This window comes from Eublepharis macularius, chromosome 9, assembly GCF_028583425.1.
Source record: "Eublepharis macularius isolate TG4126 chromosome 9, MPM_Emac_v1.0, whole genome shotgun sequence".
NCBI lineage: Eukaryota > Metazoa > Chordata > Lepidosauria > Squamata > Eublepharidae > Eublepharis > Eublepharis macularius.
This window is the reverse complement of record NC_072798.1, coordinates 100,991,254-101,063,342: the sequence shown is the minus strand read 5'-3', so window position 1 is coordinate 101,063,342 and position 72,089 is coordinate 100,991,254. Positions and strand designations below refer to the sequence as shown.

The 72,089-nt window shown below is 44.1% G+C and overlaps 1 protein-coding gene across 1 annotated transcript; it reads left to right on the top strand.

Moving 5' to 3' along the window:
- Positions 1 to 17,508: 17,508 nt before the first annotated feature.
- GNAT3 (G protein subunit alpha transducin 3) lies at positions 17,509 to 55,692 on the top strand. The gene is made up of 8 exons (XM_054988230.1): positions 17,509 to 17,765; positions 38,661 to 38,703; positions 42,660 to 42,801; positions 44,788 to 44,945; positions 45,585 to 45,713; positions 53,822 to 53,951; positions 54,146 to 54,299; positions 54,985 to 55,692. The coding sequence occupies exons 1-8, from the start codon at positions 17,648 to 17,650 to the stop codon at positions 55,173 to 55,175; spliced, it is 1,065 nt and encodes a 354-aa protein (XP_054844205.1). The 5' UTR covers positions 17,509 to 17,647; the 3' UTR covers positions 55,176 to 55,692.
- The last annotated feature ends 16,397 nt before the right edge of the window (positions 55,693 to 72,089 follow it).

Below are 72,089 nucleotides of genomic sequence, written 5' to 3'. Positions count from 1 at the left end.
GAATCCTGAAAGGGGATTGGGGGATCCAAATACTCCTAAATACTGGAATTTATGCCATTTCTGTAATCTGAGTCATACTTTTTTTTTAGGCGTGCATACCTAACAGAGATACAAATTTTGTAAGATACCTAATCTTAACTCTGCTTACTGGAAAGTAAACCCCCTTGAATGCAATGGGACATTATTAAATATATATATAAATAGACAGGGCCTCCATAAACTAGTAGGAGCCTAGCAGAGTAGCATCAATGGCAGGGATGGACATGATGGATGTAGGAGCTTGCTAGTTGATGTGGTTGGGACAATAAAGAAATTCACCTGTTAACCTAAGCTAAGGGTAACAAACTTACCCTTAGCTTAGGGTTAGGAAAGAAATAAGAGTTCTTTATTTGAGGAACCTTATACTATGATAGGAAAGAGGAGAGATAGTGTCAGAATGTCAGTTCTCAAGCCAGAGCAACGCCATGTTCTCCTGTTATAATCTGTAGTTATTTAGTTCTCTCCCTCCAGGCCCAGGTGCTGCCCAGGCCGCCTATATCCATGGGAACGAAGAATTCTTATCAGCCCAGCCGACCTTGATGTCCTCGCCTTCCCAGGCCTTCTAGACAGGACTAAGGGGGGAGGCTGGGAAGGGTTGTTTGAAGTGTTGTTACTTTCATTTTATGTGTCATTCTCATCAAAGCTTCCGTTCAGCCAAGGCCTAAAATCCTTGGAATATGGATATGTGTATCTTGAGCATTGTCTTTCAATAAACCTTTTGGAATCAAGGAACTTTGTGCTTCTTGTAGAAGGGGGGAGACGAACTCTAGATAACTGGGATTCTATAGTCTGACAGATAGATTCCTATTTATTTATCTAGTCTAAGGATTGGACTGGATTTCAGGACAAGTCCTGCATCCATCATGGAAGATGGAGCGGAGAAGAGGAATGTGTGACCAAAAGAGGAAGAGAATGATGTCATGAGGAGGAAGTCAAGCAAGGGATTGTTCAGGGCAGTAAAGTGTAGAGAGTAAACAGATCTCTACTAACGTCCTGGTTTGTCCCCCTCTGAAACCTGAGGAAAAGGACAATGTTGATCTTCTTCTAATTCCCAAAAGTGTATGCTAAAACAAGCCTTGTCTATGCTATGCTATGCTGTGTTGTGCTATTTTTATTTTTATTTTTATTTTTATTTTTATTTTTATTTTTATTTTTATTTTTATTTTTATTTTTATTTTTATTATTTAGATTTATAAACCACCCATCCTCAGGGGCTCTGGGCAGTGAACAACAGTTTAGATATTTGTACCCTGCTTTTCTCCCTAGTGGGACCCAAAGAGGCCTACAATGTTATTCTCCCCTTCTCCATTTTATTCCTACAACAAGCCTGTGAGTACCATTAGGCTGGAAGACAGTGGCTGGTGCAGGATCACCCAGCAAAGTTTCATGAAAAGAGAGGGAATTCAGATCTAAGTATCCCAGATCCTAGTCTAGCCCTCTAACCCGTGTACCATTCCAGCAAGCCTCGGCCAGCCACCAGCATTTCTTCTCACTTCCTTTTACTGGTCAAAGTCCAGGAGGGCCAATGAGGCTCAAAAGGCTACATTAGTTCCAATTGGGCTAAATTATGAGCTTGCAGGGTAGGACCAGTGATTCCTAATGTAAGAGTTGGTAAGGAATGGTGGGGGTGGGTGGGTAGCACATAATGGGGGGGGAGTGTGCCCCAGGGCTGTGTAGGCAACTCCCACCTTTCTACAGAGAACCTGGCAGTTTGTTTGTTTGTTTGTTTGTTTGTTTGTTTGTTTGTTTGTTTGTTTGTTTGTTTGTTTGTTTGTTTGTTTGTTTGTTTGTTTGTTTGTTTGTTTGTTTGTTTGTTTGTTTGTTTGTTTGTTTGTTTGTTTGTTTGTTTGTTTGTTTGTTTGTTTGTTTGTGATGGAGCACGATAGTCTGAAGCCCCTAGCAGATTTGTTATGATTAGTGCAATTATTAGGATCTGCACTATTATGGGCAGTGGTAGTGGGTTAGGGTTAGATCCTTTATACTTTGAGGGGAGCTTTCAAAATCCTCCATGTCCCTGAAGAATTTCCAAGATTCCTGCTCCTTTGGGAGAGTTTGAATTTCACCTTTGTGAGAAAGAATTACTTAAGGTTTTAGCCTCTTATGTTGGGTCAGGAAATGTGTCATCTTGAACAATGGGAACTTTAATTGTTCCTCCATTGTAAGGACTATTCTTCAAGTGACCCAGAAGGCCAAGCTATTGTTCTGAAAGCAAGGGGTAAATACTTATGGCTTGGGTGTGAAGTGTCTTAGAGGGACATACAAATAAACCTTGATCTAGAGTTCCTATTGAAATTATTCGCTTTTTAAAAAAGGAAATACATCTCAGCCTTATAGGATGATGTCTGAAGTGAATGTTGGGGTCCACTGCACATTATAACATGCAAGGGCTCATTTCCCATAGAATGTTATTCCAGATGTATCATTTGGTAAAATTTGGTTCTCACCAAACTAGCCTGGAAAAGAATTTTTAAAAACACACATGCAAAAACTGAGACAAAACATCAGAGAAATGAATGAATTATGCCTCAGTACATAGTCAAAGAAAATGTTCTTGTTTCTCGTCAAGCTACTAAGTAATATGAGGGAAAGGTAACAAGCAAAACTGTATTTTCTCTGCTTCGTTTTATGTACCATAAAGCACTGTGAGAATTGACAGATTGTACAGCCTTGGCAGCTCCTATAGGAATTGAATTTTTTCCAGATGAGAGCATCATGTTCTTTATTTTTTTTCTCTCAGTACTGATAAACCCCTTAACATAGTTCCTGTCTTAACATAGTTTCTGACTGAAGGCTCATATCCGCACCCTGTTTCTACAAATACAGAAAGAATCTAATGGGCTATGGGGGAATTAGGATGAAGGTCAGTTTGCCTCAGAAGAAACAAAGAAACTTCATTTCTCAAGATTCAAAATTAGGCCTACCACTGAAAAATTTACAAGAGATCCACAGCTCTCTCATTGGCCATTTTTACATCTGGCCCATTTTCCATCTTAATCCTTGGGAATGAGGGCCTCTATCTAATCACTTGCAGTGCTGCTAACATACAGTTAGTTGGTTGGATCCTATGAAGTGCACAGCATAAGGTGCCACTTTGGTGAAAGCCAGTTTGGTGTAGTGGTTGAGAGTGGAGAGCTGGGTTTGATTCCCCACTCCTCCACTTGAAGCCAGTTGGGTGCCCTTGGGTCAGTCACAGCTTCTCAGAGCTCTCTCAGCCCCGCCCACCTCACAGAGTGATTGTCGTGGGGATAATAACAGAATTTGTAAACTGCTCTCAGTGGACATTATGTTGTCCTAAAGGGCACTATATAACTCGAATGTTACTATGTTATTATTTCACCTTCCCCCAACATTGCCCTAAGACACTAGAAAAGCCGATGCCAGGGTCAGGGGGTACTTCTGGACAAAATGCCATGAAGCAAGGGGCTGCAGGCAGGAGGAGGAATTGGGTAACATTACAGTTGTTCCAGATGAGGGAAGAATGAGTTAGTTTATCCTATTTCCTAACCAACCAACACAACTTACACAAAGTGGGGAGGGGGCGCAGCCCATTGTCCGATTTCAATCAAAAGTAACTGGAAAGGACTGAATGAAGTACAAAACTAATTCTCTCTCCAGAAATAGGCACACAAGGTGTTCGCACAAAACACAGTAGGACAATCTTGGGCTCCAGCGTTCTAGATGAGGATTGCCAGTGCCACTATTAGATGATTGGCTATAATCTGCGTAACTTTGCTTGTGGTCATCCAGATGCAAAATTCAAAAACAGACTGTCAGAGACTTTTACGCTTGTCTGTCATCTGAAATAATAAGCTTAAAGCCCAGTAGTGCGTTCAAGATCAGTAAGATTTTCAGGACACAAGCTTTTGAGTCAAAGCTCCCTTTGTCAGACTCTCGAAAGCTCATACCCTGAAAATCTTATTGGGCTTCAAGGTGCTACTGGACTAGAATCTTAATGTTCTACTGCAAACCTGAAACTATCTTCTGAAATGATAAGCAAGCACTCTTTCTGATCAAACACTTACTTTTTAAAAATTTATATTTTATTTGTTTTTTAAAAAAATTATACATTAACAAACAATAACAAACAATTTTCAAATAAAAAAACAGAGAACAACAACAATTAATGAACATTTTTAACAATACAGAAATTGAAAATCCTATCTACTTATCTCTTTTTCCTACACTCTTTGATCTGGTATTAAACACTTACTTAACCTCCCCTATACATGTCAACTTTCCACTTAAAAGATTTTCAGTTTATGCCAATGCTGCTAGCAACTGAGATCACATAGAAAAACATCTTGACCCTAACAAACAAATGATCTTATCTGATTCTTGGAGTGTGTGTTGCTTTTGAAGCTGGAACTAAGGGCTTCGAGGCCAAAGATGAGTTTTGCTTTGGATTGTGGGCCACAAATGCAGGACCATATTTGGAAATCTTCCACTGGTTGTGGTGACGAAACTAGCCAAGGCAGGAAAGTTTTCAGAGAATGGCATAGTCCTCTAGAAAGGCACAGGGTTAAGGATGTCTGAGAGCCAAGCTACAAGAGACAAATTACACGAAGAGGAGGATATGAAGGGAGTCGCAATGTTAGCTGGGAAGCTGAGTTTTAAAATAGATCAGGAGGCTTTGTTAATTTCCCCTCTCTACAGAGCCAGCAAAGATTGCTCCTCAGAGGATTTGTTAATTTCCTCTCTGCCTCCTAGAGGCTCTGTCAGTTTCACCTCCCCTTCTAAGAGACAAAGAGGAAATTAACAAGCCCTCTAAGCAGCGATCTCCCTGGCTCTGTAGAGAGTGGGAATTGACTAAGACTTCTGATCTCTTTTATTACTCAGCTTCCCAGCTAACATTGCGACTCCCTTCACATGCTCGTCCTCATCTCTTGTAGCTTAGTTCTCAGGTTTGTTGTTCTGCATATGGCTTACTACCTATGAGTTTTTCACCTGAGTGCTTTCCCCCAGTGAACCACTGGGGAGATTAAGTGGTATCTTTTGTAAATGTGCAGCTGAGCTATTGTTTTTTACTTGTTGTAGCATTTCTGTTCCTGCCTTGAAAAATGCTCTTTATAGGACCTTTATTCCCCTAGGGAAAATTACCCTTTGTATGGAAGAGACCATGGGTTTTTCCTGAAGGGTTTCCTCTACCAAATGAATTATGGCTGTTACTCGGTAATAATAATATTATAATAACATTAAATTTATATATCACTCTTCAGGACAACTTAATGCCCACTCAGAGCAGTTTACAAAGTGTGTTATTATTATCCCCACAACAAGCACCCTGTGAGGTGGGTGGGGCTGAGAGAGCTCTGAAAGAGCTGTGACTGACCCAAGGTCACCTTGCTGGTTTCAAACAGAGGAGGGAGGAATCAAACAATAACAGACCAATAACAATAACATTCGATTTATATACCGCCCTTCAGGACAACTTAATGCCCACTCAGAGCAGTTTACAAAGTATGTTATTATTATCTCCACGACAAAACTGGCTTCAAGTGGAGGAGTGGGGAATCAAACCCAGCTCTCCAGATTAGAGACCTGCGCTCTTAACCACTACACCAAACTGGCTCTGATATACTTGTCCTGGCCATACTTCCTTCCCTGTGAGTCCACCTGTTGAAAAGGTACATGTTTAAGGATGCTCACCTGCTGCTTTGGCTCCCAGGGAACTGATGCTCCATCTATCAGTTTGCTGTTTGTCAACAGTTTGAAATATGTTTGTCAGGTTACTTTGCCAAAAATTCGAACAGTGCAATCAGTACAGGGCAGTTGGCAGTTTTCCACACGTGCTTATTATCACACAGCAGTCCTACTTTCCCCCCTCCCCTGCTCCTCTCAGACCAGTTATCATTGCATGCCACTTGACAAACAATGGTATAAATAAACATTGAGCAAATCATCCAGCCAGCAATTATAAGTAAAGATGTATTTTTTAAGTCTTATCAGTTGATGTTTGTACAGGTCTGTTATAGCAACATTATTTTTTGCACATGCATTTTCACACAGCCTTATGGGAAGTGTAGTTACCGCCTAATATAATTTAATTACCTCATCCAATGGCACCAGGTGGAAAGCAATTTCTCTTACTGAATGGATGCAAAGACCGCAGCAAGACAAAGAAATCAAACTCCACTCCTGAAAGGTATCAGGGAATTTTTTCTTTATGTCTCCCATCTTTGCTATGCTCTGGAATAACTGAAGTGTCTCAAATCAACTTGCACTCACACACAGTTTGTTTATTATTTCATTTTACTCTGTTCTTCCTATGCTTAGTCAATACAAGATAAAGGCCAAATGGAAGTTGGCAAGCATATTAATCCTTGAGTGGATAAACGCTCGGATGTTTTTCCTTATTGCCCTTCTCTCTCAGCCTTGGGTATATCCTCTTCAGACATGTCTAGATATCAAAGGAGTCTTAGGATTTTGTTTATAGTATTTGACCCAAAGCAGGTATGTACTTAACATATCAATCCATTATATTTGAACATGATGTGATTGTTTATATATTCACTTGACTGTTTACACAATGTAATAATTTCTTGTAATTTTGTAAACAAAATTGTTTACTTGTATCTTTTCTTTCTGAAAAGTGTAAAAGTGGGAGCTAGCAAATTCTTTTGCTATCTGCCTTGTGCATCAAGTTTACTGGAAAATAAATTTTACTTCTGAGATCACTAGATTTTAAGTCTTGGTCAATTACTCAGACTAAGAAGAGGGGAACCTCATATGGGTATACTGAGGAATAACAGAATTTGCTCAGCGCAAAGAAATGAAACTCAACAACTACTGCATAAGCGTAAAGGTGTTTGACAGTCGTTCAAGACAGTGGACAGACAGGCAAACACATTGGATGTTTGACTCACAAACGATTATGGCTGTTGAGCAAGGTCTCTGCATCTATCAACCATATTTGCAACAACACAAGTGGCATCTCTATATTTAAAGAAGGGAGGTGGACATACCAAGAGTCTCATAGGTCTAGAGATCCTAGTGGCCTTGCCATCCTAGTGGTGTGCTCAGGAAGGCAGGGCCACTGACATTAGTTGACACTGTCCATTCATGGCTAGTATGAGGGCATTGTTGCCATGTTCTCTGTGGCACAATGTTGCTGTGGGCTTTAGGTTGATTTTTTCATTATTATTGGCCATTTCCACACACGTTGAATAATGCACTTTCAATGCACTTTCGCAATCCTTTGGAAGTGGATTTTTTGTTCCACACATGGAAAATCAGTTTCAAATGTTCACTAAAGAGTATTGAAAGTGGATTATCCAACGTGTGTGGAAGCAGCCATTCTATCATTTCCTGATGGGAGATCATTGGATGCCAACTAGATACACAAGTGTTGTACCGGCATCAACAGCAAGCCGGTCTTAGGACTGGGCTGTCCATGTCACGTACTGATGAAATGTCATGACGCCATTCTTGGTGACCCCTTATAGGCTTTTATTTTTGTTAAAAAAACCTGTCCTCTTCAAGTAGAGGGTAAAGATCTGTCTCTATCAGAATCCAGGTGAGAAACAACGGCAATGATTCTCTGTATAGCTCTCATTGCTGCTGCAAATGCAGAGACATTCCCAGCGGCAACGGAGTATTCACACGGGAGTTTCCCCTGTATCTTCCCTAACTCAGTCCCCCTCACTCTTTTGCCACCATCACCCTTCCCCATAAGAGGCCTTTTTTCAGTAATTACTGTCTCTGTCTATTGTATTGTGTTGTGTTGTGTTGTGTTGTATTTATAGTCTTCCTTTCCCACTGAGACTCAAGGCAGATTACATATTGTAAGTCAATATGATCAACGGCTGGGGCATTCAATAAACAATACAATAGGGTAAGGATTGCAGAAATTTGAAGACATAAATAGATATGAAACGTAGGAAAAAATAAGTAATTTGATATGACATACTAAGTGATGCAGAAACTCCCAGTAGGAGCATATCTACACAAATAGATAGTATCTAGTAGTATAGTCTACAGTCCCTGTTCCATTATCAGGACTGAGCCATTTCTTACAGCACAGGCCTATTGCCTGACTAAAAAGTTCATTATACCATATCAGAAAACTCCGTGTGGTTGGGAGGGGGAATGGCAGCCATAGGAGCTGAGGGAAGGAGAAAAGTGCCAGCATGGATGAGATATTTAATCAATCGAAATCAGAGTTGTTTCCCATTAATCTAACCCCTAGTTCAGTAGCTAGGTTACGAACACAATTTACATTCAAATGGGTTACTAAGAAGATGAGCTATCTAGGAGTTTATATCCCCATAAGCTTGAATGATGTCGTTCAGGTAAATTTCAATGAACTTTTAAAATCTGTGCTGATCCTTTTTTCTAAATGGAAAAAACTCATGGTTTGATAGGATCTCATTGGTTAAATCTCTTATTCTCCCTAAGTTTCTGTTTCTGTTCCGATCCCTCCCAGTTAAAATACATCCAAGGAAAACACAGCTTTGGCAAAGGGCTCTCACTGAGTTTATTTGGTCTGGTCGCAAACCAAGAGTTGGGTTCCGGACATTACGTCAGCCCTCAGGTTTAGGTGGTCTGAATGTCCCGGACCTGTCTTTATATCAAGCTGCCTCCTCTTTGGCTCCATTGATTCGGGCTTTAAGATTGAACCCAACAGAAGCCTGGATCTCTGTAGGAAGTTTCTTTTCTTCACCACGTTCCCTACCAGTAACCATCTGGTCCTCAGCGAAAAACAGGCCAGTTATGACTTCTTCCAACTCCCTATTAGACAACATGCTGAAAACCTGGGATAAATATAGGCCCCATAACAGGAGGAGGGGGGGTCCCTGCCATCCTTATCCTGAACCTCTGCCGTCTCTCTGCGTGTCTAGTGCAGGCATTAGATACTGCCACACTTCGCTGCTACATCTTTCTTCCACACTGTGACCAGGTGACTATACCCAGTTCCATTGATCTCAAGTGGGTCCTCCTGCTAATGCAAATGGCTCTATTTTTCCCACTCTTTATTTCCTAGTTTCTTGTATGTACCTCGCTTGTGTGTGTTATTATAGGCATACGCAACACTATTAGTAAAAACACGTTTTATCTTTATTAGTCTCGCCTCTTTATTGTATGAGTGATCTGGAAGAGGGACTCTGGTATAGCTGGTCAAGATCCACAATAATCAAACGCAGAATCTTTTATAAATAATTTTATTTCAGTCTTTGAAGACTATGCCTGTGAGGAAGTAAGAGTACGAAATGGGAATTGGAAATCTGCTAGCAAAAACCCATCAGCTGTATGTTTAAAGGAACGTTCAGCTCTAGTTCTTCTAGATAACCTGATGGTCTTCGCTATTTAATCTATTAATGAAAGAAAAAGATAAAGAAAATCATTTATGTTTTGGTCTTCATCAGTTGGACTCTTTACCGTATGAACTTGATCTTTACCAGTTGATTTACTATATTTATTATATTTATTGTCCTTGCACTTGGCACTTGGCACTTTAAAACCCTTTCAGTCCAACAGGTGCAGTCCTCCACAGTAATGTAGGAGTGTGTAGAGGTAAGTAGAACAGTCAAAGCCAAAAGTAAAGAGTTCCAAATGGCACAAAATTATTATTCTTGCATTCCTTTTTTACAGGTATAGTGCCAACCAAATAAGTATTCACGAAGCTCATGCTCCCACGCCCAAGAACCTGGGCTGGCCGTTGCCAGTTGTTTTGTGTGAAACACCTCTTCAGGGACAGCAAACAAGATCACCTGTGTATTGTCGAAGGCTTTCACGGCCGGAGAACAATGACTGTTGTGGATTTTCCGGGCTGTATAGCCGTGGTCTTGGCATTGTAGTTCCTGACGTTTCGCCAGCAGCTGTGACTGGCATCTTCAGAGGTGTAGCACCAAAAGACAGAGATCTCTCAGTGTCACAGTGTGGAAAAGAAGTTGGCAGGTAATTTTTATCTACTCAGGAAGGTAGGGTTGGGCTGAGTCATCCTGTAAGAGTTTCCCAGGGTGTGGAATGCTAATGGAGGGAGGCTTCACTGTATCCTGAGGAGGTTCTTTTGCATATGGATTGGTGCTTGATATGCTAATCTTCTCTGCAGGGCTATTGTCGGGTATAGAGTATTTTGTTAACCTGGTGTTTTTCAGGACTGGAAACCATGCTCCATTCATTCTTAAGGTCTCTTCTTTCCTGTTGAAATTGTGCTTATGCTTATGAATTTCAATGGCTTCCCTGTGCAATCTGACGAAGTAGTTGGAAGTGTTGTCCAGTATTTTAGTATCCTGGAACAGGATACTGTGTCCTGTTTGAGTTAGGCTATGTTCAGCCACTGCTGATTTTTCCGGATGGCCAAGTCTGCAGTGTCTTTCATGTTCTTTTATTCTTGTCTAAATGCTACATTGTGTGGTCCCGATGTAAACTTGTCCACAGTTGCAGAGTCCAACCAATAACCTAGTCCTACTCTCACGTGTATTCAAATCAGAGTGCACCAATATGTCCCTAAGGTTCCTGGTGCGTCTGTACCCAATCATGGGGGGATTTCACACCCCTTAATCCCACTAATTATGAACCAATGTTTACGGACTATATTTCCGATCTTATGAAATAAAGGTGTATAGTCCAAAATCCAATGTAAATGGCTGCTAGTATCCCTGGGTTTTTCTTTTAATAATCTCTCCCGAGGCACCAAGGATGCTCGGTGTACAGCTTTTCTCAATTAGCTGGATAACCTCTATTATAAAAAGCTCTTATCATATTTCTAGAGTCATTTTTGAAGTCTTCTTCATAAGAAGAATTACGTCTGATGCGAAGTAGCTGACTAAAAGGGGTATTATGCTTAAATGATCTGGGATGATGTGAAGTATAACTCAAATACAAATTATGATCTGTTTCCTTACAGAATGATCTAACTGTCAGTATGTCATTGTCTGTCTTAAACACAACTAGATACAAAAAACTTAAGTGGGTTTTACTCCAAGACCATGTGAATCTAATTTTTTCATGTATAGAGTTCATCCAAGTTCCTAGTTCCTCCAGTGTGTCCCCCCTGCATAGCACCCAGAACACCCCATGGCAACACTCCTTGTCTGAAAATAAAACTGGTTTCCACGGGGGTCGTGGCTTTCTAGAGGGGCCTCCTTTGCTTGGGTATTCCACAGCGAAATGTCCGAATCCCCCACATTGAACACATTGGTTTCTCTGACAGTGTAATTACTCCTCTCCAACTGGGGTTTTTTTGGAGTGAGGCACTGGTCTGTCCTTAGGTCTCGTGTTTGGATGCCCCAGTTTGGGTTCCCCTAGTTGCCGAGATTTCAAACGTTTTATTATGTGATGACGGTTTTCAACTTCACACACCAGTTGGATCCATCCCAGCAGGGTGTCGGCATTGTCTTGTATTAGGGTTTTCATGACTAATTCTGCGTTCAGACCATCTCAGAAAAATTCTATCTTCATCCCTTCGGTCCAGCCATGTATTTTGGCTGCATATCGTGTGAACTCTGCCACGTATTTGTGCACCGATTTGTGCCCTTGCTGAATCATCTTGAGTTTGGATCTGGCTCTTTCCTCTTCCAGAGGATCTTCAAATTGGTCTCTGAGCACCTGCACAAACGCATCTAGGGACCCCAGTTTGGGCACAGTGACCTCATAGAGGGTTAAATACCAATCAGCAGCCAGTCCAGTCAAACACAATCCCAAATAACTCACTCGACTGTAGTAGTCAGGGAACAGGTGGCCCCAATTTTGGAAAAATTCCAATGCTTGTATCATAAAGAATCCTAGTTTTTCTGGGGTTCCATCGAAACTTGTTTCCCGTTTCGGCCAGCCAGGATCCATTCCCCCCACGAATGGCATTAGTGGTCCTGGTGCTTGCACATCCAGATGCCCCAGCTGCAGGGGAAGCATCCATCCACCAGGTGGTACTTGTCACTCCCCACGGTTGTGGTCCTAATCTGTGTTGAACATGCAAGGAGGGATGTCTCGGGGGTTGGGGCCCCAGTTGGGGCCTTGATCTCCCCGGTACTGGAATCTGCAGCAGCGGGTGGTACAGTCGCAGGTTGGGTTGAGTTCCAACTCCTTGGATCTGTAGGGGCCACGCAGCACAGGTGGTTGGGTCAGCCAGCCTCCCTGTCTGGTCTACTGGTTGGGTTCTTGGCTGAGGGACCGCATTTTGCAGCCTCCCAACTGGAGGTATTTGTAATCCCATCTGCTGTGTGGTAGCAGGGCCCATTTGTAAACCACTTTGGGGTGCGGTGGCCCGGGGTAGGGGACCTCCTAAGGTGGATCCTGTACGTGAAGAGAATGTGGTGCTCCCGTGTGATGGGACAATGATCTGGGTCTCCCCGCTCCCAGCCAACAAAATTCCAACCCAGTGTGCAGCTCTCAGTTTCCCTTGAAATCCCACAGGTAGGCCAGCTTCTTGCTGATTGCCAGTAGTAGCAGCCATGCTCCTCATCATGTCGGAGGAGGGTGCTACCTGCCGGGGGTCTGGGAGATAGGGGATTAATCCTGGGGTCCCTCCTAAACCCTGGGTGAGTCCTTGTAGGGCAAGCAGTTCACTTTTCACCTCCTGCAACTTGCCACAGATCCAGTGTATACATCGGAGGTCGGCATCTTCTTCTGCCTCCAGAAATTTGTAATAAACCTCTTGTGGGGTATCACTTCCCCAGGGCATATAACTTTCCTTTCTTAGGGTGGAACTGTAATACTGCTCCACAGTAGGGTCCCACCATAAGTCCATTCCATGTCCTGCAGATGCCCCTTCCACGGTTCGGTCCCCGCTGGCAGAGTCTGTGTGGTGGCTCCATGCCCTATACTTTTCTTTTCCCCTTGTCCTTGTGGCAACCTTCCAATGGGGGGATTGGGTTCAGAGTAGCATCTCATCCACATAGCTCTCCATGAGTCCCACAATGGGGTCAGGATGTCTCCACACATCCAGAGTCAGGCAGGGTTCCTGTCCATGCCCCCAGGGTTGATTCCTGGGGTCTTGTGGCCAAGCCGTCACTCTGGACTCACCAAAACCCAGGCAGTACTTGGGGTCTCAAGTCCAGGTGAGCCCATATCAGGTGGAGCTGTTGGTGGTATTTCCAGAGTCGATGGCCACTCCACTTCCAACTCATCTCCTAAGTTTAGTATGGGGTACTCTCCATATAGAAGCAATAGCCTCTCCAATTTTGTCATTTCTGTGTCTTCTTCTTACAACATAGTGCCGGTAATTAGTTCCCAGGGTAGACAGGTGGAGAGAAAAAGAGACTTCTACCAAAATGTCAGTTCCTGCCAGGTAGATCCCTCAGCCCCTCTCCAGTGAACACGCATTGATTCCAGTAGAAAGGCTTTTATTAGGATCTTTACAGTTCAGGTCTGAACTCCATCACAGAGCTTGGTAAAAGTGACAAGGCAAAACAAAAGATCTATATTATACTTGATTTTCCCGCACTCCAGCAACTGTTACATGGGTCCTGTGAGAAACTTTTATAGTTATGACTAAACAGTGAGTACACAATCATAGGTTCCCAGTGTCTGGGCAAAGTAGCAAAAGCAGGCACCTAGAATCTCCAAGGTCATTTCTAGCTCAGAGCTGCATAGTTCTGTGAGATAATACGAAAGGCCCCTCCTGTCTTAGGGGGTTTGGAGAAATAACAGTTATAATATGGAAAGAACATGGCTAAGGAGAGAGAGAATACATCAGGTTAGCATTAATCATTCAATATACTGGGGCATCAATGACATGACAACCAAACAACCATGGCATGGCTACACACAGACATGACACAGTGTGTGTTTTAAAATTACGCTTCCTTTCCTCTCCCTTATCGCTCGTTTTGAGACACAGTCCCCACAAAGCAGTGTTTAAACAGAATGGCTTTGCTGTTTTTTAAAAAAAATTTAGACCATTCCATGTGAAAATTCCAAAACACATGTCAGCAGTCTGACCTCTTTCAGGAAGACTGTTGGTTCCTACAAAATTGCATCTTCTTTCAGGCAGGTATTTTCTTAGATCTTGTCCTACTGGTGGCACTAGCACCACCTAGTGGGCAAACAGTGGAAACATTTCTGAGCTTCCATTGCAACCTTAAGCATACTTAAATTTGCTTAATCTCATCGATTCCAATTAACTTAGAAGGGTGTAACACTGCGTACGACTGCGCCATTAAACCAGATTTTGTTGGCGTCAGACTTTCACTTTGTCTGCCTTTGGTTTCCTCCTTTGTCTTGGCACTGAGGCCAGCTCTTCTTGGCATGAGGGATCAAAAAGGAGTTTTCGGACATCACCATGTTGAAGATTGGAAGTTAAAAGACAACAGGCAGAGCCAGGCATACACCTGCCTTGATTTAGTCACACCAGAGATCTCATTAAAAGAGAAACCAGCTCCGCTTCACCTCTGCTTAGTTCCAGCTCCATGAACCACAAAGGGAGACATCTCCTTGCCTATCAGCTTTGAAAACATTTGGAAAGGGGGATGTGCAGACTTCAGTCGTAGGCTGCAATTCAAAAGACACTTCCCTGGAAGTATGCACTATTGAATAACATGGGACTCACATCTAAGTAGACCTGTTTAGGCTTGCTTCCCCCCATCCTGTGAGCCATTCACCTACTCTGCCTCTTTCTCTCTGCCCAGATCTAGGCTGCAACTAATGGTAGCCCCCGATACTGGACTGCATTGGTTAATGTGAGAGTCTCTGAGTCTCTGAGTCTCTTTACATGAGAAATCTGAGATGTGAAGAATACATGTCATGAGATGCAATGTTAGCTGGGAATTGTAGTTTTAAAAGACAGAGCTGGCAGCAGGGCAAAGGTTTTGCTATAGGGGCTGTGAAATGCCAGAAGAGAAACTTTAGCCTATTAGAACCTCTCCAGGTCCAACCCCGGCTCTGGAAGGCAGCTCCATCCCATTTCCATTCCTCAGTGCCCTCTGGTTGCGATCCCACACAGTTTGAGACTAGAGAGGTGAAATTGACAAGAGTCTTCACAAAGGTGAAGATGAAATTAACAAACCCTCTTAGGAGTGATCTCCGCCAGCTCTGTCTTTTTAAACTACACTTCCTGGCTAACATCGTGTCTCCCTACACTTGATGAACATGCGCTGAAGCATCTCATATAGAGAGACTCACAGTCTCCAGACAAAAGGCTTCAACCATTACTGCCCGTTTTGACAGTCAGAACTGGCTCAAGTCCTGTTGCCACCATTTCAGTGGCCACTGGGCTTGATCCATACATTGTGGCAGCTTCCAACGTGGCTGCACCACATATGGATGTCCACTGCTCCCTCTTTCTGCTGAGTTTGCCTTAGAAGGAGTGACTTCAGTAGTCACACATTTATATGTAACTCCAGAATCCAAAAGATACTACAGTGGACACTGTGAGGATGGGGCAGTGGTGCTCTCTCTTTGGCTCATGGAAAGTCACATTCTTATATACCATCAATCAAAACAGCCACATGACTACTCTATGTCCTGTGCGCCACCCCACCAAACACACCCAAACAATAACGGAAGGTGCAATTCTTAATATTAAATACATAACTAAAACCTTTTAAATACCAGATGACTTTGGAGTATGTAGGGCTGTCTCTCCCTACCACATTGTTTTTTTTTAATTTATTTTTTATTTTTACTGTAGAAAAGTTAAAAGAGAGAACAAGAGAAAGAAAGTGAAACATAACAAGAAGACAACTACAAAGGGCCAAGAATGGCCTACAAATCAATCTACAAAGTAAAAACAGTAAGAAACGTAATGGGCATATTATTAATCCATTACAGTTTTTCACCAACAACACTTCCCTCTTTATTATCAATCAGCTTGTGGTCTCATTAATATATTTTTTCTGTGTCTCTTCTTCTTGATATCTCAGAACCTTATTCTTAAAAATTGTCAGCTTATGGATGACAGGATATGGCAGACAGATCCCTGGATCATTACAGCAAGACACAGGTCTTTGGTTCAATAACTTTTATTCAGGAATCAGATCTTTTCCATATGCACAGGTCCATAAGTTTACTTAGAAGCAAGGATGCATCTGAGCAGTACAACTTCCTTGAAAGGAATAGAGGCTTGGGAAACATACAGGTCTAATTACTCAAACATTCCCCTCCCTTCTAACCCACAAGTTTGAGCGGGAAGAAGTCTGGGAAACTTTTGTGGAGTTTACACATCAGCTAGACAAGGCATAGAGAACTGTAACATTTCAGACACTACAAGGTCATTTCAGTGAGCTTCAAAGAAATAGATTACCCACAGCTCCCACAGCTGTGTTCTCCGGCTGTGAGAGGGAGGAACGAAAGTGACGCACATAGTCTTTGCACTCTGAAATCAAACAGTGATGTACATATCACTGGCAATACGACATCAAACAGTAACACAGTATTGGCCGTTAGTATCCCCTTGAACAATGGCATGGGTGTAGGGGCTATAGACATGACAAAAATCAAAGCCACAAATCATTAATTCTTTTTTCTTTGTCTCTCACAGTTAGTCCATAAAGGGTTTCCAATTTGCCATGAATATAGAGTGTTTTATCTCTCATTAACGCTGTAAGTTTGGCCATCTCAGCTAAGTCCCTCATCTTTCCAGTCCAATCTTGCAATACAGGTAGCTCCTTACACTTCCATTTTTGAGCATATAAGAGCCGTGCCGTTGTTACCATATATAAAATTTAAATACCATGCTCTTTTTTCAATTTATTGTCCATACTTCCCAACAAATAGAACTCTGGTTTAAACTGTAAATTAATCTTTAAGATTCTCTGCATTAACATATGTACTTGTAACCAATTTTTTTTTGCTTTGTGTGCGCTTTGTGCTCCCCCCTGCCAGGAGCCCCCCTCCCCCCCACTCAAGGTAGGGGGACCTGGCAACTCAGAGCTAAGCTACAAGTGACGCCTTACACAGGTTGGACACTTGTCAGCTTCCCTCAAGTTTTGATGGGAAACGTAGACATCCTGGTCTTGCAGCTGTAAAACCAAGCTGTAAAACCAGGATGCCTACATTTCCCATCAAAACTTGAGGGAAGCTGACAAGTGTCCAACCTGTGTAAGGCGTCACTTGTAGCTTGGCTCTCAGATTCTAACCCATGTTAGTTGCTGCAAGCTCCATGCAGAAAGGGCATGACAAAAATGCAATTGAATCAAGCCTAGAAATGGGGGAGGGATAAGTATTGAGAGACCAAAGAAGGCTCATGATAGCAAGGAATGAGTATGAGGCTATTTTATCATACATATTTAGCTGGAGCTCATCTTTGGGGAAGAAGGTGATTCTCTCTTCCCATTTTACTCACTTAAGGAGTGAAAGTGCTCAACTTTGAATAATTTTTTTCCTCCCAGAGAAACTTTGCCAGAATACTGGTCTCCTGGCCTGATGTAAAAAGTCAACTCCATTTTGGGGGGTGATGCTTCTAAAAACACATTTTCCAAATAGTAAAATAGCAGCGTGGGACATTTACATGTCTGACCTCATTGCAAGGTAATTCCATAGGCATCTACAAAATCCCTTCAGCCTCGTCCCCTGGGACAGGTGGCACAGCAAAAGCAACAGCCAAGCGTAAAGACAGCCTTGCAGGAAGGAGAAGGAATTTTAAGCTTCATTTGTAACATCTCTGCTGCACTCTCTTTTCCCAATCAGAAATCAGTTTGCTGGGGCCATAAGCGGATCCCTTGAATTCCCCAGTATGGGCAGTGGAGTGAGCTCTGAGTCTAAAGAATCAGCTAAAAGGTCGAGGGAACTCGAAAAAAAACTCCAAGAAGATGCAGTCAGAGATGCCAGGACAGTCAAGCTGCTTCTTCTGGGTAAATATTTAAAATATGTGGGTTTTTAAAAAATTAAATGGCTATATTGACCTTGAAATTAATTTCAGGTGTAATGGTAGAAAGATCTGTAAATCTGTAAAGTAAAATTTAGTTTTGTACCTGCTGCTTATTTTAACAGTTACATGAAGGCTTATAAACTTGGGGGGAAAGTTATGATCAAAACATGTGCTGTAATCCCCACACTATCTGTAGTCTTCTGAAGCAGATCCTATCTAGCAAATGAGAACTGTATGTGAAAAAAACTAATTTGCTCAGCACATTATTACATATGATTCTATCTGGGTCACGGCCATAGAATTCAATACTAATACTTTAATAAGATTATTCTGGAGCGAGTTAGCTATAGACAGCAATGCTACTGTACTATATAAATACTAACTTCTATATAAATCTTCTGCGATACATAGCAACTTGCGACACCACTCCAATATGGAGCAGATATGCATCTGTGCACATAGATATCTCTGCTCAAGTTCTTTGATGCAGAGCAATGCTTCCTACCTACTGAAACAAGCATTGCAGCCCATGTGCACAGAGCATCAGAAACTTGTGTGTGCACACAAGATTACTCTTTAAAATACCAGAACCTATATACACTGAAGACTGAATACCAGAACTGAAGGAGTTAATTTGTGTATCATATACTCAGGGTTGAAGATGTTAACTTATGTGTTTTCCTGAGATTAAAATGATTGAATTTGAGACAGAAAAGTATAGTTTGGATAATGATAGGAACTGTTATATTTTGGCATACATAACAGCAACTACAACGTATTAAAACAGTAAGTTAATAGCTTACATCTGCGAATGTTTAATCGTTTCTCTGATTAATTAATCACCAGATGCTGCTGTTGGCTAAATTTATAGTATTTTCAAAACTGTTACTACATGTTGAATCAATCACGTAACAGATGATCTTGGGGAGAAGGGAGGAAAGCAAATTCAGTTTGCAAACAAAAATGATTGCGTGCAGTGTTAAAAACTTTGGTAAAATATTCAGCTCCAAACTTGCTAGATATAAATCATTGAATCTCTTTCAATGCAAGCCACCAGGAAGCACTCTTATGCAAGCCACATTGAAATAAATGGGGGCAACACTGCCTACAGTGGAGGAATGGTTGACAAAAGTTTTGGAGTTTGCGTTAATGGCAAAACATACTGCATTAATTAGAGAAAGGACATTAGTTAACTTCTTGACTGAATGGAAACTGTTAATAGACTTTTTGCATGAAATGGATAACAAGGATTTGTTGACATCTGGATTTATGGATTAAGAAACATGAACAATAGAAAAAAAGAGGGGTTTTGTGACTAACCTAGAATAAGTGGGACTCTAGTAATGATATATACTGAAATGATATATACTTATTGCTGAGAAAATCGGAACTCAACTTGTAGTGTAATTTAGGGGTTTTTTTTCTTTTTTCCCCCTCTTATAGATATATGTATTGTTAGTGTGTCATGTTTAGAATTGTTTGTTTTTTCTTATTCTCTGTGTTTATTGTTTATTATGTTATGGTGTATAGTTTATAGTTTAAATAAAGAAAATTCAAACAGGAAATAAATGGGGGCAGCGCTATTATGCTGTCCACATCCATTTCAATGGGCCAAGAAAGTGTTTTGTCGGGGGGTGGGGTGGCAGAATGGCTCTTTTAAGTTAGCAGGGAAGTTCTTCGTGGGCTGCTGCCCAAGCAGGCCACTGGCAACGAGGAGAAAACTAGCGGAGTCAAATGTCCTCGGATGTTGGGGTGCCACTGCAGCAACCACTTTTATTGGACCCAGGCCATGGCAATGAAGGCAACGAGTATAGCTTTGCAGGTGAGCCTACACCCATTCTTACCACGAGGCCCGAGTTCGGGCTATGGCCGTTGTGGCACTGCCTGCCCCACAGGGGATGCTCAGCTCAGTTTACTCTGGGCCCGATTTAATGTCTCAATTCACCTTCGATGTGTTAGATCCTACTCCAGCTCTCTTATGTGCTTCACAAAGTACCAACTTCGAGATATGTGTGGACCTCTTGCCTTTTTAAAATAACACATATTTAGTATATTTTAAGTAAGTGTGATAAATATTAAGTCTGCATTCTAAAGAAGTGTGGAAGGCCTCTGGCAAATATCTACTGATCTCTTACCTCTTATCGGCTTACCTCTAAATTCCTTCTACATTTTGTTTAAGAAGGAACCACCATGCTTGCATTGACATTTTGCTTTAGGTAAAAAGGTGGGGAGGGGGAGGCAGTATGATGTAGCCTGATCTTGTCAGATCTGAGAAGCTGAGACAGACAACAGTACTTGGATGAACTCCCTTACACACCATCACACACCACAGACCTCCCTCTCACAGGTTTGGGGCTTCACAGGCAGTTAAGGGCAGTCACAACACAGTGCCTGGCTAACCTCTAATTTTCAGGCAGAGAGCCCTGACCCAAATCCACACCTTGTCCTCTCTCTCCCCTTTCCCGGGGGCTTCATTAGACACGTAGCCAGTTCCCTATATTCACTTCCCCTAACCCAGCTACTGCTGAGGACTAGTGAGGAAAGGGAACTCAGAGTGAATTTTCCCTAATATGCTGCCACCATTGGCCCATTGGCCCAAGGAAGACCAGGGTTGCTCTGCAGAGAAAGGCAATGGCAAACTCCCTTTGCCCCTCACTTGCCTTGAAAACCCCTTGATAGGGTCTCCATAAGTCAATTGTAACTTGAAGGCACATACATACATAAAACATAGTGGAATACTATCTGTATCTGGGGAATCAGAGGAGTGGGGAGAACTACCTGAGGAATTCTGCTAGCTATATGGCAGGAAACGTCCTGATAGGTCCCAACATTTTACTATAGGCAAAATCCAGTAGTAAATCTATGATGTATTATTTCTTTTTTCTTTTAAAAGGGCTTTCTGCTAGAAATGATCCAAAGACAAGAGTTTGTCAAAGATGCTTTAGGTACATCCTGCATTGGGCAGGGGATTGGACTAGAAGGTCTGTATGGCCCCTTCCAATTCTGTGATTCTGTGACAAATTTTTAAAAGTTTATTTGGAGCTTCCTAGAGAAAGATTGTTGCTTGGACAGATCTTATTTTAGCACTGTATTAAGGGCTTGAGATCAGCATTGTTCTTTTAGCTTTACTGGCAGGTCACTTAAATGAAAATGAGAAAATATACCAGAACAAAAGCATCACTTGCATATGAAAGGAATTCATCATGCTATATTGCATACAGTACTGTATTTACGAAAAAGAGCCTCAATTTTTATAGCTATGTTGATTTTTGAAGCATACTCCAGTTTTTGAAATAGTTTCTTTCAGGAAAAAAAGCCGCTGTCCCAGACTGGAGTCTCTAATGTGCAACTATTCCATCAGTCTTGAAATAATTACTGGTTGGAGTCAAGTGACTGTGGGGGCTTTTTTTAAAAAAAAAAACAGCTAGCATATGGCAACTTGTTTCTTCCAGGGATTATGGACAGAGCCTTTTGTCATGCAGAAATCATGCTTGTACTTTTACAATAGAATAGACTAGAAATGCCTGTGTATTGGCAATAGAGCACACTAGAGAATAGGAGCCTGCGCCTTTAAAGGACAGGCTCATAGGAAAAATAGTCTTTTAACCCTTTTTATAACAACAACAACAATAAACAAACAACATTCGGTTTATATACCGCCCTTCAGGATGACTTAACACCCACTCAGAGCAGTTTACAAAGTATGTTATTATTATCCCCACAACAACATCCCCTGTGAGGTGTGTGGGGCTAAGAGAGCTCCTAGAAGCTGTGACTGACCCAAGGTCACCCAGCTGGCTTCAAGCAGAGGAGTGGGGAATCAAACCTGGTTCTCCAAATTAGAGTCCAACGCTCTTAACCACTACACTAAACTAACCAATTTCCTCTAAGGCAGAGCAGGAACTGTGTTTTTATGGTACCTTTTCCACCTTTTGTCTTTGTATTCACTCTCTGGCAAGGGATGGAGAACCATCTTTATATTTTTACTGTGCCATCCTACAGCTAAACCTAGCTGATTCTGGCGAGTTTTAGCAACATCTGTCAATGAATAGGGAAACTTACCGATGTTAAACCTGTCTTCTTATTGCTACTAGAAATGGGAGGAAAGATTCTATCCTGAACTTCTAGAGAACAAGATGAGAAATTTTATAAACTGTCATTATGTGGTTCATCTAGATTTCCCACTGTGCTGTCTCACCTCCCATGTGATGTCATTTCCAGAAGTGATAACATTGCATTGTGGTGTGGAGGCATATGCCCCCTTTTGCCCAGAATGTCTGCCAGTGGTGGGTGATCCCTGGGTGGCTTGCCAACTCCTACCGATCACCTGTGATCACTTTTGCACAAGCAATTTTACCACCACTGGTGCGCACCTGGCAACCCAATATGCCATACACTTTATGCGAAACTGAAATCCCTTGCTATGCAATGCCCCAAACTCTCCATGAATTTCCCAAGCTTGAGTTGGCAACCCTCTCTCCAACACATAGGAAAAAAAATAACTGCAATTATAAATCATCTACTGCACAAAGAAGAAAAGTACGAAAGCCTCATCTCTGCTACATTTGTCTTGGGAATTTAAAAAAAAATAGAGAAGAGCATATAAAACATTAATTTCCCCATTTTTAGGCAGAGTGGTACAGTCAGCTCAGCCATCTTTTTCTGCTGCCTACTTAGACCAGGCCAAGAAACTGAGCTTTATGCTGTACAGAAGCAGTAGAGCCTAGGAGCAGAGTAAGCACCAGAATCTTGGTAGTTTGTTTATGGATTGTACCACTTCAAGCAGCAGTAAGGGGAGGAATTGCCAGTGTGAGAGCTCTTCAAGTGCGTAGGGAACATGTATCATTGGTTGTTGGGGGTTTTCCGGGCTGTATTGCCGTGGTCTTGGCATTGTAGTTCCTGATGTTTCGCCAGCAGCTGTGGCTGGCATCTTCAGAGGTGTAGCACCAAAAGACAGAGATCTCTCAGTGTCTGAGAGATCTCTGTCTTTTGGTGCTACACCTCTGAAGATGCCAGCCACAGCTGCTGGCGAAACATCAGGAACTACAATGCCAAGACCACGGCAATACAGCCCGGAAAACCCCCAACAACCATCGTTCTCCGGCCGTGAAAGCCTTCGACAATACAACATGTATCATTGTTCAGCTGAAAAAAAATTAAGCAAAAATCCAGGCTGAACCCTTCTTACTAACATGCTTGTTTTCTGCAAACATGATTTCTTTTCACAGTTCCACATCTAGCTCCCTCTGAATGTATCTTGTTCCTGAAGCCACTCTGAGAAATCCTTCAAAGAAAGAAGTCACAGACTGAAGGCTTCTCCCAATTCTCATGTTTGTTCATAGCTGGGGCTAAAGTTGCTCATTCCATTCCAGAAAATTCTTGGATATTTGGGGTGAAGCCTGGGGAAGGCAGGGTTTGGAGGGGAGGACCTCAGCAGGGTACAATGCCATAGAGTCCACCTTCCACAGCAGCCATTTTCTCTAGAGAAACTGATCTCTGTTGACTGGAGATCAGTTGTAATTCTGGGAAATCTCCAAGTCTCACCTGAAGATTAGCAAACCTAGGGGTGCCTGTTCAGGGGGGAATTTCAGGAGAGGTTTCACCTAGTATTTTTGGTATACCATAGAGTCTGACCTCTGAAGCTGCCATTTTCTCCAGGGGAACTGATCTCTGAAGATCAGTTGTAATTCTAGGAGAGCCAGTTTGGTGTTGTGGTTAAGAGTGGCAGGACTCTAATTTGGAGAACCGGGTTTGATTCCCCACTCCTCCGCTTGAAACCAGCTGAGTGATCTTGGGTCAGTCACAGCTCTCTCAGAGCTCTCTCAGCCCCACCTACCTCACAGGATGATTGTTGTGGGGATAATAATAGCATACTTTGTAAACCACTCTGAGTGGGTGTTAAGTCCTGAAGGGCGGTACATAAATCAAATGTTATGATTGTATTATAACTTCAGGCTCTACCTGAGGGGGACCCAGGATAGCGTTTGAAATGCTCTTTCACAGTTCCACATCATACAAATTCCATCCAGCTGCAAGGTGAACTTTTCTGTGCGCAAACCATTCGGAACTGGCACAAAGATCCTGTGTTGTCATTATCTGCAAAATGTATGACAGTAACTGCTTCTTAAGCCCCATCCTTCTCAAGTATGTGTCTGTCTCACCTGCCGTGGGGTTGCTTCTGATGACCCTATGAATGAAAGACCTGCAAAATGCCCTATTATTAACAGCCTTGCTCATATCTTGCAGACTGGAGGACGTGGCATCTTTTCCTTACTCAAGCCATCTCCTTTTAGGTCTTCTTCTTTTCCTACTGCCTTCCACCTTTCCTAGCATTATTGTCTTTTCCTGTGAGTCTTGCTTTCTCATGACGTGACCAAAGTATGATAGCCTCAGTTTTGTCATTTTAGCTTCTAGGGAGAATTCAGACTTGATTTGATCTGTGGTGGTAAACAGGGCCATAAAGTCATAGCTGACTTATGATGACCCCTGCTGAAGTTTTCAAGGCAAGAGACTAACAGCGGTGGTTTGCCATTGCCTGCGTCTGCAGCCCTGGTCTCCCATCCAATTACAAACCAAGGCCAACCGTGCTTAGCTTCTGAGATCTGATGAGATCAAGCGTGCCTAATTTCATCTAGAACACAGTTATTTGTCATTTTGGCTATCCATGGTATCTGTAAAATGTAGGCAATAAATATACCTGGGGGGGGGGGGGTCCCTGTTTGGGAATACTTAAACTTAGATTTAGCACTGAGCAGAGACCAAGGATATGTGTCATGTATGCCTGCCTGCATACCTGCCATTAATGTGTTCTGCATTTAGTGCTGATCATAAATGTTTGCTGAGGTTGTATTCTGTACACCGTGTTGATCATCTGAGAGCGTGTAAACTGCTAACATGAAATGTACTGGGCCAGTGGGGGTTGTCTGTTATCTGTTGAAAGTATTTACTTTCACTTTTACGGTAAGTGTCCTTGGATGCAAGCTGCGGGCAGCGAGCGATGTATCTTTTCTCAGAGACTGGGGTGATTTCATTCTCTATTATGTCTAGCCTAAACTAATCAGTTCCCATGTAACTCTTTGAGGTTTTAGCGCCAGAATATTAACGGACCCACAAACGGGCGGGAAGTTTCCCTATAACTAACTGCTCAATCCTAAGCCATGAGACAGTGCTGTAGCTCGTGCATGGACATAAATGCGGTGCCACCCCACTCCTCCCTATGGACTTTTGCCGGAGAGTCCCACCAGTGGCCGAGCTCAGCGAGGTGAGGCACAGCTGCAGCCAAGAGCACACGCCCGCTGTTCCCCTGACAACCCCACCCACACCAGCCAATGACTGCACCACTCCCCTGACAGGCAGGCAAGGGGAAAGCAGAGGTGCAGCCAATGGGGAGTGCGCAATCCCCGCTGCTCACCAACACCCCCTCATCAGGGAACAGACATCCCTGCCGGGGAGAGGGGGCAAAGGTAACACTGATGGTGCGGATTGGACACCCACCCTCTTGCCCATACAGCCCCTATTTCTGATGAGGGCCTGGCTGGTGGCTGCAGCTCGGTGCGCCAGCAAATCCCTTCATCGCCACCACTGCCACCACCACAAGAAACAGGTGCCCCCTCCCTGAAAAGTAGGGCTAAATAGTAGGGAACTGATCTCTGTTGCCTGGAGATCAGTTGTAATTCTGGGAGATCTCCAGCTACCACCTGGAGACTGGTAACCCTAATTAGTCCCCAGGTTCCGGAGAGGCAGGTGTGGGGGAGGCGAGTCCTTCAATGAGTGACAGGAATGCCTGTTGGAAACCATGTGGGAGGCCAGAAGGCTGACTGGAAGCGAGGGGAATGAAAAGCGCCCACAAACTTGCGGCAGTGGTAGAACACATCACTGCATCCCTATAATGCAAGAACACAGGTTGGACCTCAATAGCCATGCCCCAGTCCTGGGGTGGTGCCCCCCACCCCCAGCGTGGACTGACAGCTCCTACCCATGCTAGATTTCCCAAGTCCATCCCTGCTTCCACGAATGGTGAAAAGGAGGGGGATGCCCATTAACTACACACACCCCACCCCCCGGCAGCAACTTCCCACATGCAGCAACCATCTTCCAGGCTTATCAAATGACAGTAGCTCAGACTATCAGAGAATGAAAGTCCTCTGTCCACACACACACCCTCGCAAACATTCATGGGCCACACTTCAATTCCCACCCCACTGAGTGAAGTTACATTGAGGAGAGGAAGGGGCAGGGAGGCTGGATGGGACGCCACTTGAAACATTTGCAGGGATGTGTGAGAGGACATTCCAACAGGGAGTTGAGGGGCCGGCTACTAGCAATGTCAGGCAAGCATGCAAACACAGCAGTTCCCTCGGCTGGAAAGGGAGCCAAGGCAGTTTGTGCAGCCCTTGTTCTGCATTCCCAGAGGTGAGGCTGAGATGCGGATTGCCTTGGGAAACTGCTCCCTGGGTTGAATCTGAATGGCACTTGTGGAGGATTACCAGGGGGGACTGAAGCAGACATGCTCTGTCATCTCCCAGACGAGTCACGACATGCCTGCAAGGGAAAGAGACACATGTGCTGCAAGTAACTCAGCCTGGTCCATGGCCGAGGCCAAGCCCACACTCCAACATCTGGGAAGATGCACAGAGTAGAGAGCAGCAGTGGCAGCCCCACAGGTGCAGCTAGTGACCAGATGATGCATGACCCTCTGGCGAGGAAGCACTCTGCCTTGGGGTGATTTTACCTTTAAGGGAGAAAGTCAACAGGTAGTTACAAACACCCGGTCAAGAGTAGTTGTCTGGGCAACTGCCTCTGGGGCAGGCAGGGGCTGCCCCCTCCATCTCCTCTCCTGCCGACCCTCACCTGAAGAGGCTAGTGGTCAGGCGAGTTCAGGTGATGGGGAAGCCAACACAAATCAGAGAGCCAGGTTAACTGCCGCCCCATCTCTTCCTACCTGTAAGTGCTCCCTTGCTCCTTACTGAGCTGGAACTTCAGAGTCAGATAACCTGCAAGGAGACTTGAGTGGTTATTGTTAGTTAGCCAGACATTCTGGACTTTGCCATTCTTTTGGTGCTACACCTCTGAAGATGCCAGCCACAGCTGCTGGCGAAACGTCAGGAACTACAATGCCAAGACCACGGCAATACAGCCCGGAAAACCCACAACAACCATCGTTCTCCGGCCGTGAAAGCCTTCGACAATACATTTGCCATTCTTCCCTTAAGCGAGTGCAAAGTTCTCCCAGTTTTTCCACTAAGTTCTCCCAGTTTTCCCCTCTAGTGCACTCTCCCACCTCGTGCACAAAGTCCCCATGGCAGAAGGCAGATGGACAGAGCCTTCAGCTGTGTGCTCACCTACCTGAGGTCATGAGCTGTGCAGTTGGACGTTTTGTAGGGTGCATGAGCAAGTGATTGGATGCGGGGAGGGGGGTTCAACCACCCCGGAAGTGCATGTGCGTTGGCCCCCATGGTAGTTCCCATCCTATGCTCCTTCGGGCTGTGGGGTGGGGGTGGGCACTGGGAGAGGGGCCTGAGTTTTCTCCATTCAATGGGCACCTATGGGCTACACCTCCTTTTTTTGTGGTGTAACTTTCTGCCGCTGCAGGGGATGTTCCTGGGTCTGGAGTGGCTTTGGAAGTGGACTAACTCATGCCCCCCACCCCACCCCCTTTCATGCCGGCATGGGGACTTTGCACCATACTTACGCCTTCGCCTGACCACCAAGCGTTCCCACCAGCGACAAACCATCTACGGTAATGCGCCTCGGGCAGGTGCCGGCAGAGAGGGGTTTACGTCGACGTAAGAGCATTTACACCCACGCAAGCCTCCATTCTCTCCCTATGCATTCCCCTCCCCCTTAGCTGCCCCACTATCCCTTTTTGAATAGTCACTTCTGCCGATGCATTCGCATAGATCACTTGGACTGTATAGATCTCTAATAAAAGTTACTTCCACCGATGCACTTGAGCGCTTGCTGTGAGGGACTTGGGGATCCACCTGCCAAGGACTGACAATATAGGGGAATGTGAACATTACCATGGTATTTCCGGCATGTCAGAAATGAAATATGAATGTTTATTTCACGACTCATGAAAGTGCATGTATGACATCATGGGATGGATGTGAGGAGGGAGGAAGAGGAGGGCATTATGAATGCACACAAAGAAATTATTCTTGGGCCCTGGGACGGATGGATATTTACTCATAAAGACTGTGATAAAATCTATTAGAGGGTATATCCTAAGGCTCTGGCGCATCTTGAAGTATGGAAAGTGGCGGGACAATCAGAATCACCTTCCCTCAGTTGAGCCCACCTGCTGAGCTTCTGAATGAGCCTTTAATTCAAAAATCCTGGCTAAAAAAAAGGCAAGTTCAGAGGGGCAATTCCTGCAGAGTCATAACAGGTAACCACACCTGAGGGAGGTAATTCTCCTACATCTCTACCAAAAAAATTACCTCCCCTAAGTAGAGGTGAATTACAAGTATGCGTGATGAGAACTGTGCAGCAATCGTATTGGGGCAAACCTTGTTGATATTCCCTTGATCACATGCAAAGTAAGTTCCTAATTGAATTGCCTTGATGTTCCCTGCTAAATTTCATAACATTGTGCCAAGCAACTTTGCACAGGCACACTAGCTGCTTGGATATTGCAATTTGCAGCTGCTTTTATGTTGACTAAGAAATAAATCTTTTAAAATTGGAGGTGGTGGCAGATGAGCGGCAGACTGTGAGAAAGCGATCCAAGTATGCAAATGAATACATTCCAATTCATTTGGTTGCATCCCAACAGCTTCCTGAACTATTTATTCCCTGCTTGCAACCAGCCAGCCAGCAGGTTCATGAGGCTAATTAAGTAGCACGGCCAAAGCAATTATAAAGAGATTCATTTACTTTGTGGAAATTTCGGGGTTACAGAAGGCTTCAGTTATTTCATAGTTTATTTCTCATAAGCCACAATGTTATCTCATAGCATGCATACATGTAATTTGGAGATTATGGATCTAACCCTTGCCATACCTGAGTTTTCCTTTCCAGATGTGGCAAGCAGGATTTCATTTGCTTATTATTTTTCATCTGCTCCCACAGCAGTCTCTGTACTTTGCATAGATATGATTCTCATGAGCTCTTGCTTTTCCATAGGAAAAGCAGTCTGCCCCAAAGAAGACATTAGGGAGAGGCTGTGGTTGATTCACAAATGCATTGGGGAGATACCGGAGACCAAAGGTGAATTTGCAAGTTCCAGGTGCAATAGCTGGTTGTTGACAGAGTTGAGATCATTGAAGAGAAACGGCAGATAGACACTCGAGCCAACTTTGCATACTCATTGAGTTTGTCACTGACTTGTCACCTGTGGGTATAAAGGAGTGTTTTCCATATGTTTGGATGTTTGTCTTCATTTATTTACCTGAGTTGGCACAAATTGCACATTACCCTCAAAATGCATGTAATGAAGCTTGAACAGAGTTTTGTTTTACATGGAAAGAATTCTTGGGCTGAGATTTTGAGTGAAGGGACAGTAAGGGGGAGAGTACTTAATCCTGTTCCCACCAGTCGCTTTTCTGCTCAAAGCAATTCCACATCCACTCGAGACATACAAGTTGAATCCTGGGAATAGGGTCTGTGGGGGGATGCCCAGAGGGTGATTTTGGAGGAAATAGTTGCTGAGGAAGGAATCAAGCATCCTCTTCTTTATCTCTCTTTCTCATTCATTCACACGCACACTCCACTCAGAACTGGTACTTAAGAAAGCTAAATGAAATGACATGTAATCCCTGGGTTTGAAAGTGAATTTTAAAGATGGATGTAATATCAGACGTTTTAAAACTTTAAAGTTGTAAATACGTTTTAACTTGTAAAGGCCTATAGCTATATACAATAAACTTGTCTGTCTGTCCACTCGGAACTGCAGTCTCCAAAAGTTGGTTTTCCTTATTATTTTTTTAAGCTTCATTACATACATTTTCATGTAATATGAAGTTTCTCCCTTAATCATGGACTTTTCAATGTTGTAGAACCCCATTTAGAGAATGATTATAAAATGTTTCATTAGATTAACAAGCCTTCATTTTTTCAAAAAAAATCCTATGAATATAGGAAACCACAGGTTGTAAAGAACATCCTGTACAGCTGTTTTCTCATCCAGATCTATGCCTTCTCAAACTCAAAGCTTTGCAATAGATGCTGTTTGCACATTTAACTGAGAGTCTCTCTACCCGAGATTCCTCAGCATGTGTTCATCAAGTGTGGGGAGACACAATATTAGCCAGTATTGGCTAATATTGGCAGAGATCACTCCTCAGAGAGTTTGTGAATTTCATCTTCGCCTCTGGAAAGGCTCTGTCAATTTCACGCCTCTAATCTAAAACTGTATGGGGTTGCAACTAGAGGGCACCAAAGAATGGGAAAGGGCTGGAGCTTCCTTCCAGAGCTGTGCTTGGACCTGGAGAGGTTATAATGGGTTGAAGTTTCCCTTCTGTCATTTCACAGCCTCTTTACACAGCTCAAGTGTTTAGCAAAGCCTTTGCCTTGCCACTGGTTCTGTCTTTTTAAACTACTCTTTCTGGGTAACGTTCATAGAATCATAGAGTTGGAAGGGGCCATACAGACCATCTAGTCCAAACCCCTGCCCAGTGCAGGATCAGCCTAAAGCATCTCTGACAAGTACTCATCCAGTCTCTTCTTGAAAACTGTCACTGAAGGGGAGCCCACCACTTCCCTAGGCAGCTGATTCCACTTTTGAACTACTCTGACCATGAAAAAGTTCTTCTAATATCCAGTCGGTACCTTTGTGCATGTAGTTTTAGCCCATTGTTTTGGGTCCTACCCTCTGCTGCCAACTGGAATAGCTCCCTGCCCTCCTCCAAATGACAGCCTTTCAAATATTTAAAGAGAGCAATCATGTCCCCCCTCAACCTCCTCTTCTCCAAACTAAACATTCCCAAGGCCCTCAGCCTTTCCTCGTAGGGCTCAGTCTCCAGACCCCTAATCATCCTCATTGCTCTCCTCTGCACCCTCTCGATTTTGTCCACATCCTTTTAAAAAGTGAGGCCTCCAGAACTGCACACAATACTCCAGGTGCGGCCTGACCAAGGGAGTATAAAGAGGGGCTATGACCTCCTGCAATTTTGACACTATGGCCCCTTTGATACAACCCAGGATTGAATTGGCCTTTTTTGCCACCGCATCACACTGACGTCAACAGAGTTTCCCTGATCCAGTAAGCTGGTCACTCGATCAAAGAAGGAAACCAGGTTGGTCTGGCAAGTTCTGTTGGGGACAAAACCATGCTGACTTTCCCAGATCACTGAGCGGTCCTTCAGATGCTTACAGATTGATCCCTTTAAAATCTGCTCTAACATCTTCCCAGCAACAGAAGTCAAACTGACCGGCCTGTAGTTTCCTGGGTCATCCTTCTTCCCTTTCTTAAAGATTGGGATAACATTCACTCATCTCCAATCTTGTGGCACATCCCCAGTCCTCCAAGAGGCCTTGAAGATGATGGACAGGGGTTCTGAAAGTTGTCTAGAAAGTTCTTTCAGCACTCTTGGAGGCACCCCATCCAGCCCAAGGGATTTGTATTCATCCAGTGCAGCCAGATGCCTCTCCACAACCTCTCTGTCAATGTCAATTAGCCACTCAGGCGTCCTGACATATTTTCTATTATCTCTAGATGTGCCTGAGTTCTTCAGGGAGAAAACAGAGGCAAAAAAGTCATTAAGTCTGTCTGCTTTTTCTCTGTCCTGCATCAGAGTTTCTCCATCTACTCCCAACAGCGGTCCAATTGCCTCTTTTACCTTGCGTTTGCTTCTCACATATCTGTAGAAGTTTTTCTTATTGTAGCAGGCCCTCCTGGCCAGACCCAGCTCGTACTGAGCTTTGGCTTCTCCGATGTCTGATCTGCAGTACCTAGTAACCCTCGTATATTCCTCTTTAGAGGTCTGTCCTTCTCTCCATTTCCTGAACATTTCCTTTTTCTCCCTTAGCTTATTCTGGAGCTCTCTGTACATCCTCATCGGTTTCTTGGAGCCCTTACCATGTTTCCGTCTTGCTGGGATAGTGAGGGCTTGAGCTCACAAAAGCTCATGTTTGAGAATGGCCCACCCTTCCCTCGCTCCTTTCCCTTCCAGCACACTCTCCTATGGAATGACTCTCATCAACCCTCTGAGTTGCATCTCCTGACACGTGTTCTTCATGTGTCAGAGTCTCTGACAGTTTCATCTACAAATATTTGTATAGGGGGATAGTACAGAAAAGCAGAGTATATATATTTAGATAAATTATGTCCAGAGTCCTTTAAGTAATACTGACTAGTAGGGGTGTGCAAAGGCACAGTGGTTCGGCTTTCCTGATTTGGGTATACCCGAATCGAGAAGCCGGTTCAGGAACAGTTGTACCCGAATTGGCAAGCCGATTCGGGTATAGCGATTCGGGTATCGATTCAGCTTGATTCGGGGGTTTGGGAAAGCTTTTCAATGGGAAAAGGCCTCCCCCAGGCTTCTCTGAAGCCTGGGGGAGGCATTTTCCCACCTGATCAAGCCAAAATTGGTGGGGGCCTTCCTATAACTCCTCGCTAACAACCCCCCAAGTTTCAGACCGATTGGACTTTGGGGGGCCATGTTATGGCTCCCGAAACCAGGTCCCCCTATCCTCGCCTATAAAACGGCACAGCTATAGGTTGCTGCTGCTAATCTCCTATTTTGTGCTTGCTGCTGCTGATCTCCATTATTTCCTATGGGGGGGGGAAATGAAGAGGCAGGCTTCCTTTGCCAGGGAAGGCCCCCAGCCCTCAGGGCCCCTTCTCCCACCTTTCCTCCCACCCCCCACCAAGGCTCAGCCAGCTCCCACTTGGGGGGGCATTTCATGGCCTCCCAAAGTAGGTGCTCTCAGCCCCCAAAGTCCACCCCCTACAGCCCCACACATACCCAATACCCCCCCCAGCTGCCACACAGACCCAAATTCCCACATTAGCCCCTCACAGACCCAAATCCACCCCCAGTAGCCCCACACCCATAACCCTAGGAACAGGCTGACCAGCCCTCTCCCTTTGTTCCCTATGCTGGGAACTTCCAAACTCTCTTTCCCAGGGCAATTCCGCACAGCCCAGGGGTGCCACAATGGTGGGCACACTTCTGAGTGCCAGCTTGTCCCTGGGAAAGAGCACCTGAACCACAGACACCCTCCCTCAAATTCCCCCACCACCTACAGAGATGGCTGGCCAGCCAGCCCCATTGTTCCCTATGATGGGAACCAACTGCACAACAAAGAATAAAACACGAACAACACAAAATAAAGTTTTTAAAAAATTATTTTCTCCCTTTCAAAGTACAAGTAGGCAAAGCATTATGACACATTACACCAGCAGTCCCCCACACAGAAAAATTAACACAACTCACTTAACATCAGAGAATCACAAAAACACAATTCCTGTCAAAAACACTTTATTTCTTGAACAGCTTTAGATTACACAGCAGGGGGGGCACACCAAAGGGCATTCCAGTATTCCACCTCACAAAAATAACACAACTCACTTAACATCAGAGAATCACAAAAACACAATTCCTGTCAAAAACACTTTATTTCTTGAACAGCTTTAGGTTACACAGCAGGGGGGCACAACAAAGGGCATGGCAGCAGTATCTTACACAAAAATAACACAACTCACTTCACATCAGAGAATCACCCAAACACAATTGCTGTCAAAAACGGTGAAGTGGGTTGTATTATTTTGTGTAGTACACTTCTATCATGCCCTTTGGTGCGCCCCCCTGCTGTGTATCCTAAAGCTGTTCAAGAAATAAAGTGTTTTTGACAGGAATTGTGTTTTTGTGATTCTCTGATGTTAAGTGAGTTGTGTTATTTTTGTGTAAGATACTGCTGCCATGCCCTTTGGTGTGCCCCCCTGCTGTGTAACCTAAAGCTGTTCAAGAAATAAAGTGTTTTTGACAGGAATCGTGTTTTGTGATTCTCTGATGTTAAGTGAGTTGTGTTAATTTTTCTGTGTGGGGGACTGCTGGTGTAATGTGTCATAATGCTTTGCCTACTTGTACTTTGAAAGGGAGAAAATAATTTTTTTTAAACTGTATTTTGTGTTGTTCATGTTTTATTCTTTGTAGTGCAGTTGTTTCCCAGCATAGGGAACAATGGGGCAGGCTGACCAGCCATCTCTGTAGGTGGTGGGGGTGTCAGGGGGTGGTTGTCTGTGTGTCAGGTCAGGTGCTCTTTCCCAGGGACAAGTTGGCACTCAGAAGTTTGCCCACCATTGTGGCACCCCTGGGCTGTGCGGAATTGCCCTGGGAAAGAGTTTAAAAGTTCCCAGCATAGGGAACAAAGGGCCAGCCAGTTCCTGGGGTTATGGGTGTAAAGCTGCTGGGGGTGGATTTGGGTCTGTGAGGGACTAATGTGGGGATTTGGGTCTGTGTGTGGCAGCTGGGGGGGAATTGGGTTTGTGTGGGGCTGTAGGGGGTGGACTTTGGGGGCTGAGAGCACCTACTTTGGGAGGCCATGAAATACCCCCCCAAGTGGGAGCTGGCTGAGCCTTGGTGGGGGTGGGAGGAAAGGTGGGAGAAGGGCCCCTGAGGGTTGGAGGCCTTCTCTGGCAAAAGAAGCCTGCCTCTTCATTTTCCCCCCATAGGAAATAATGGAGATCAGCAGCAGCAAGCACAAAATAGGAGATTAACAGCAGCAACCTAAAGCTGTGCCGTTTTAAAGGCGAGGATAGGGGGACCTCGTTTGGGGGGGGCCATAACATCGCCCCCCAAAGTCCAATCGGTCTGAAACTTGGAGGGTTGTTAGAGAGGGAAGTTAGAGGAAGGCTCCCACCAATTTTGGCTTGATTCGGTGGGAAAATGCCTCCCCCAGGCTTCAGAGAAGCCTGGGGGAGGCTTTTCCCCATTGAAAAGCAAGCAAAATGCTGCCCCGAATCGCCCCGAATTGCCCCGAATCGATTCGGGGCATGCCGATTCGGGAAACCCGAATCACCCCGAATCAGGGTGATTCGGGATTTTTTCGGGTTTCATTAACCCGAACTGCACACCCCTACTGACTAGAATAAAAATAGTTGAATGTCACCTTGTAAGTAAGCTTATAGTGTCATCTTGCCTGAGATCCCACCCATTTCTTTATCACTGTCCTCTTCTGTAACATGTGACGCAACCCTGATCCCAGTCTTCTACAGGTAAAGGAAACATCTACTGGTGTCGATTGAAGGATAAAGAACAGTTAAACTCCAGGGTTTAGTGCATTCAGGATTTGTATTTTGTTGCCCCAAGCAATGAACCGTGGCTCAGCAGTAGAGCATCTGCTTTGCATACAGAAGGTCCCAAGTTCAATCCCTGGCACAGATAGTTAAAAGGACCAGGGAGTAGGTGATATGAAAGGCCTCTGCCTGGGACCCTGGAGAGCTGCTGCCAATCAGAGAAGACAATACTGACTTTGATGGGCAATGGTCTGATTCAGTATACAGCAGTTTCATAACTTCATTGGTTTATCCATCACTTCCTGCGCATGCAGTTTCATCAGAGAAGCAGTGCAATCCTAAGAGCACTTTCCTTGAAATTCTGAGAGTGGAACCACACGAGATGCACGGGCACATGTCGGATCCTGCAAGGATCCCTGGGAAATGTAGTCTTTAAAAAAACCCAGCAGCTCAATGTGATTCTCAGCTGGGGCGAATCGCAAATGGAGATAATTTCTCTTTCACACACTCTCTTTCAAAAATCCTCTGGGAGCTCAGTGTGGGTGTGGGGGTGGTAGGGAATGATGTAACAAGAGGCAAGAAAGAAGCTGAGGTGTTTTGCAAGTGAGAGAGAAACCCAGTCCCTTCTATTCTTCTCCCAGCAGGGAATCATAGCGCGGATTCCCCCCGCACCATCTCCGAGTTCGTGAAGGAAATCTGAAGGGAGTGGATTTTTGAAAGAGAAACTCTCTCCAGTCAAGCGGCAGTTTTTTGTAAGAAAATCCATTCTGTTCAGTTTTCCTCCAGAAGCTTGGAAAGGGGGAGAAGGTAAGACTACCATTCCCGGGAACCTTGCACAACCCAACCTGTGCTCTTCACGTGTAATTCATCTTGTGTGTTTCGGCTCTGAGTAGGATTTCCTTGAAATCCTGAGTAGGATTTCGAGTGAACCTTCTTAGGATCATATTGAAAAGGTAACCCAAAGGTCCCCTTTGGGGACTTTTTCCAAAGAGTTGAAAACAGGACCTAAGTAGATGATTAAGAACATTGTTAACGCCATAGTGGAAACAGGATACATCACCCAGTCCAGGAATTCAGCTCTGCAAAATATGGTTTATTATGCTTATGAACAAAATAACAGGCAGATACATGTGGGCAGTGGAACAAGCTGTGCAAGAGAACTTTATTAACATTTCACAACCCTTTGTCACACTGGAATAGAATGAAACATGAGGAGAAGGTTAGAGATGAACTTCTACATCATATCTGAATGGTTAGGAGGCACTACTCTTGGAATGTATTCTGTAATATAAATAAGATTTTTTTAAAAAAAAATCTGTCTCTGTCATGCATTTTTTCATCTGAATTTTTTTTTCAAAGGAACAGAGCCCTTGGGAATCAAAGTGGGTGTCAGATACAAAAATTAAATACCAAATTTATTTCTGTCTATATACTGAGTATACATCCATGAAATCTGGAAGAGCTGTGACTGACCCAAGGTCTATACCACAAGCCCAGTTGTGGCTATAATTTAGAGTCCTGCAACCCTCAGGGAACCCCCTGATTTTTGGTGGTGGGGGAGGGAATCAGTTTTGGAAAAACAATAAGGCTAGCTCCCTTCCAAGAATTAAAAATATGTGCACATGCACAGACATCTAAACAGTGACCAAAAAAACCCCCCACAGACCAACCAAAAATGGCTGGTTAGAGCTTGGAAGCTTAGCAAAGTTGGGCATGGTTAGTATTTTGACAGGATGGGAGACTTCTGAGGAAGACGAGGGATGTTATACAAAGGCAGGCAAATGACAAACCACTTCTGTTCATCTATTGTCTTGAAAACCCCATGAAGGGTTGCCATAAGTCAGTTGAGACTTGAAAGCACTTAATAGTTATTATAATTAGAGATTTCTAAAAAAGAATCTTACATGTCAACAGACATTCAATAAGGTGCAAAAAGCTGATATTTGCAGTCTTGGGCGCTCCTTGACTCCTGTATTGATAGCCACTTCCCACATTCATGATCTGAAGGTTTGCCTGAAGTGATAAAAGAAACAGTGTTGTTAGAATCATAGAGTCACAGGGTTGGAAGGGATCTCCAGGGTCATTAGTCCCCGCACAATGCTGGAAATTCACAACTACCTCTTCTCCCCCTGCCCCACACACACACCCAGTGACCCCTGCTCCATGCCCAGAAGATGGCAAAACACCATCAGGATCCCTAGCCAAAGTGGCCTGGGGGAAATTGCTTCCTGACCCCAATGTGGCAATTGGCATTACCCTGGGCACGTAAGAAAAGGTCAGAAGAACTAAGCACTGGTGCAACCCTTCCTGCCCTCCCCCCACCATGATCTGCCCAGGCTCACAGAATCAGCACTGCTGTCAAATGGCCATCCAGCCTCTGCTTAAAAACCTCCAAAGAAGGAGAGGCTTCTAATTCAGCAGGCCTGTGCCAGCCAGGCTAATACATTCCCAAATAGTGTAAGAACAACCTCATGATCAAGAAGCCAGATATACCCATGTTTTATTCAGCTGTGTAATTAAATTCTGATTTGATGAATGCACACAAGGGTTGTCTTCTCTGAGGCCTCCCAGACAGGGCATAATAAACAGATGGCAAGCATGAACTGGTACATGTTTTCAGGGTTTTTTCTTCATGTGGGCCAAATATCTCTACCAATACTGTTAAAACCTGAGCGACTTGCCAAAAATAGTGTGCTGAGGCAAACATGGCCCATCGACTTGTAATATTCCTCAGACTTGGAAAAGATACGACATTTCTGGAAATGGTGAAGCCATGGGTGAAAAAATATTTTTGTTCTTGGTTCTTATAAAAACTTTTGTTCTGTTTTTTTCTGGGGTCCCCCACTTCAGTCCTTCACATCTCTAGGTATTTCTTCAGAGATTGTTGGAGAGTAAAGGTGCTATACAGGGGAGTCAACAACGGGATGGATAATTCTGCATTAACTTCAGGCTCCCTTTCTCCCTTGTGCTGGGCCATGATCCACAAGCAGACCACCATGGCACCCTTAGAGAAGTTGCCAACCTCCAGGTGGGACCCAGATCTCCTGGAATTACAGCTGATCTCCAGACTACAGTGACCAGTTCCCCTGAAGAAAGTGGCCCCTTTGAAGGGTGGGCTCTATGATATCACATACCCATTGAGGTCTCTCCCCTCCCCAAACCCCAGCCTCCGACTCCAACTCTCCGAGAATTTTTCCCAACCTAGATTTGGTAATCTTAGATTCTCTCTACATGAGACATCTTACACAAAAATGCTCAAGTGTAGGGGGACGCAATGCTAGCTGGGAAGAGTAGTAATTTTACCTCACTACAGAGTCTGCAAAGATTGCTCCTCAGAGGATTTGTTAATTCGCCTCCCTGAAGGCTCAGCCGGCTCTGTAGAGAGCTGAAATTGATAGAACCTGTGGCTCTGTCTTTTTAAACTACTCTTCCCGGCTAACATTGCATTTCTTTCATAACATTGCATAAGAATTTAGAGACTTTCCTTTCCTTGGTAGACTGTTGGTAGACTGGTTGTACAAGATGTCTACCAGACAGCTGGTAGACTGTTGTACAATATGGTTTTGTTGCTGCTTTTAATAAAGTTTTTTTTCCAAACCATTCTATCGGTTTGCGGATCCAGAAATGTTACTCTCTTCTCATTGGAGTTGACCAGCATACACATCTCATATGTTCATGCATATTCTTTGTTTGCAGGTGCTGGAGAATCAGGGAAGAGCACAATTGTGAAACAAATGAAGTAGGTAGCTCAATATATCCTCTCCCCCAAGACGTACTGTACTTTTTGGAAATCTAGCAATTAGGACTCTTCCATGCAGTTGCAAATATGGAATACACAAATCACAGCTATTTATTACATTGTTAAAATAGAAAGATGTTTGTGGTCCTTATTAAGCTTGCCATTTGCCCATTTACACTGGGTAACCACCACCCCAGCCCAACTGAAGGGCAAGAGGGAAAAAAACCCAAAAATTACCTCCATGGTATTTCTCTAGGAATCCCCCCACATTTCTATGGCCTTTACCATAGAGATGAAGGAAAATTCCTAGACTAGAGCATTACCTCAACATGCCTTTTCATCCTCCTCAAAATCCAACCTCCCCAAGGCATCACACTCAAAAAAGGCTGAATTGCATTGGTTTTCTGTATGTTGGAGTCAGTCTATGTGCACATCTATGCCAGTTAGAAGTTGCATGCCTGATGTGGAGCCAAAGAAGGCATGGTCAAAGGTGGAGACAAGCCTATCTCCATTGGATTTTTTGCAAGTCAATTTCCTGCCTTGCTTTTAACAGGTCATATCCATTTAGTAAAAATAGTGATTAACTATATAGTTACTGGGGTTATCTGGGGATTAAAAGAAGAGAATACCTGAAAGTTTCTTGCAAAAAATCATTTGCTATTTATTGGCCAAAAGAGGAAAGCATTATACTATGGATCCAGGATTATACTGAAAGTAGATGCTCCAAATAGGTTTTCTTGAAATAATCAACTAATCAGACACCATCCTGCACGCAACCATCTTCCTTCAACCAGCCAGGAACTCTTTGGCCTTCCCAATACAACTATTCCTGTAGACATGGCAACAGGCCCTTGTATTTGGAACTCCCAAAAGGGAGTATCCACTTCGGTCTCACTCCTTTGGTGGTGCCCCTGCTGATGGCAGTCTTGCCCCTGTAGGAACCCAGGCTTTATCCCAGAATCTCAGGGAAATATAATGGTGCAAGCCTATGCAGGAAACTGGTCTCAGGGGCCTGATCCAACAATGAGGCACAGATATCAGACAGGAGTCTGATCGGCCATACTAGACTTGATATTAACCAACAGGGAAGAATTGGTAGATGAGATGAAGGTGGTGGGGACCTTAGGGGGAAGTGACCATGTCCTCCTTGAATTCCAGTTGCTGTGGGGGGCCAAGGAAGTTCGTAGCCAGACTCGTAGGTTAGATTTTTGTAGGGCCAACTTCGATGAACTCAGAGGCTTGATGAGAGTCATTCCGTGGGGGAGTGTGCTGGAAGGGAAAGGAGCGAGTGAAGGGTGGGCCCTTCTTAAACACAAGCTTTTGCAAGCTCAAGCCCTCACTATCCCAGCAAGACAGAAACATGGTAAGGGCTCCAAGAAACCGATGTGGATGTACAGAGAGCTCCAGAATAAGCTAAGAGAGAAAAAGGAAATGTTCAGGAAATGGAGAGAAGGATAGACCTCTAAAGAGGACTATATGAGGGTTACTAGGTACTGCAGATCAACCACCAGAGAGGCCAAAGCTCAATATGAGCTGGGTCTGGCCAGGAGGGCTCGCTACAACAAGAAAAACTTCTACAGATATGTGAGAAGCAAACACAAGGTAAAAGAGGCAATTGGACCGCTGTTGGGAGTAGATGGAGAAACTCTGATGCAGGACAGAGAAAAAGCAGACAGGCATAATGACTTTTTGCCTCTGTTTTCTCCCTGAAGAACTCAGGCACATCTAGAGATAGTAGAAAATATGGCAGAACACCTGAGTGGCTAATTGACATTGACAGAGAGGATGTGGAGAGGCATCTGGCTGCACTGGATGAATACAAATCCCTTGGGCCGGATGGGGTGCACCCAAGAGTGCTGAAAGAACTTTCCAGAGAACTTGCAGAACCCCTGTCCTTCATCTTCAAGGCCTCCTGGAGGATTGGGGATGTGCCACAAGATTGGAGATGATCGAATGTTATCCCAATCTTTAAGAAAGGGAAGAAGGATGGCCCAGGAAACTACAGGCCAGTCAGTCTGACTTCTGTTGCTGGGAAGATGTTAGAACAGATTTTAAAGGGATCTATCTGTAAGCATCTGAAGGACCGCTCAGTGATCTGGGAAAGTCAGCATGGTTTTGTCCCTAACAGATCTTGCCAGACCAACCTGGTTTCCTTCTTTGATCGAGTGACCAGCTTACTGGATCATGGGAACTCTGTTGACGTGATTTATCTGGATTTCAGTACAGCTTTTGATAAGGTCCCCCATGACATTCTGATGGGCAAACTGGAAGACTGTGGACTGGACTATAGGACAGTTTGGTGGATAGGGAACTGGTTAGAGGACTGCACCCAGAGAGTGGTGGTCAACAGCGTTTCATCAGATTGGAGGGAGGTGTCCAGTGGGGTGCTGCAGGGCTCGGTTTTGGGCCCGGTACCTTTCAATATTTTTATCAATGATCTGGATGAAGGAGTGGAAGGGCTGCTCATTAAATTTGCTGATGATACCAAATTGGGAGGAGTAGCAAACACCCAAGAAGATAGAATTAAAATTCAACAAGACCTGAATACTGTGGAGAAGTGGGCAGCTGTGAATAGGATGCAATTCAACAAAGACAAGTGCACAGTATTACATCTGGGCCACAAAAATGGGAAACACAAATACTGGATGGGGGATACACTTCTGAGCAGTAGTATATGTGAAAGAGATCTTGGGGTAAGAGTGGACTGTAAACTAAATATGAGCAGTCAGTGTGATGCGGTGGCAAAAAAGGCCAATTCAATCCTGGGTTGTATCAAAGGGGCCATAGCGTCGAAATCGCAGGAGGTCATAGCCCCTCTCTATACTGCCTTGGTCAGGCCACACCTGGAGTATTGTGTGTAGTTCTGGAAGCCTCACTTCAAAAAGGATGTGGACAAAATCGAGAGGGTGCAGAGGAGAGCGACAAGGATGATCAGGGGTCTGGAGACTGATCCCTACAAGGAAAGACTGAGGGCCTTGGGAATGTTTAGTTTGGAGAAGAGGAGGTTGAGGGGGGACATGATTGCTCTCTTTAAATATTTGAAAGGCTGTCATTTGGAGGAGGGCAAGGAGCTGTTCCAGTTGGCAGCAGAGGGTAGGACGTGAAGCAATGGGCTAAAACTACATGCACAAAGGTACCGGCTGGATATTAGGAAAACCTTTTTCACGGTCAGAGTAGTTCAAAAGTGGGATCAGCTGCCTAGGGAGGTGGTGAGCTCCCCTTCACTGGCAGTTTTCAAGAAGAGGCTGGATGAATACTTGTCAGAGATGCTTTAGGCTGATCCTGCACTGGGCAGGGGGTTGGACTAGATGGTCTGTATAGCCCCTTCCAACTCTATGATTCTATGAGTCTCACTGGTGAAGTCATAGGCAGCAACAGCAGAACAGCTGGATAATCTGGCTTCCCCTTCCGTCACCAGGAAGGTTGTTTCCGGACTCCCTTTCTTGGCTGGGGTGTTGAGCAATACTTCCAGAACAGTGTAGGGTGAAGCCTATGGGATTTTACATTAGATTGAGGGTAGGTCCAGCATCCTCAAAGAAAGTTAGAAGCACATTTTAAAATGACCCCCCCCCCCCCTCCAAATGGAACAGGCCTTTAAAAGCAGACTAAGGTTGCCAGGCTGCAGCCAGCAAACCCCAAGGGACAATAAGAGGGCAGAGCCTGGCACAGTGGCAGGACACCAGTGTGCTGTTGCCAGTTCCGGAAAAAACTGCCATGTGCCATTACAGTCACTATTGGATTTACAAAAAGAAGCCTAGAGCAGACATCCAAATATAATGCTTCCAATCATGATGGCTGCAGTGCAATTCATTGCTCTTAGAGAATAGCACTATGCAATCCCAGTTAAGGATTACATTTGTGTACCTCAGTGCTTCCACTCCAACTCTTCAGCCGCCGCCTCCATTCTTGCCATCTCTGACAACTTTCCCCACTCTGCTGACTTGCCACTTTTCTAGGATCATCCATAAAGATGGCTACACAGACCAGGAATGCCAAGAGTACAGGTCGGTGGTTTACAGCAACACTCTACAGTCTATGCTGGCGATTGTGAAGGCCATGTCCACCCTTGGGATTGAATATGGAAATGCACAAAGAAATGTGAGTATGAAATCTAGCACTGCACTGGCACCAAGAGCCCGCCAGCCTTGCCAGGGCTTGATGGGCAGCAGCAGCTTGCCTATCTCATCCCTCTGGGGTGTAGCCTGACCAGTCAGCATTCTCTCCCGAGCTGCCAACTCTAGGTAGGAAAAGTCCTGGAGATTTGGGGGTAGAACCTAAGGAGGGCAGAGCTGGGGAGAGGAGGAAGCCATTGAGTCCAACCTCTAATGCTGCCATTTTCTCTTTTTTTAAAAAAAAATATTTTTTATTAAAACAGAAAATAGCATTGGACTGTAGAAAGAATATCAAAAGCAATCTAACAGAAGGTAACATTAGACAGTACACATAATATCAAAACAAAATATGTAACAAAGTATTAAAACTACATAATAATGTAACAAAAAGTAACATTAAAGTATAAACATAGTATCAAAGCAAAATATATAGCAGATTATTAAAACTACATAACATTTCTCCTCTCCATCCCTTCACTTATTTATGTTAAAATACATTATAGTTGCCATTTTATATCTAGCATATTGGGGGCGGGGGGACTTATCTTCCAGCCTCATAATCAAAAAGGTCTTTCCATTTTTCCGGAAATTCTGAAATTGGTCTATTATGCATGAAAGAAGTTAATTTAGCCATTGTCACTTAAACATGCAATTTATTCATCCATTCAGTAAGCTGCCATTTTCTCCATGGGAATTGATATCTGTGGTCTGGAGATCAGTCATAATTCCAGGAGAACTCCAGACTCCATCTAGAGAATGAGAGATTGACAGGAAGAGATGAAACAGAAACAGAGAACAGAGAATGGCAACCCTATTCCCTTTTGCATGGAAGCTGCCTTGCTCAGTTTAAAGGTGGTGTAGTTGATAGACAAAAAGGAGAGGATTCACGCATTGCATAGAACCGAGGTTTGGTTCAGGGTGTCTCTCCCCCCACCCCCACCCCAATGTGGCTGTTCTCAGTTTTGGTGTGTGCATTGCAGTGCCTGTTTCAGATCACACCTGCAATGCACATGGAGGTGAGGCTTAGGTCTTCCCTCCTGTACTGTTTTGCTGACGAGCAATGGTTGTGGGGGGGCACTGTTTGGTCCACTGGATTTCCCCCACAGACCAAACAGTGCCTTCCCCCACGGACCATTTCATTGTGCCTGGAAGGCTGATGCTTCTCCATGCCTGCCAGAGCTGCAGTTTCAGTCAGGCATGGAGGAACTCGGGAGAACCCTTAAATCCAGTTTGACTGTTACACAGAACACAGGGTGGGGACCCTGAACACAACCCATGTTCTCTGGAATATGTGAATGTACAAATTGGTTTCAATAGTAACTGAAAACCCTCTTCTTCCCAGTTATTAAATCAAAATTTATATTCTAGGAACTGCTTCTGTATTGCCTGATTTAGCACTATATGTCAAGGGTCAGAGGCAACAGGACTGTGCAAGTTCCCCAAAGCTCCAAACATTTGTTTTCTTTTATATAACTGGGGTGTGGGTCTGCAGTTCAGACTGGGGCCACGGAGCTGGGCGGGGTCAGCCCTCTATTTTCCCTTCAGGATTGCTATTTACCCTATTGAAACAAACACGCAGACATGCAGAACAAGGGCCTGTATCAGGGCTGTATGATTCTGGGACAACTTCCAGTTGGGATCTGAAGTTCTCCCAGAATTACAGCTGATCTCCGTCCAGACTATAGAAATCAGTTCGTCTAGAGGGGATGGGAGCTTCAGAGGGTGGACTCTACAGAATTAAATCCTGTTTGAGCTCCCTCCTCTCCCCAAACTCTGCCCCTCCTCCAGGATGTGCCCCCAAATCTCCAGGAACTTTTCAACTCAGAGTTAGTAACTCGAGAGCCACTGCCAGTTAAGATAGACAATGCTGCATTTGATAGCCCAATGGTTTGACTAAGTATAGGCAGGTTGATATACTGTGTGATATTTTCAAAGAAAACAAGAAGATTCAACCGTAGAATTCTAATTTCAGGAAGACCAAAAGCAGCTTCTTGCGATGTCAGAGTCCATGGAGGATGGCACCATGCCTCCAGAACTGGCTGGGACGATCAGACGGCTGTGGCAGGATCCAGGGGTCCAGGCCTGTTTTGAAAGGGCGTCAGAATACCAGCTCAATGACTCTGCTGCTTAGTAAGTAACAAGTTGGCTTTCTCCGATGTGCTCACAACCAGATGGGTAGTTGCCGTGTTAGTCTGTCCGAAGCAGTAGAAAAGAGCAAGGGTCCAGTAGCACCTATAAGACTAACAAAATTTGCTCCTACCCTACCACAAATTTTGTTAGTCTTATAGGTGCTACTAGACTCGAGTTCACAACAGAATTCTGTACTCTCAAATTGTAAGTATATTAAGCGCCTGTTGTTTGCTACATGATATCCCTTGCATTTTATTTTGGAACTTCTTCATTTTAATAAATTCTTTGAGAACATATACAGTAATTCTGGAATGAGAAAAAAGAAGAAAAATCCTAAAATAACATTTGTTTAAAAATAAAATCCAGTTTATAGTGCATGTTTGATTATTGCATCTTCTCTAAAGTTACTTCTAGACGTTTGTTTGCCTTTTCAGTAGTTTAACGTGGTTCAGCAATGAGTTTAGAGGGATTGCATCAATGAGGGATGATCTATAGATTTTAGAGCTAGACCATGATACCTCTGCCTTCAGGTTGCTGGATTTCTATGCAGGATTACTTCATTATTCCTTGAGCAATGATAGAAACAACCCAGAATGAGGCTTGAGGTAATTATTCTTCATCTCTGTCTGATTTCTGTAGTTATCTCAATGATTTGGACAGACTAACTGCCCCTGGCTACATACCAAATGAACAAGATGTCCTTCGCTCACGAGTAAAGACAACGGGAATTATCGAGACTCAGTTTTCTTTCAAGGACTTGCATTTTCGGTATGAACGCTTTTTCTGATGCCTCCCTCCAACCACAGTGCACTTGCAGCCTAATCCAGACCAAGCTAGCCTGATCTCATGATATATCAGAAGCTAAGCAGGGTTAGCTCTGGTGAGTACTTGGATGGGAGACCGCCAATGAAGACCAGGGTCACTATGCAGAGGCAGCCAATGGCAAACCACCTCTGTTAGTCCCTTACCTTGAAAACTCTAGCTGCAGTCGCATAAGTTGATTGTGACTTTATAAACACACTTTTTAAAAGGACTAGTTGAGGTGCATAGTTCTACTAAGTCCTGGATTAGAAGACCAGCTGGTCCCAGCTGTTTGACACATTCACAGCCGTCCCAAGGATTAGGGGTGAATTAGGCTAGAGGATGGTCTTCAGCTCATAAAACCATCAAGGAATTAATTTTGAAGATAGATATGAACGGGACCATCTATAAAGCTAGGAGAGTTTTTTTTTCTCTTTATATAGGGATCCCTCCAAGTTTTATGATTCCAATGTATTTATTTGGCTTAACAGTTCCTAAATATAGATGAGCAATTATGCTTGTAAAACTAAATGCACTACCTTCTACAGTTTCTGAAGGCCGCATTCTGGGTATAACTTTCTCAAACAGATATTGTGTCTGTGGTCTGGGTGTTATCAAATCTGTAACTCATGTTTTATTTGAATGTCCGTGGCACAACAAGGCGAGACAGAAATGGATCAAACCTCTGTGTCCAGGGATGAGCTGTCCGCACCCCCCAGACTTGCCAAAGCCACGGTACCCAGCGCCTGCAAAAGGCATACCACCGCCACAGCAGGCAGAGAGCAGTGGGACGCTGGGACCTGGAGGAGCCACAGACGGGCAAGAAGGCAGCCCGTGGACACCAGGAGACCTGGGAGCAGCCGCAGAGAAGTCTCAGACCTCTCCCCGGGCACAAGGCACCAAACAGCAAAACACACACCCAAACAACCAAGTAGACAGGCAGTAAATCCCACCAGGCACACATTGGGTGGAGCTGGCAAGCAGGGCATCAGGCACACAGAAATGCCACCAGCCCAAGGGACCTGTCTAGCCACCTAGACGCCCCTAGAGAGGTGGCTACCAGGCCACCTAGTCTGGAAAGTCCCTGCAAGCCCCATCCTCCAAGTAGGGAATAAAGGAAAAGAGAGAGGCCGGAGCTGGGGAGAGACACCTGGAAACCTCCCCAGCAGGCCCAGATCAGAAGCAATCAGCCCAGGAGAGGAAGGGTGGAGAGCAGAGCAGGGAGGGACACCTAGAGCAGGGAGGGACACCCCAGCTGCCCAAGATCAGGAACAATCAGCCCAGGAGAGGAAGGGTGGAGAGCAGAGCAGGAAGCCCCATGTAAGCAGGCTCAATAGGGAGCCAAGGGTGGAGAGTTGAGGAGCGGAGAGAGAGAGAAGCGAGTGTGTGGTGTTGAGAGCAAGCAAGGGAAGAAGAGGTGGAGAGGAGGAGGAGGAGGAGGAGGAGAACAGGGCTGCATATAGAAGGGAGTGAGAGAGGCGACGGAGTGGACAAGAGGGAGCATGGGTAATGTATACCCCACCCCCTCTGGCCACGAACCCAACACCAGCAACAAGCCTCAAGGCATCCTCCCCAAAGCACCCACCAGGCACAAGAGTGCCCCATGTAGCAGTGCCACAGCCGAGGCAGGGCAAGGCCGCTTACCTAAAGCCCCAGCAAGACGCCCAGAGGCCAAGTGCAGCTACGCCCCAGCCAAAGAGGGGAGAGTCTGCTTACCTGAAGCCCCCAACAGGCAGCAGGTCAACAGGTGTAGCCACGCCTGGATGGGGGCCTGACACTCTGATATTGCACTGGACAGATTTTACACCAGATATGTTAGTCCCTAAATTGCTAACAGACTCAAGAGTTGAAAATTTACTCATTTTAGCCAAATCTTTAGTTCAGGCCATGGGAATTCGGGCAATCACCCTTTTTATAGTTTATGAATTAACTTTCTCTGGCCTGAATCCTTCCTTTCTTCCTCATATTCTCAGTCACTACTTAAGACTTATAGGTCAGAGGAAGGAAGGAAGAAAGGAAGAAAAGCCACAGCCCCATGCTGCAGGGAACCTGCTGCCTGCCCTTGCCCTCCCCCATGCCCACAACTTCACTGCACTGCAGAGAGGTGGGAGAGGACAAGAGATTTCCCCTATCATAGAGAGAGGGACAGAAGAAGTAGGCTCCCCACAGGTCACCCACTGGGCCGAGGCACCTTCTGTGGCTGCCGCTTGCTGCAGAAGACCTGATGTCATGAGCAGGTGGGTGGGGCAGCAACAGGATTGGTGGCACCCCTCTGCCTCTGGTGCCCTATGCAATTGCCTAGGTCTGCCAAGAGGATGGGCCACCTCTGTGCAAATTAAGGCTTTCCTGAAACCAGCCAAGTGAGCCATTCCTGTGCAGCAGCTCAAAATGGCTACTGATAGTTTCTGTCATGCTGCTACCAGATTTGGGGGGCTGGATTTGCAGTGGCATAGAAGAAACTACTGGCAAGCTGTTAGATGCAAACATCTGGATTTATTGCAAGAGCCAACATGGTGACACGGCAGGGCTTGAAACACATGGATAAAACCATAGTTGTGGCCGCAGGATCACGGGTGCCAGGTCCGCCCCTAAGCCTGGCTTGTTTCTATCCTCTCCATTCTTCCACCCAGATCCACATACACATTGCATGCAAAATACAACATCCCCCTTTGATTTACCAAGGGAGCTTTTCTTGTTGGGTTGTGTTCATCAAAAACTATATTTATTTATATCCTGCTTTTATCCTGAGTGGGGGCCAAAATGTTTCACGTTATTCTCCCATCCTCTGTTTTATCTGCACAGAGCAACCCTGTGAGATACATTAAACTGAGAGAGAGTGACAGGCCCAAGATCACCCAGTGAGCTTCCGTGGCAGACTGGCGATCTGAACTCGGGTCTCCCAACACTAACTACAACACAGTGCTGACTCTCAATACTTCTTATAACCCTCATGCAGAGACAAGTTGAATTCATGGAGAAGGTGACCAGCCATGACACTATTATACCAACATGTTCTGGTTTTAACCTTTACCTGATGAGTTTTCACTTAACCTGATGAGTTTTCAGTTTGACAGTCCAGGTACCTTTGAACTCTCTGTCACTCATTGACAGATCCTGGAAAGCAAAGAGAGCAAATTTGTTTTGCCTGCGGTATGAATAGAGCCATGAAATGTACTGACTTTCAGGTACGACCACCGATGCCAATTCTAATATTTAAAAAATGGTTCTTGTTTTTAGAAGCTGAGGCAAATCAGTATTTGTAAATTGCTTTGCATATGATTTACAGCATTCAGTTGGCAAATAACAAAAAAATGGCAAACGGCTGTGCAGGGAGCATGAAGTCATCTCATGAAGGCTCCAATTGTGCTTATTTAGAGATGCAAGAACATGAACGTTTTTGGTTATTTTAGGGTTCATTTGTGCTGGTGGAGACCATTTTCTCCTGCCTAAATGCAGGAAAAATACATCAATTAAACTGTTCTTTTTATGGCCATTTTGACACGAACAGTGCAATTGTAAACAAAGTTATTCCATTGATTTCATTCAATTCCATTGATTGATTTCAATAGGCTTAGATGGAGTAACTTTGCTTAGAATTGCACTGTAAGTGTTGCATAGTTCATGGTTAAAACCTTTGAAAAATACATATATTTCTAATGATGCAAATTTGTAACTTTACACTTTGGATTTAATATATACTCCTTCTGTGCAGTCACACATCATCTGGAGGACTGGCTTCTATTTTTTTTTTTAAAAAAAACAGCTCAGAAAGTTGCTGCTGGGGGAGGGGAAGCTCCTGCCTCACGAAAAAACGATGTAGAGGGGAGACATTTTCCCACTTTTGCTGTTCAATATGGAGGTGTCGTGTGCCATGCAGCAGCAAAAAGGGGGAAACTCTCCTACCCTGCACTGTTTTCGTTTGGGGTAAAAGCTTAAGAGAAAAGCAGGAGCTTCCCCTCCCCCAGCGGGCAGCTTTCTGAGCTCATTTTCATGCTGTTTTTTTTTTTTTAGAATAGAAGCCAGTCCTTGAGGCGATGTGTGTCTGCACAGAGCATGAGTTGACACCGTGGAGAACTCATACAAGAAGGAACATGTAAAGTGACTGTAAGACCTGTGATAGACAGGAAGCTAGTAAAAATCAGGAAGAGAGGAGGAAAATAAATTGTAGCTTTCACAGCAGAGAAAAGTAAACAGGAGAAGCCCAAATATTTGTACTGAGAACAGTACCATTTAGATTTTTGCAAATGGTCTGGAACTGAATGGACCTGGAAGGTAGCCATGTTGGCTGACGACAATATTCCAGGCTGACAACAAAGGGCTTTCCTTTAAACCAAACATTTTCAGATTGTTGTATCCTTTCCCTTCCTGAACACTCACACTTTCTGAAAGGGCTCTCTACATAAGACATCTGACACATGAAGAATGCATGTCAGGAGATGCAATGGTAGCCAGGAAGGGTAGTTTAAAAGACAGAGCTGGCAGCAGGGCAAAGGCTTTGCTATACACTAGAGCTGTGTTGAAGGGGCTGTGAAATGCCGGAAGGGTAACTTCAGCCCATTAGAACCTCTCCAGGTACAACTCCGGCCCAGGAAGACAGCTCCAGCCCATTTCCATTCCTCGCTGCCATCCCACACAGTTTTAGACTGGAGAGGTGAAATCGACAGAGCCTTCGGGGAGGCAAAGATGAAACTAACAAACCCTCTGAAGAGTGATCTCTGCCGGCTCTGTCTTTTAAAACTATGATTCCCAGCTAACATTGCATCTCTCTACACTTGAGGAACACACACTGAAGTGTCTTGTGTAAAGAGACTCTCAAATCTCAGCAAACAGGTGGCTGTCTCCTAACAATTAGCACTTATGGAAGAAACCTCAGCCCACCATTCTTAGTCATCAGTATAAGACAGTAAGGAATGATCGGCAAAGCTCAGAACAACAGGATCAATACTGATGTCAGTTCCACTGCTGAAGTTCATGTGCAAGTCAGATAAGTTCAGCAGGCTTTATTTCTGCCACACAACAGGCAACGTTTCAGTCAGACCAGCGAACTCCTCAAATTCACTGGCATTCCTATTCCTATGTTCCAGAGTGAATCCCTATTTTCTGGTCCCTCCAATAGTAAACCATAGTCCCTATTTTGGCTTGAAACATTTATAGCTTGAAATATTTTTTCCCATGAGCACTCATGGTCATGAGAATTGCATTTGTCAAGGTTTCAGCTGCAACTCATGGGACTTGAGCCATTAAATCTCTGAGTGGAGAACTGACACATCTTGACTTGTACACATTCAAGGCAAAGGCATTCCCACATGAGTCCTAAGGCAACATTTACATATTACAGTTACTGAACTATTGTTTTTAGGAGCACCCTCCCTTTTGCTTTCAACCACTGAGGTTAAGCTGATTCTTTCTTGCTTTTAAATAGAAAAATGTGACTGTGCTACTTTGTCTCCAACCCCTGTAGAATTTCCTATCAAGATACTAAGTATTGCTGAGTGTGTTTGAGATACAGCATTAGAAGGTATCAGAGTCTCATTTGAGTATGTCCTGTGTGTCCTCATCTGAAAATGTCCTGTGTGCTAATCACAGAAGGGTAACTAATCTGAACTAAGTTTCACTGGATTTTCAATAAGGAGCTGAATAAGCTATCTCCAAACATGATTTGGTTGCATCCGTACAGAGGTTGTTTCTACCTTGGCTTCCAAACTGCAGCAGTATTGGGGGTGGGGCATCCATATGATACCCTCCTCTAATCAAAAAGAGTCCAGTAGCACCTTTAAGACTAACCAATTTTATTGTAGCATAAGCTTTCGAGAATCAAGTTCTCTTCGTCAGATGCATGATACAGTAACTGGTCAAATAATCCTCTAATCATTCACTTTCAAGATCTTCCCTATTCTCCGGGTATTCTTTTCCAAACATAGTTTGGTATGATCTTTCCGGAATGGGCACAGTTCAAGCATATTAGCCTGCCATCTAGACAGAAAGTGTGCATTTTTAAAAGGTTTTACTGACACTGGCATCTTTTTCCTTTTGTCAGCTTCCCTCCCATGGTCGCCATCCCCCATCCTGTTTTTTTAAGTAATTGCTATTTTGCTGTGGCTCAATAACTTTAGAACAATGTAATAACAATCTCAATACTAGATTCTCTGAATTCCCACCTTTCAATTTTTAAAAAAGTGTCTCTGGGCCCTTTTCTAGTGGACTTATAAAAGGAAAAGGCAATTATAAAGGGAAAGGGAATTTCATAATACATAGAAGTCTAATCATTTGACTATACAGTTTGAGGCAGAGTTATACTCTTTGAAGTCCATTGACATCAGTGGCTTTAACTCCCTCACCAAGGTGTTCTGTTGTTTTCAGTACTTTCTTTCCAGCCTGACTTATCCTCAGTATTGGAGCTGGACTGCAAAACACTGATTCAAACAACACAAAGCGGTGAGGGAAGTCATGAGGGCGTAGGCTTCCTGCATTTTCCTTTTCCTGTTTAAAAAATTGACTCCCCCTTACTTTATTTGTGAATGGGACAGATATATGGCTACCCCTGTCATGTCTACTTTGATCCTAAGATAAGATTTGAACCAGAGATGAGACACCCAGATTAATGGGTTTTTTTTTCTTTTTGCTATTCAATTACACTCGTCCACGGCCATTTCCATAATCCTTAAATGGACGGCCCACTCACTGAACGCTGCCAGCTTTCCCCAATTTCAAAACAGTAGCAGGCTGTTTGGTTTCTGTTTTGTCAGGGTCTTTTCAAGGACCACAGGAAAGTGTGCTCCCAGAAAAGGTGACAAAAACCAGAAGCCAAACAGCCTGCAATCATTTTGAAAATGGCAATGTCTGGAGTCAAGGGGAAAAGCACCCAGTGTTCAGTGGGCCATCCATTTAAGGATGCATGGAAATGGCCATTATGTGAACACAACATACAATTTCTGAGATTGTTGAAGATGAAATGCTCATTTTTAAAAATCAGAAATACATTGTGTTAATAAGCCCCAATTCATTTTTTAGAAAATAATGCTGTGGTTGTAGTTGTTCAACGGTGTTTCATCAGATTGGAGGGAGGTGTCCAGTGGGGTGCCGCAGGGCTCAGTTTTGGGCCTGGTACTTTTCAATATTTTTATCAATGATCTGGATGAAGGAGTGGAAGGACTGCTCATTAAATTTGCTGATGATACCAAATTGGGAGGAGTGGCAAACACCCACGAAGATAGAATTAAAATTCAACAAGACCTGAATACTCTGGAGAAGTGGACAGCTGTGAATAGGATGCAATTCAACAAAGACAAGTGCACAGTAGTACATCTGGGCCACAAAAATTGGAAGCACAAATACTGGATGGGGGATACACTTTTGGGCAGTAGTATATGTGAAAGAGATCTTGGGGTAAGAGTGGACTGTAAACTGAATATGAGCAGTCAGTGTGATGCAGTGGCAAAAAAGGCTAATTCAATCCTGGGTTGTATCAAAGGGGCCATAGCATCGAAATCGCAGGAGGTCATAGCCCCTCTCTATACTGCCTTGGTTAGGCCACACCTGGAGTATTGTGTGCAGTTCTGGAGGCCTCACTTCAAAAAGGATGTGGACAAAATCGAGAGGGTGCAGAGGAGAGCGACAAGAATGATCAGGGGTCTGGAGACTGAGCCCTACGAGGAAAGGCTGAGGGCCTTGGGAATGCTTAGTTTGGAGAAGAGGAGGTTGAGGGGGGACATGATTGCTCTCTTTAAATATTTGAAAGGCTGTCATTTGGAGGAGGGCAAGGAGCTGTTCCAGTTGGCAGCAGAGGGTAGGACGCGAAGCAATGGGCTAAAACTACATGCACAAAGGTACCGGCTGGATATTAGGAAAACCTTTTTCATGGTCAGAGTAGTTCAAAAGTGGGATCAGCTGCCTAGGGAGGTGGTGAGCTCCCCTTCACTGGCAGTTTTCAAGAAGAGGCTGGATGAATACTTGTCAGAGACGCTTTAGGCTGATCCTGCACTGGGCAGGGGGTTGGATTAGATGGTCTGTATGGCCCCTTCCAAATCAAAGCAGTATAGAACTATTGTCAATAAGCCATGTATTTCATTTCCTAGGATGTTTGATGTGGGAGGGCAACGATCTGAGAGGAAAAAGTGGATTCACTGCTTTGAAGGCGTGACTTGTATCATCTTCTGTGCTGCCCTCAGTGCCTATGACATGGTCCTTGTGGAAGATGAAGAAGTGGTGAGTGAATGACAACGATAAAGACTGTTTTGTGGAAGGAGTTTAGTGTAGCCTCAGATGGTATTTAAGCAGTGCTGATATTCCCTGTTCTGATAACCTTTTGAGGTTGACTCACTGAATGGCTGCTGCTTTGATTGGAAGTATATCACAGCCAGAGCAGATAACATGCTGTGATTTTCCCCCCACTTTAACAGAACAGAATGCACGAAAGCCTCCACCTATTCAACAGTATCTGCAATCACAAATACTTTGCTACCACTTCTATCGTGCTGTTTCTAAACAAGAAAGATCTCTTCCAAGAAAAGATAACTAAAGTGCATCTCAGCGTCTGCTTTCCAGAATATAATGGTAAGTTTAGTCACTCCACTTCTCTGCTTTTTGGAGAGCAGTTTCACAGATTACTTAGGGCAAACCTGGGCCTGCCACTAAATCAGACAGTCCTAGCCATCTGGCAAGCAGGCCAAGATAGATTCCATGACCAAGGGGGAGTGTCAGGTCCTGGCAGTTCGATCCCCCTAGTACTCCACTGCACACACTCCAGTGTATGAGTTAAAGTTACTTTATTAGAGATCGATCAGTATCAGCAAACACAGACAAGGTCATTGGCAGAAGTGACGTGTAAAGGTTTGGAGGGGTTCGTTATAGGGCAAGTTCCCACCTGTAGGATATGGATGGTTAGGATTCTGGCACGAAAGAGCCAGGGAGGGGGGGGGAGGGGTTTTGAGATAGGAGCAAAGAAGAACTGGAGGAGAGAAGCAAAAAATGAAGTCGTTTTTAGTTCCCAGGCTCAAGCTGGCGCTCAAGGACACATTCTCAAGTGGCTGCAAAAACAAAAGTAGACACCTGTAAGATAAGTAACTCCCAGTCAAACAGGTCCCTGATATGCAACTTCATATACTCTCAGAGGATCAGTAGAGAGCACAGAATACAGAAAAATACTAATGGCAGATATGTAGACAGACGTATATGACAGGGAGTTTTAAGAAGTGTGACACACTTTATGGACAGTCTCTTTTCTTCTCCCTTCAACTAGGATCAAACACCTTTGAAGATGCAGGAAATTATATCAAAAACCAATTCCTAAATCTGAACATCAGAAAAAATGATAAGGAGGTATACACCCACATGACTTGTGCTACAGACACACAGAATGTTAAGTTTGTCTTTGATGCTGTGACAGATATCATCATCAAAGAGAACCTGAAGGATTGTGGCCTCTTCTAGCTCTTCACCTGGTTTTTTGATTCCTGTATTTCACTGGCCTCTCTTTCATATGCAAGGAGTCTCTGATTAAAAGAAAAATAGAAATGATATTCTATGAACCAGGGCTTTGGGGGCAGCTAGCACGATAGAGTTATATCACAGTTTAAACTCTCCAATTTAGTCTGCAGTCCTATGCAGTTACACCCTTCCAGGTCCAGGCCCATTGAAATCAATGGGTGTACAAAGGTGTAACTGCTTAAGATTGCACTGTTGATAAAGTTACTACAGCATGGGCTCTTAACAACATTATTTCTTTCTCTCTTGCTATATTTTTGCAATTCGAACTTGAATATATCCAAGGAAACGCCTGTGAATCTTGCTGAGAATTTCAATTTACTGCATCTTTTCCGAGTATTAAATAAACTCAGTTGTAAACAGTTGCCTGGTCACCTCTGCCTGCAACATCCTTCTTTGTTCTCTAAAACGTTGGCATAGCACTGTGGTTTGCATTGTTGTGCTGACATTAATTCAAGTGCTTGTGAACCTCCAAATTATTAAAGGTATAATCCAGTCAAAGTTATTGTCAGACACTGTTCTATTGCTGGGAGGGGCAGTACAAATCTAATCAGGCAAGGATTGAGAGTTTTTATTTTACAAACCCTCATAAGGGTCACCAAGGTAGATAACCAATTAAAACACACATAATAAAATTACATCTTAAAAACCATTAAAACCAACAAAACCTGCATAATTAAACAAATAAAACCAGAACTAAAATACACATGAAAAATGTAACAAGAACATTTAAAACATTGGGCGGGAAGGAGGGATCACTGAGGGAATGCCATACAAAACAAAAAAGTCTTCACCCAAGTTGATTCAAAATGGGGCTCAGGGCTTTGCAGCTAAGCTTGTTATGGGGTAGGGGGTTTCTTTTTCTGAAACTCTTTTTAATATATAGCCACTGATCAGAGCTGCTGTATAGCACAGTGGTTAAGTGGTTTGGCTGCAAATCAGCACTCTACGGGTTCAAATCCTACTACTGCCATGAGCCTTGGGTAAGCCCCAGCTCCCCAGCTGTATTGTGGTGATGATAATAATGCTAACTTGAGACACTAATCTGTCTAGAAGAGTGGTATATAAGTGCAGTTATAATGATTCCTCTTGTCCTCTTTTTTTCTCCTTTAAGATCAGTATTTCTCTTTCATTTCTCTTCAAAGAGAAATCAAGGCACCTCTTTGTAACGTCAGCCCTTGCAGTTGTTCTCTGTTATACATCCCACAGTGATGCTCTCGCAGAAGGAGAGGAAGGCTTGGGAAGGTATTGCCTGCTTCTGAGCATTTACAGAGTAAAATTCTAGAATTTTCCAGGACACTTCTTCCTGTCCCTCCTCTCTTCAAAATTCTCTTCGATCAAAAAAGTAATTGATTAGAAACGGTCTCCAAATGCCTAAAAAGTGGAAAATAAAAGGATTGTTGGATATCAGGGAGAAACTAGGTAAAGAGCAATTAAGAGAATTTCTCTAAACAACCCTATTTGTGGCAGTTCAACCCCCTCAAGAGATGGGTTGCTTCATTTGCATTCACTGCAGGTTATCTTGAACCAAGAGGAGCCCCACTCAAAATGTATTGTGTTTTGTTTACAAATTCATGGACAACAGTAGCCAGGTTTTCATCTTCCAAATGTTACTTAACTATGACAGGGTAACAGGGCAACAGGGTAGCCAGGATTCTAACAGATCCCTTGATTTCCAAACTCAAGTACACACATTCCTTCAGAACAAGTTCCATTCACTTCCAGTAATGCCCTTTCCCCCTCTGCCTGGATGACCAATGGGAAAGATGCAGAGCATTCCATCACTTATGGGCAGGACATTAATTTGCAAACAAGCAGAGCCACAGAAAGCGGGGCTGGTTATAAAGCTGGTGCTCCGGCCGGATCTGGAACTCATATCAAGGGGTGTACAAGGAGGGATAGGGTGCTTCATGTTTCTTCATTATGACCAGAGATACTCACAAGGCGCCCTGACCTGGATAGCCCAGGTGAGTTGGATGTCATCAGATCTCAGAAGCTAAGCAGGGTCGGCCTTGGTTAGTAGTTGAATGGGAGACCTCCAACGAAGACCGGGGCCGCAGAGGCAGGCAATGGCCAACCACCTCTGGTAGTCTCTTGCCATGGAAACCCCACCAGGAGGTCACTATAAAACAACTATGACTTGATTGCACTTTCCACACTCACAAGGTAAAACCAGATATAAGGTTGTCAGTCTCCAGGTGGGGCCCGGAGATCTCCAAGAATTACAGCTGATCTTCAGATGACAGACATCAAGTTGCCTGGAGAAAGTGGCTGCTTTGGAAGGTGGACTCTGTGGCATTATACCCTGCTAAGGTCACTGCCTTCCTCAAGCTTCACCCCCCAAATCTCTAGGAATTTCCCAACCTCGAGCTGGCAACCATACAATGAGCAATAAAGAGCTGCTCTCCACAATGGGAAGACTGCAACAACTGCCCCCTTCTCATACACGAAACGTGTCATAAGAGGTACATGTGACATGACACAGAAGGTTTGTGCCTCTGGTCCACATAATTGGCTGCCAGCAGGGATGGGCATAGGAACACACTACCCATCTAACAGATAGCCCCATTATTTCATTTCCTTATCAATTTTATTCCTCTAATTTTTTTTTACAGTTCTGTGCAGTTTATGGTGTGGCAATAAGGTGGTCGGCCTCCCATTTACCTGGGAGGAAAAAAATGGTCTCTACATACTGATGCTCTAGGAATTTCCCCTAGTCTATAATGTGGTAAGGAGTAAGGCCATAAAGACACGGGGAGCCAGCCTACACTGTCACACATAAATGATATAACCTCTTCCCCAAATTCGACCCTTCTCAGGTACCATCCCCTCTTCCCCAAATATCCCAGCATTTGTTGAGGCAGTGTTGGGAAACCTAGAAGGTGGTACATTTGTTCAGTCTAGCAAGCAAGCCTGACTTTGGAAGCCTTTATAAGGGCCAGGGAAGTATAACCTGAGCTGCTCTGAATGACAGATGGAAGGAGGCTTCCTTGTGTTATTTGGCTAGCCTCCTTACAGTTTTTTCCATTAGCCAGAACTGGGTGGCTGGTGCATAGACTGAATCTTTCCCCAGTGATCACCACTTCAAGACTCAACTTTGGTTCAGATCCTGACAAACTCACAACAGTGCTGAATAAGGTTGCCAGGTCTCCCTGGCAACTGATAGGGGGTGGGAGGCCATACTTACTGGTCTTGACTGCCTTTGCTCTTGCATGCTCCTGGTCTGCATGTGACAACACTACTTTTAGAACTGAAATCATCACACTGATTGTGAGAATAAGAACATAAGAACATAAGCAAAGCCATGTTGGATCAGGCCAGTGGCCCATCCAGTCCAACATTCTGTCACACACAGTGGCTAGAAATCCAGTGCCATCTAAAGGACTGTCAGTGAGGCCAGGACACCAGAAGCCCTCCCACTGCCTTCCTTCCAGCACCAAGACAACAGAGCACCACCTCCCCACAAAGAGAATACCATCTATCTCCTGTGGCTAATAGCCACTGATGGACCTCTGCTCCATATATTTGTCCAGTCCCCTCTTGAAGCTGGCAATGCTTGTAGCTGCCACCACCTCCTGTGGCAACGAATTCCATGTGTTTATCACCCTTTGTGTAAAGTAGTATTTTCTTCTATCTGTTCTAACCCGACTGCTCAATAATTTCATAGAGTGCCCACGAGTTCTTGTATTGTGAGAAAGGGAGAAAAACACATCTTTCTCGACCTTCTCTAACCCGTGCATTATCTTGTAAACCTCTATCATGTCTCCCCTCAGTCGTCTTTTCTCCAGGCTAAAGAGCCCCAAGCGCCTCAATCTTTCCTCATAGGGAAAGTGTTCCAACCCTTTAATCATTTTAGTTGCCCTTCTCTGTACTTTTTCCAGTGCTATGATATCTTTTTTAAGGTGTGGCGACCAGAACTGTACACAGTACTCCAAATGAGGCCTCACCATCGATTTATACAGAGGCATTATGATACCGGCTGATTTGTTTTCAATCCCTTTCCTAATAACCCCTAGCATAGCATTAGCTTTTTTTATGGCAGTCGCACACTGTGCTGACGTTTTTAGTGAGTTATCTATCATGACTCCAAGATCTCTCTCTTGGTCAGTCTCCGCCAGTTCAGACCCCATCAACTTGTATTTATATTTTGGATTTTTGGTTCCAATGTGCATTACTTTGCACTTGGCTACATTGAACCTCATTTGCCACATGGATGCCCACTCTTCTAGCCTCGACAGATCCCTTTGTAGTGCCTCACAATCCTCTCTGGCTTTCACCACCCTGAACAATTTCGTGTCATCTGCAAATTTAGCCACTTCACTGCTTAATCCCAATTCCAAACCATTAATAAACAAGTTAAAAAGCATTGGACCCAATACCGACCCCTGTGGCACCCCACTGCTCACCACCCTCCACTGTGAGAAGTGCCCGTTTATGCTCACTCTCTGTTTCCTATTAATTAGCCAGTTTTCGATCCACAAGAGGACTTGGCCCTTTATCCCATAGCTACTGAGCTTACTTAGGAGCCTTTGATGAGGAACTTTGTCAAAAGCTTTCTGGAAGTCAAGATAAACAATATCTATCGGGTCTCCCTTGTCCACTTGTTTGTTCACTCCCTCAAAGAACTCTAACAGATTGGTGAGACAAGATCTTCCCTTACAGAACCCATGCTGAGTTTTCCTCATCAGCTTTTGGTCATCAATGTGCCCACTAATTTTATTTTTGATAATAGTTTCCACCAACTTACCCGGTATTGACGTCAGGCTGACTGGCCTGTAATTTCCCGGATCTCCCCTGGAACCTTTTTTAAAGATGGGGACAACATTAGCTACCTTCCAGTCCTCAGGAACAGATGCAGAGTTTAATGACAGATTACATATTTTTGTGAGGAGATCTACAAGTTCACACTTGAGTTCTTTCAGAACTCTTGGATGTATGCCATCTGGGCCCGGTGATTTATCAGTTTTTAAATTATCTAGCAGTCGCATAACCTCCTCTCTCGTCACCTCAATGTGACTCAGGTCTTTCCAAACCCCTCCCAAAGTCAGTGCTTCCGGAGTGGGCATGCACTTCTTATCTTCCACAGTGAAGACAGAAGCAAAGAACGCATTCAGCTTCTCGGCCATTTCCCTATCACCCTTTAGTAATCCTTTTACGCCTTGGTCATCCAAGGGCCCCACGGCCTCCCTAGCTGGTTTCCTACTTCTAATATATTTAAAGAATTGTTTATTGTTTTTCTTTATGTTCTTTGCAATATGCTCCTCATATTCCCTTTTTGCCTGTCTGATCACAGACTTGCACTTTTTTTGCCACAGCTTATGCTCCTTTTTATCAACCTCACTCCGACTAGTTTTCCACTGCCTAAAAGAATCCTTTTTACCTTTTACAGCTTCTATTACATTGCTTGTTAACCATGCTGGCCTTTTCCTAAACCTATTTGTGCCTTTCCTAACCAGCGGTATATATTTAATTTGAGCTTCCAGGATTGTAGTTTTAAATAGTCTCCAAGATTCCCCAAGTGTTTTGACCTTTTTTACTTTCCCTTTCAGTTTCTTCTTCACGTACCCCCTCATCTCAGAAAAGTTACCCCTTTTGAAGTTAAACATGGCTGTGTTGGTCTTATTTGGCAATTTCCTATTTATACATATGTTGTACTCAATAACATTATGGTCACTGTTCCCAAGTGGTGCAATCACATTTACATCTCTCACCAGGTCTTCAGCATTACTGAGGACCAAATCCAGGATCACCTCTCCCCTAGTAGGTTCTGTAACCATCTGTTCCATAGCACAGTCATTGAGACAGTCTAGAAACTCACTTTCTCTCCCCCGATTCGAACACCCATTGGCCCAGTCAATGTGTGGGTAGTTAAAATCACCCATTACAACACAGTTTTTTTGTTTAGCAGCCATCTTTAATCCTGTCATCATTTTATAATCCTCCTCTATTTTCTGATCTGGAGGGCGATAACAAACTCCCACAGTTAAGTTTCCATTTGGGCCCGTAATTTCAACCCATAGCATTTCCAGAAGCGAATCTAATTCAGTTACCTTCTCAATCTTACTGGAATGTATACCTTCTCTGACATATAGAGCCACCCCACCACCAACCCTTCCCTCCCTATCCTTCCGATATAATTTATATCCAGGAATCACCGTGTCCCACTGATTTTCCTCATCCCACCAAGTTTCTGATATGCCCACAATGTCTATGGATTCGCCCAACACTAAACATTCCAGCTCCCCAATTTTACCTCGGACACTTCTAGCATTTGTATATAAACACCTGTAACTTCCCCGGCACACTTTGCCTCGAGACGTAGTTAGGTCATCTGCACTGTTTGTCTCCATCTCAGTTGACAACTCTAATCTATCTCCCTGTAGAAGTGTTATACCTAGCCCTTCATCTCTCTGAGATGAACCATCCTGAACCAGAGACACTTTATCTCTTGTCGGCTTTCCCCTAGCATTTAGTTTAAAAACTGCTCTGCCACCTTTTTGATTTTAAGTGCCAGCAGCCGGGTTCCTTCTCGGGACAAGTGGAGACCGTCTCTCTTGTACAGCTCCCGCTTGTCCCAAAAAGAATCCCAGTGCCTAACAAACTTGAACCCTTCCTCCCTACACCATCGTCTCATCCACGCATTGAGACTCCTGATCTGCGTTTGTCTCTCTGGCCCTGCGCGTGGAATAGGTAGCACTTCTGAGAAGGCTACCTTGGAGGTCCTGGCCTTGAGTCTCCTGCCTAACAGCCTAAATTTTTGTTCCAAGACCTCACGACTGCATTTCCCAACATCGTTGGTTCCAACATGGACCACGACCGCTGACTCTTCCCCAGCACTATCTACCAGCCTATCTATAACACGCGTAATGTCCGCTACCTTCGCACCAGGCAGGCAAGTCACCATACGGTCAGAACGCGGTTGTGCCACCCAGCTATCTACTTGTCTAAGGATCGAATCACCAACTACCAAGAGCCTCCCTCCCGCCCCACCCAGGGATGGTTCCTTGATGCGAAAGGAAACCTGCTCACCAACTGAAGAAGAGGTCCCTTCTGAGGGCATGTTCCCCTTATCCTCAATACGGTGCCCTGATTCCACAAGATCCTCATTCTCCTTGACAACAAGAACGCTGCCATTTTTAGAGTGGGACACATCTGTCCTGTCCCTGAGAATCTTGTCCTCGTGCCTATCTAACTGTCTCCGCTTCTCCAGGTCAGCCACCTTGGCCTCAAGGGTACGTACTCGTTCCCTGAGAACCAGGAGCTCCTTGCAGCGAGCACACATCCAGGACTTCTGACCAGAAGGCAGATAGTCATACATGTGACACTCAGTGCAATACACTGGAAAGCCCCCAACCCCCTGCTGGCATTCTGACTTCATTATTCTGTTTTAGGAATAACACACTAAGAGGAAGAAAACGGCTATGATCCCCCGGCTAAGAGCCACAGGCCAAGAGCCCTTTAGCTCTCGCCCTTCGGCTCGCGCCAAAGGCTCGCGCCCCTGCCCAGCAGTTGCCTTTTCAATGCAAAAGGTCACTTCCTGCTAAGCACAGGAGGTGAGCACAAAGGGGGTGTGTGGCTTGTACTCCAGCAACCCCCAGCAGCCTTACAAACACACTCACCCTCAAACACAATCAAGCCCAAACACACTCAGCCTCAAAACTACACTCAAATCAACACAAAACTACACACAAAAAGCCCCAAAGCTAGAGAGGACCACCCTTAGCTTCTCAGCTTAACCCACCACAGCCAAGAAAGGCAAAAAGCCCTTACCGAGAATGCTCGTACACTTTGCATGGGGCCAGTTCTTTAAGAAACAGCCTGTTGGGAGCAGAAATTGGACCTGTGTGAAGAGAGGGGGCACTTGCACAGCAAGCGTGATGACATCACTTCCAGAAATTATAGTGTTGCACCTGGCAGAAGTGTACACACCATGCATTTGTCTGGGTTGCCTGCCCGCTATGGGTGATCACTGGGCAGCGTCTCACTTCCTGCCAATTGCCAGTGATTGGCAGGCAGGGAGCAAACTGCTGGAAGCTTGCCACCATTTGTGGACACCTGGAAACCCCAGTACTGAATTTAGCTATGTTTGTAAAAGGAACAATGTATGCTCATCTAGTAGGCCTCTGCCCCATGTGATTTAGTTGTTTGCATATTAGCTCCTGAAATATAATCCTGCCACTGATTTATTATATGCATGCATAGATGTTATTATTCAATAAATCTTTTCCAAAATAAACACTGTGAGCCACAGAAGCATTTTTTAAAAGCCTTGTAATATAAATAGCAGGATGGCCTCAGAAAGTGCAAGAGCATAAAAGGGAACTGCAAAACCCCGACATTTGAATTCTTGCCACAATGCACTTGGAGTGAAAGAATAAAAGGATAGATGGAACTTAACTATCAATCAATGGGCAAAACAGGATGCATTTCATAATGGAAATTTTGTACATTATAGGAATGGACTGTACAAACAGTAGCAGATATCACAAATATTATGGGTCTCCATCAGTCCATAAAAAGTTGGATTATATGAAAGAAAGCACTATTCTCATTAACAATTTTCTACAAAGATACTGACTACAGCTAAATCTAGAGTGGCGAGAATTGGAAGGGCAGAACTACTTACGGTGAGACAGAAGAGTGTAGAAGAGCGTATCCATTGGGCTCTAGATTACACATCTTTGGCACTGATCATTGGCAGGGTGATCAGACATCACTGGCATATAGTAGAACATCTGCTAGGATGTGAATGTGTACCTTTTGTAGGTTATCGAAGAACTAGTAGCTTGAAGGATTTACTTGTACATTCAGATATGAAGAATAGGGGTAAGCCAAGAGACTTGCCAAAGGGACATTTTAGTTGCAGACATTGGAATGTCTGCACTTTGGCATGGACAGGAAGTAACATAAACCTTGAACAATTAAGGAGGGTCATAATAACTCCCTATGATTTCTTGACGTGCAATACCCAAGGTGTAGTATATTTGATTGAAAGCCCTTGTAAGAAAATATATATTGGTAGCACAACATGGGCAGTCAGAACGAGGATACAAGAACACAGTCTAAAATTAGAGGAAAAAATAGAGAAGCACCCTTAACAGTGCATTATTTACAGTGTAACCATCATGAGAGGGAATTAAGGTTTTGTGTGCTAGAAATAGTAGAAATAGTGGCTTCCTTGCACATCAGAGCTATGCAGACGTGTCTTGCTTCATCAAGACCACAAGAGAGAGACAAGAAACCACAGCAATGCAGGAAGAGAGGAGGAGTCATATAGAAGCTTCTGGCTAAGAGACAAAGAGAGGCATCTCATATAAGCTAAAGCTCCGGTGTCCAGGCATCCTGAGTTGCCTCAATTCCAACAGTCCAAAGGAAAAAATGAGTGCAGGAAATGCATGTATACTGTTCTGGGCTGTTCGGAGGAAAAGCAGGATAAAAATATGCTGGTCAGACAGACTGCCTGTAGTTCAAGCAAGTTATTTTGACATAAGCATGTACAAATACTTTTATTCAGGATCTGGGGCTTTTCCCCCCAAGGATTCAGTGTTAACCTCAGAGCCCTGTGGAAATGGTTTCTAAGAACCTGGCATTTCCTTCCTTGATGTAATATTAATGTCACACAGAGCGCCACAGAAATCAAGTGCTCTGTTCTGCTGCGGCTTGTGGGGGGTACCTCTGTCTAGTGAATACACAGCAGATGCTTCCGCTGAGAGTCACCACAATGTGAGCAGAGCAGATTAAATAATAACCCACTTTTAAGCACCAGCAGAACAAAATACATGCTCTGTAAGATCAATTAAAAGAACCCCCACATAGGAAGCGCTTTTCATTTTCATATCTGAGCTGCTACAACTTGATTCCAGTTCATTTTTTGACACCTGAGAGTGTGTGTGGTGTAAAGTGTCAGGATCTGTCATGTTCTTAACCTGAGTTACGCCATATTAAATGGATAGTTGTTAGTCTTTCTCTCCCTCCAGGTCCAGATGTTATTTTGACCACGCTTTCCATGGGAGAGAATACTCTTATCTGTTTCCACAGCCAGAGACCTTGATGAGCCGAGCCTCATCAAGGAAGATGGGGGGATGCTGGGAATGAAGGGTTTGATGTTTCACATGTTGTGCTTTCTTTTCCCATTCTCGACAATGACTGTGTTCAGCTAAGGTCCATCCTGGGCCTTGGAATATGGATACTTGTATCAGAGCCTAGTCTTTCAATAAAACCTTTTGAAATCAAGAAATTGTGCTTCTTGCAGAAGGGGGAGATGAACTCCCCCCATAGTCCATAGTCCGACATTTTGCCGAGAATCCCTACTTTTACTCCCCCGACCCCTCACCCAGGGAGGATGGATACCAGTGGGAATCTGACTGATCCATCTGTACCTGGACAGGAGGGTGCCGGGACTACTGAACTGCCTGCCGGTGGTACCGGGCAGGATCAAGCGACTCATGAGGGAGCTCGCCCTAGAACGAGTGGGATTTGTGAACGGGAACAGCTGCTATCATTGCCAACTCCTCGGCAGTGGGGCTCCAGACCCAGGGAATCCAGAGAGAGGCGAGCTGGCACCATGTTCTCCCGCTCAATGATTGATCTCAGTCAGACCGTCGGGTCGACGGAGCAGGGAGCAACGGGAGGACCTGTTTAGGAAACGGGTCGCCTATCCACACTCTCGGCGGGCGCTACTTGGACCAGCCCCCAGCAGTGGTTTAGATGGGATGCGGAGGCCGGGTGCCTGGTGGAGGATGTCCAATGGGGGGGAGGCCAGTGGGCCTCAGAACTGGGACACTACGCGCAATGAACTTTTAAGCTGGGATTACACTGATGTGGGCTCAACTGGAACTGGGGATGCTGGTGCAGGAGCCCCAGAGGCAGATCCACATTGGAACCGATTACAAAATCAAGCTCATGTGGTACGGTATGGAATACTGGCCATTACGGGAATGGCCAAGGGCTGGATGGCTAGTGCTGTGGAAGGGCAGGAACCCCCAAGAGAAACCGCGGCCGGTGAAGATTGGGTACCAGGAGTTTAGGGTGATGCTGCGGAAGAAGCGGATAGACAGCAGCGTGACTGGGAAGAGACCCTGCTCGGGCCGGATCAGACCGGGCCAGCCGAGGGGGAGGAGGTAGATTACAGCACTCCTGCCCATTACCGGCGACTAGAAGGCCGGCTGGATGCGATGGAAGGAGACCTGGCCCAAGCTGTCTATCTAATAGGTCTGCTGGTGCAAGGAGATGGCTCTCAAGCCCAGCAGGTGGGAGGGGCACACGCTAAAGCGCAACTGGCCCCGACGCTGCCTGCTCCAGGACCCCAGTCACTGGTTCAAGCCCAGCCGGGACCTCAACAGCCGGTGCAGCCACCAGCTACTCAAGTTCCGCAGCCACAGCAGCCGCCGCCACCACCTCCAGCCCCGGTCCCACAACCGCTGCCCCAGCAGCAGCCAGTGAAACCTGCGCAAGCCGGACTTCCGGTTTGGGATTCATGGAGGTCTGAAGCAGCTCCATTCGCGGAGCTGACCGGACTGCCGTTTTAAGCGGCCGGCGGGGGAAATCTAGCCCGCGGCCGACTGCTCTCAGGCGGAGAGCAGGCAAAGAACGCTCAAGACCCTAGGGTGTGCTAGATCTCGGACGAGGGGGGGCTCTGCACAACGGGTCCCCTCCCGATCCTTGAGGTCCCACCCTGCGACAGGTCGGCTACGATCTCTGCGGCAGTTCTGGGGCCAATTCGGCTGGCATAAGACCTACATACCCAAGCTTCGATTGGGGAAAGAAGTGGAGAGGAGAAGTTATAATCGAAACAGTGATTACAGCCCGAGAAAAGTGAAAGAGAAGGTAAAGATCACTATCTTCTGATACGGGACAGATTGATAAAAGCAGAGAGGAAGAAAAGTAGATTTTCAAACTGCAACAGGCTAATAATAAGGAGGGGAAGACTCGGCAAGAGTTGTATTTGAAAAGAGACTAAGTTTAAAGAAGTTATTAAAGAAATTGGACTATTGTTTTGAATCCTTGCGGTTATGGAGCTGTGAGAAAAAGATACCATCGCGAGACCTACTGTGGGAAGTCGGGAGACAGGAAGTACGTAATAACAATAGAGTTGCTGGAGAGAAGCGGCCCTTGCCGGAGGGCAGGAAGAAGGGAATCGCCATCTTTGAAAGGGGAAGGGTCGCGGCTTCAGCGGAAAAGGAAGTAAGCCATCTTGGATTACAAAATCATAGAGGAATCATAGAGAAAAGACGCCCGACATTTTGGACTCTTTAAAAATTAATTTTTGCAAGAAGACCGGGACATTTGAAATAAAAAGACATTTAAATTTTACGCCACGGAGTTAAGGAAGAGAGCGGACTCGTGGGAGCGAGCCAAAGCAAGCCCCACGATGTCAAAAAAAGAGTGGCAATCGGCAATAGAAAACCTGGACAAAAAACTTTTAGATGTGATTAAAGAACTTAAGGACACGAAATTGGAGCTGATTAAAGAGGTTAAAGAGGTCAAACAGACAGTAAAATCGGAGCTGTCAGAAGTGAAAAAAGGTATGGAAACAATACAAAGTGAACTACAAGGAACGCAGCAGAGAGTTAAAACAGTAGAAGACGCGATGGAGAACTTAGCAGACACGCAACAAACAGAGATGAGACTGATGAGGGGAAGAATGTCGGTTGCAGAAACTAAACACATGGAGAAGCAGCTACGGTTTCGTGGCTTGCCAGAAGTGGAAGGAAAGTCAGCGCAAGAACAGATGACTGAGGTGTTAGCTGAATACCTGGGGAAGGAGGAGGAGGAAGTTGTGGCTATCCTAGATGTGGCATACCGTGTAAATTCGAGAATTGCAACCCAGAGGAAACTACCAAGAGACGTGATTGTGCAGTTTACGACACGAAATATGAAAGAGAAGATTGTGACAAAACAGTTTCAAGATCCATTGGAGATTGATGGCAAGACGATTATCATAATGAAGGAATTACCCAGGTCAGTGTTATTAGACCGGAAAAAATATAAAGTGCTAATTCAGATCTTGAAGGACATGAAAATCAGGTACAGATGGGAGTTACCAGAAGGTGCGTCCTTTGAGTTTGGAGGGGCCAAAAAGCGTATCAGATCTGAGCGAGAGATGGAGCGATTTATAAGGGACAATGAAAAGGACTTACCAACAAGATCATGAGTATGGAGTGTAAAGTTTTATCTTGGAATGTAAATGGACTAAACTCACCAAACAAGAGAAAAAGTATTTTCCACTGGCTATTAAAACAAAAATGTGATATTGTTTGCTTGCAAGAAACCCATATTCGAAAGCAGGATGCAAAATATTTAAAAATGGGGAAACTGGGCAATGAATTTGTAGCGGCCTCTAATAAGAAAAAAAGAGGAGTGGTGTTGTATATAAAAGAGGAGCTACAGCCAAAATTTGTAATAAAAGACGTGGAAGCCAGATTTATAGCAGTGGAATGTACATGGAACTTAAAAAAAGTATTGGTAGTTGGAATTTATGCACCTAACGGTGCAAAAGAGAGCTTCTTTGAGGATTTGAGGAAGCAATTAGATGATCTTTCATACGACCAGATAATTCTTGCTGGAGACTTTAATGGAGTGACGAACTTGGAATTAGATAAAAAGACATCAACTGTACAAAAGAAAAGAGGATTGTTACCAAAGCTTTTTTTTGAGCTGATACAACAGGAGACTTTAGAAGATGTATGGAGAAGAGAAAATCCTAAAAGTAGACAATTTACTTTTTACTCTTCAAGACACTGTACACTATCGAGAATTGATATGATCTGGGCCTCAAAAGACTTAGCGTTATGGACTAAGGAGGTAGAAATAATGCCGATGGTAGACTCAGATCATAACCCAATCATGTGGAAATTAGGGAGGAGGAGAAAAAGGAAAGCATGGAGAATAAATGAGGACTTGTTACAGGAAGGAGAGAACGTGGAGATGTTGAGAAGAGAGACAAAGTTCTTCATACAATATAACGTGAATAAAGAAGTACCAACTGACAAAGTTTGGGATGCCTATAAGGCGGTAATAAGGGGCATACTAATGGACTTAAATGGCAGAGTGAGAAAAAAGAAAGAGGAGAAGAGACAAGAGATTGAGGAGAAAATAAAAACCAAAGAAATACAGTTAAAAAAGAGACCAGGGAAAAAGAAATTATACCAGGAAATTAAAATACTTCAAGAACAGCTGACAGCAATGAATAATAAAGAATTGGAGTGGAACCTTAAAAGACTGAATCAGAAAGTGTTTGAAGGAGCAAATAAACCTGGAAAGTATTTGGCATGGCAACTAAAAAAGAGAAGGGAAAAGAAAATAATAAACAAAATATGTGAGGACAATAAAACGTATCTGGAACAGACTACCATTAGTAGAGCCTTTTACAAATTCTACGCTAAGTTATACAATAAGAAAGAGGTGAATAAAGAATCAATAGCGACATATTTGGAGAAAATGAAACTCCCAGTAATTTCGGAAGCTTGGAGAAATAGACTGAATAATGAAGTAACGGATGAGGAAATAAGTAAGGCAATACAATCTGTAAATCTGGGAAAGGCGCCAGGGCCAGATGGACTTACGGCTAAATTTTACAAGACAATGGCCAATGAACTGGCACCATTCCTAAAAGAGGTGATCAACGGAGTTTTAAAGGATCAACGGATTCCAGGTACCTGGAATGAAGCGAATATATCACTGATCCCTAAAGAAGGCCAAGATTTGACAAACGTGAAAAATTATAGACCTATATCGCTACTTAATAATGACTATAAAATCTTTGCGAAGATACTGGCGGAGAGACTGAAGGGGTGGCTTTCGGAAGTTATTGAGGAGGAACAAGCAGGCTTTTTGCCAGACAGACAAATCAGAGACAACTTGAGGACAGTGATAAATGCTATTGAATACTATGATAAGCGTTGTGATAAGGAGGTTGGTTTCTTCTTTGTTGATGCTGAAAAGGCGTTTGATAATTTAAACTGGGACTTTATGTTTGCCACTATGGAAAAGCTACAAATGGGAGAAAGATTCATTAGAGCAATTAAGGAAATTTACAGAGACCAGAATGCAGCAATTGTGGTGAATGATGAAGTGACTAAGAAATTAGCTATAAGTAAAGGAACAAGACAAGGTTGCCCGCTGTCTCCGCTGTTGTTCATTTTGGTATTGGAGATCCTGATGATACAAATACGACAAGATGAAGAAATCCGTGGAATAAAAATAAAGGATTATTCTTATAAGGTCAGAGCATTTGCGGATGACATAATGCTAATTGTAGAAGACCCAATGGAGAACATGCCAAAAGTGATAGATAAGATCAAGGAGTTTGGGGATCTGGCAGGTTTTTATATCAATAAAAAGAAATCAAAGGTATTATGCAAAAACATGACTAAGCAAAAACAACAATCGCTAATGGAAATAACGGAATGTGAAGTAACAAATAAGGTGAAATATTTGGGAATTGAACTGACGGCAAAGAACATAGATTTATTTAAAAACAACTATGAAAAACTATGGACTCAGATAGAGAGAGATCTGATTAAATGGAACAGACTGAATTTGTCATGGTTGGGAAGGATTGCAGCAGTGAAGATGAATGTGTTACCAAGAGTAATGTTTTTGCTACAGACAATACCAATCATCAGAGACTCTAAGCAATTCGAAAAATGGCAGAGGAAAATATCAGACTTTGTATGGGCAGGTAAGAAGCCTCGAGTGAAAATGAAAGTTTTACAAGATGCAAAAGAAAGAGGCGGAATGCAACTGCCCAATCTAAGACTTTACCATGACGCAATTTGCCTAGTGTGGTTGAAAGAGTGGATGACGTTAAAGAATAAGAAACTACTAGCTTTAGAGGGATATAAAAAAACATTTGGATGGCACGCATACCTATGGCATGATAAAGTAAAGGCGAACTCGATGTTCCTGCATCATTATATACGGAGAAGTTTATATACAATCTGGAAGAAGTACAGAATCTATTTACAAGAAGGAACCCCTTTGTGGGTAGTTCCATATGAGGTGATAGACCCGCGAGCTGTTGATAATGAGCAACAATGTTTAACTTATAAAGAAATAACTAGAATTGAAGCATCTAAACTCAGAATAAAGACTCAGGAGGAACTATCACCTTATTACGATTGGTTCCAGTACAGACAGATTAGAGATTTATATAACTCGGACTCTGTAAAGGGAGGTATACGAACAGAGAATTCGGAACTAGAGCAGACCCTTCTTAAAGAGGATAAGAAAAGAATATCCAAGGTATACCAAGTACTGTTGAAATGGTATACTGAGGATGAAATAGTTAAAGTACAAATGGTGAAATGGGCCATAAACTTCAACAAAGAAATAACAATGGAGGCATGGGAATACTTGTGGAAGACTACAATGAAGATAACGACATGCACCAGCATTAAAGAGAACATTTACAAAATGATTTATCATTGGTACATGACACCAAAGAAGATTGCGCTAGGGAATTTGAATACTTCTAATAAATGCTGGAAATGCAGGAAGCACGAGGGCTCCCTCTATCATATGTGGTGGACGTGTGAGGTAGCTAGGCAGTACTGGGGGGAAATAATAAGAGAAATGAGTGAGATTTTACAATTTCAAGTAAATAAGAACCCAGAACTCCTGCTACTAAACCTGGGAATGGAGGGAATTCCAGCCCATCATAGGACGTTGATATTTTACATGACGGCTGCAGCTAGACTTTTGTACGCGCAAAAATGGAAAGTACAAGAAGTGCCAACTATTGAAGATTGGATTTACAAATTGCTGTATATGGCAGAAATGGATAAAATGACAAGAAAACTGAGAAATCTGGACCCAGGACAGTTTAACACAGACTGGGAGAAGCTGAAACAATATTTG

Coding starts and splice junctions, on each gene's coding strand:
- GNAT3 (XM_054988230.1), top strand. CDS start 17,648: ATGGGCAGTGGAGTGAGCTCTGAGTCTAAAGAATCAGCTAAAAGGTCG. Junction 17,766..38,660: donor AGTCAAGCTGCTTCTTCTGG/GTAAATATTTAA, acceptor CTTTGTTTGCAG/GTGCTGGAGAATCAGGGAAG. Junction 42,802..44,787: donor ATGGAAATGCACAAAGAAAT/GTGAGTATGAAA, acceptor TTCTAATTTCAG/GAAGACCAAAAGCAGCTTCT.